The following is a 70309-nucleotide window of genomic DNA, read 5'->3' as shown; positions in this document are numbered from 1 at the left end:
ACAGAATCAAGTTATCCTGGAGAAAATCATTGATTTTCTAGACCTTTGAAATAAAATGTTTTAGCAACCGGCCACAGCAGTGGTTAGAACTCGAGGGAAAAAATAATTACAGGAGCTGACATTAAAGTTGAAGGAAAGAGTTATCAACTAGGGCTTTGTACTCAGTTAGCAGGATTTCATAGATGAGAACGACTCCACAATTCTTAGCAATGTTTCCCCATATCATAACCCTTTCTTAATTGGACATCACCCAGATGTCCAATGAGCATTTTAAAGAATTGTCAGATTTTTAAACTAAACAAAAAGTTTACCTTCAAGCATTTATCTCATTTACATTTACTCTATTTTTAGGAGTTTAGATGACTAGGAGAACTGAGATATTAGACAAAACTAGTCATCATTTCAAGTTATTTCCTTGTTAATTGTTTTAATAGCCTGTTCACCTAGGTAAGAACCTTCAGTTAAACACATGGGTATGTGCACAAAGGCCCTATCTTTTTTACCTCGGAACTCTAGCCATGAGACAGCAACACAAACTTACCAGTTTACAAAAGATGGTTGAATCCAAATTATATTTTTGACAAATTGGAACCTATTTACATGGCTAAACTTTGTTTTCCCCAATAGGTAATCCAATGAAGGCTGTGGACCAAAATTGTGGGTAAACCAGTTTCAATGGTAGTTTAATTTTTAAAAACCTCTTTTACTTGCTTTTCCCCTCTTTAGTTTCAAATGAGTTTTCAGTGTTTACATTTTAGCTATTAATAGAACTAGCAGAACTCTATTAGAAAAACAAAATCTGGGGCTGGGTGCACTGGCTTATGACTGTAATCCCAGCAGTTTGGGAGGCTGAGGCAGGAAGATTGCTTGAGCCCAGGAGTTCAAGACCAGCCTGGGCAACATAGCAAGACCTCGTCTCTACAAAAAATAAAAAAAAAAACTATCCAGGCATAGTGGCATGCGCCTGTGGTCCCAGCTACTCAGAAGGCTGAGGTGGGAATATCCCTTGAACCTAGAAGTTTGAAGCTGCAGTGAGCCATGATCACTCCAGGGCACTCCAGCCTGGGTGACAAAGTGAAACCTTGTTTCTAAAACAAACAAAAAATAAGAAGAAGAAGAAAAAAAAAATCTCCAAATAGCTCTGAATTAGTAGTACCTTAAACAGTGATTTTTATTTCAATACCAGTAGCTAAGTGACAGGCGATTCAAAGCAGGTGAAAAAGAGAGCTTTAGAAGACTCTGCATTTAATTCTGTAATTGCAGGTTGCCCATTTGAGCTCTGAATTTTCCATGCTGTAATTTGTCTATAGGTTTAAAAATGTGCACAAGAGTGGGCCATAGTATGTAACGAGCTGAATTCCCAGAAAACCTGGCATGCCACTGAACTTTTCCATAGTTTTCCACTGGAGTTCCTGCCTTAAGTGGGTAAGTTCCCCATTGCACCAACCTTGTGAAGACGTATCTTCCAGTGCCCTTCGCATGTTCCCACAAACCTATGGACCACCTGAGGCTGACCTGAATCCATGCCTCCCTTTAAGTCCAGGGCCCACAAAGACATGCCTTCTGGGGTCCTTGGATGGAGGGAACTGGGAAGGCCCCCTGTAAATGTGGGGCTAACAGATTCCTTGCAAGAACAATGATAATGATGTTCTTGCACTTCACATAGGGAAAGGGACAGAATGTACAATGTTAACTGGAAAAAAATCCTCACGATTTATACATTTGAAAAAGGAAAGGATACTTTCTTTCTTGTATAAAGTGGTGTGTCTGACCTCCCATCCCATCATGGCTGGGAACTAAGATTTTAAAGTTTTCTGGGGTCCCCTTGGCCAAGTGGGGGTTCTGTTTAGTCAGTGGGGGACTTAGGACTTTATTTTCAGTTTACAACAGAATTGGGGGTACTCAGCCAGGGAAAGTTATGCAGGGCTTTCCAGAGCTGCTGAGCCCAGGCTGAGTCCCAAAGAAGAGTAAGGACTTTTCTTGTCTGTTGAGAAGGGGAGTGGGTACTAACTGGGAGAAGAGCATAAGGCAAGACTCAGAGGGGATTTTAAGGATGTGTAAATGGGTTTGCACGGCTGATAAAAGTGCCATGGAAACACGGAAGAGGTCAGAGGGATGGGGTAGGGAAGGGGTGCAGGATGTAGGACCTTGCTGTGGATGGGTTCCTAGGGCTGGTGGTGCAGAGACAGTGTCAGGAGGAACAGCAAGGAGGCTGCTGCAGGGCAGCTGAGAGCTGGTGAGGAGGCCTGGGCTGAGGCTGTGGCCGTGGGATGGAGAAGACGACTGAATTTGAGAGATGTTGAAGAGCACAGGAAACTGTCCTGCCCATCTGCCCTTTTTTCTGTTGGTTCTCAAGAGACCCTTCCCAGAATGTGCCATACCTCAGGTAATGCTGTTGCTGTTGGAAAGGTGATAATAATAATAATAAAGACCTGGGTGTATTTTTTTGTTGTTATTTAGAGATAAGGTCTTGCTCGGTTGCCCATGCTGGAGTGCAGTGGTTCAATCACAGCTCACTGCAGCCTTGAACTTCTGGACTCAAGCGATTCTTCCACTTTAGCCTCTAAAGTAGCTGGGACTACAAGCATGCGCCACCATGCCCAGCTAATTAAAAAAAAATTTTTTTTTTGTAGAAATGGAGTCTTGCTATGTTGCCCAGGCTGTTCTCCAACTCCTGGGCTCAAGAAATCCTCCCACCTCAGCCTCCCAAAGTGCTGGGATTACAGATGTGAGCCACTGCTCCTGGCCCCTCAGTGTATTCTGAGGCCTGGACTCTAACTGCAGAAAGAAACTAATGCATTTTAGTTAAATGGTTCAGGAGGGTTGGCAGTGAGTTTGGGTCCCATGTAGCAAATACATATTGATTCTTACAAGAGGGACAGGCGCTGGGGACACAGTGATGACTAACACATAGCCCTAGCCATTGAGGCCCAATGACCCAGTAGGGGAGACAGACAAGGAAACAGGCAGTTCTGATAAGAGATTGGTTTTTAAACAAGTGTTCTAGGCAGCCAGCAGGGGAATTTATTCCCTCTGCCTAAGGAAACTATGGGCAGAGAAAGCAACATCTGAATTTACTGGAAACACGTGGGGAAGACATTCTCCACCCAGCTCAGAAAAAGGACGAAAAAATTGTGCAACCGTGTATTTACCCAACATAAGAAGTCTGGTGGTTAGGGAGAAGGTGGACTCACTCATGCAAGCAATCAGAATGAACCAGCCCCAAGCTATATTTTTATTGTGTTTATGAAACCATAAACAGCAAAATAATATTTATAAGACATGTTGAAAATACAAAGAATAACAACACAGCAAACACTTGTGAAATTAACGTGGGTGGTAGATGTATGAGCACTTGCTGTCAGGATATTAATATGATCTGTGAATCTTTCTGTGTTCCTATGATGTCATTTCCCTTTCCTTCCCCCTCAGAGCCAACAACTTAAAATTTATTCTTGTCAGTTCTTTGCATTGCGTTACAGTTTAGCCACATATGTGTTCATCCCTGAACAATATATTTAACATACTTATTTGACATTCTTGTTTTTCTGTCCTTGGAAATCTTAGCTGTGTGGGTTTTGTTGCATTCTCTGTCATTTCAGTTGACTCTCACTTATCAGGCCTTGCTTCCCTTTTATTTTGTAATTTTTGACTGTGAGCTCAGGTGCCTTAAAACTTTATCCTGTGGGAATTCTTTGAGACCTCAAAGGTAGATTCCTCCAGAAAGACTTCATTTCTGCCAAGTTTCTGGAGACACAACTCACACACGACCTCTTTAAACCAGATTTGCAGCTTGAGGCTTTTCAGATCGTGTATGTATTGTGCACTGAAGCTGAAAACTCACTGGAGAGCTAGCTCAAGGTAAGACGAGTAGGGAGTAACACCCTACTTTCCAGATGCTGAGTCTCCTCCACGTGTGCCCTGTGAGGTCCAGCCAGCTAGGACACGCCAGTCCCCAGCCCAGTCCAAGAAAGACTTTCTGGGCCATACGTCGGGGCCTTGAGCTCCACTTCTTTTATTCTCCACTTCTTTGTTCCAGAAGTCAGATGAGCAGATCCTCAATGGGAATCCTGCCCCTACTCTTTCTTTTCCTTTGTGAGACAGGATCTTGCTCTGTCACCCAGGCTGGAGTGCAGTGGCGCAATCTCAGCTCACTGCAATCTCTGCCTTCCGAGCTCAAGGGATCTTCCCATCTCAGCTTCCTAAGTAGCTGGGATTACAGGTGCACACCACTGCTCCCCTACTTTTATTGCTGTGTGTCCTCAGCAGGTCGCTGAGCCACTCTGAATGCCTTGTTTTCCTCTGTAGCATGGGAAAATGTAGTGAGTGTGGTGGAAGAAGAAATAAGGCGGTATTATGTGCCGACTGAGTAATCTCTCAATAAAAGTTATTTTCTTTGCAGGATGGGGGCAGAATATAAGAGCTCATTTTAATTGATCATTTACTATGTTTCAGGCCTAAGACGCTTCCATGCAACGTCACACCTCTTTTTTTCTTTCTTTCTTTTTTTTTTGAGACAGAGGCTCGTTCTGTCACCCAGGCTGGGGTATAGTGGTACGATCTTGGCTCGCTGCAACCTCCGCCTCTCGGGTTCAAGCAATTCTCCTGTCTCAGCCTCCCGAACAGCTGGGACTACAGACGCACGCCACCATGCCTGGCTAATTTTTGTATTTTTTTAGTAGAGATGGGGTTTCACCATATTGATCAGGCTGGTCTTGAACTCCTGACTTCAGGTGATCTGCCTGGCTTGACCTCCCAAAGTTCTGGGATGACAGACGTGAGCCACCGTGCCCAGCCACAACCTCATACCTCTTTATGGGTGAAGAAACCAAAGTTGGCAGAGAGAGCAATTGGCTTGAGTCTTGCAGCCAGGACCAGCAAAGCCAGGAATTACACTCTAGTCCTTCTGACACCAAAGCTTGTGCTATTAACTCTCTGTTATCCATACCACCACCTCCCTAAGAAGGAGAAGCAATGCTGGAATTCTCCATTTCCCAGACGCTTCTAGTTTTTGAAGGAAGCCATATGTAGTGTCGTCTCAACAGGTATGGGGAAAAGTCCAGGAATGGAAACCTGGATTTAAACATGCATATCGACTATTGATCTGATCAACATTATAGTATAACTTCACTGGGAGGATGAGTCATAGAAAGGGTTTGTAAAAGGCATGGAGGCAGGTGGAAAAGAAAACCAAGTCCTCATTTTCCATAGTGGTAAGTCTTAAACCTGAAAAATCAAATAGTAACAATTTAGGTAACACACCTAAATTTACACACAAGGAAGAAAGTTCCAAAAGAATCAGCCAAGGGGCTGAGGTGGAGGATCACTTGAGCCCAGGAGTTTGGAAACAGCCTGGGGAACATAATTTGTCTCTCCAAATAGTTTTTTAAAGTTAACCAGGCATGGTGGCATGTGCCTATAGTTCCAGCTACTCGGGAGGCGGAGGTGGGAGGATGCTTGAGCCCAGGAGGTCGAGGCTTAGTGATCTATGATCATGAGCTATCATTGATCTATGATCAATGAACTATGATCACACTACTGCACTCCAGCCTGAGTGATGGAGTGACTCAAAAAATAGTGACTGTTGACTCAAAAAAAAAAAAAAAAAGTCTGTGATGTGAAGTAACTTAAAAGAAAGAAAGAAAGAAAGAAACCCTTTCTCCATGCCACCCTCTCAAAAAAAAAAAAAAAAAAAACCTCTTCGCCAGGGGTTTCTCTAATGTCATACTTCATGCACTCCTGAGAAGTAAGCAGAGCAGATTTTATCATCCCTACCTTACAGAGGAGAAAACAGAGGCTGAATTGGCATCCCAAGTTCAGGCAGCATAGCACAGGCCCCGCAGGCAGCATAGCACAGGCCCCGCAGGCAGCATAGCACAGGCCCCGCAGGCAGCATAGCACAGGCCCCGCAGGTAGCATAGCACAGGCCCCGCAGGTAGCATAGCACAGGCCCTGCAGGCAGCATAGCACAGGCCCCGCAGGGGCAGGCTGTACTAGAATCCACAGCAAGTACTAGAAGAATTCATGTGAAATGCTTCATAAATGCTTCTAAGGCGCATAACTGTAAAACAGATCCTTGCGGCAGTGTTTATTGGCAGCATTACATGATTACATGAGTGTTAAAAGGGATGCTTGAATTATCACACCTGGCGCCACCTTCTGTTGTAAACGAGAACTGAGGGACAGGTGACACTCTCCAGGGTCACGTGGTAAGGCAAAAGCAGAACTGCCCTTTTCCTATCATTGTGATTCTACATACACCCCCTGGGCAATGTCAGCCACTGCTGCTGTACCATTTTCCATCTGGGTGAAAAATCTCAGATCTTTATCCATTCCAGACCTGTCTGCATTCTTGGTGTGTTACGTTCTCTTCACGGCAGCTGGTAACCCTTTAAAAATTCAATCAGATCACGTTACTTTCGTGCTCCAAGCCCTTCTGTGGTTTCCACTGTACCTGGAATTACAATCTAAATACCTTGTCATGGCTGTGATCACGCCCCTGTCTGTCTTTTTCTGCGATGCAGGAAGTTTGTTCCTTCCTTAGGACTTTTGCATTCATTCTTTCTTCTGCATCCACCAGAGGCCTACACGGCTCCTTCCTTCACTCCACTCAGAGCCATCCTGCCTAAACTTCACCCTGTACTCTGAGTTATTTTCTTTCTTTTTAAAATTATACTTTAAGTTCTAGGGTACATGTGCACAACATGCAGGCTCATTACATAGGTGTACATGTGCCCTGCTGGCCCACTGCACCCATCAACCCGTCATTTACATTAGGTATTTTTCCCAATGCTATTCCTCCCTCCATGAATTCTTTTCTTCATAGCAGTTATCACCACCTGAAACTTACCTCACTCAATTATTATTCTCTCCAGCTGAAATGTCAGCTCCAGGAGGGTGGGGAGCTTGTGTGCTGCCTTCACTCCTGTCACACAGTACCTAGAATAGTGCCCAGCACATACAGTCGGCACTCAATCACAGCATGGCTGTTGAGTCCTTCCTGAGTGCAGGCACTATTCCAAAGTCTATACATGTATTAACCTCCCCTCCCTCAGTAACAACCAAAGAGGTAGGAGCTGTTATTACCAACCCTGTTTTACAGATGAATCAATAATGATAGAGAAGTGAAATGACTTGCCCACACAACCAGTAAATTGGCAGAGTCAGGTTTGAATCCATGGAGTCTGGTCTGCACTTTCAATCACCAAATACCCTTTCTGAGAAACGTGTGCTGAACAAGTGCACGGATAAATCAGTGTCTACTCAACATCTGTGCCTAGATATCCCAGAGTTGGGGTTTGGCTATGTTGGTCACGCTGGTCTGGAACTCCTGGCCTCAAGGGATCCACCTGCCTCGGCCTCCCAAAGTGCTAGGATTACAGGCATGAGCCACCACATCAAGTTTTTTTCCCTATTTTACAGAGAAATAAACTGGCTCAGAAAAGTGAAGTGACTTGCTTATGGTCACACAGTAATATCTACTAAATAGTCACATAGTAATAGCTACCAAAGCCTAACCCCTCTAATTAGTACAAGTTCTTTTCCATTACACTGTTATAAACTTATTCATTATTATTACTAATGAATATTATTGCTATTACTTTTATCATCCAAGCACTATTTATCGAGAAGTTATTCTGCCAGGTACTTGTACAATGAATTTCACAAATATCATAGCATTTAATTATCACTATGATTATATGAGATCAACATGAGAAAAAAGCAGAGGCTGACTCACGCCTGTAATCCCAGCACTTTGGGAGCCCAAAGCAGACAGATCACCTGAACCTGAGGTCAGGAGGTCGAGATCAGCCTGACCAACATGGTAAAATTCCGTCTCTACTAAAAATACAAAAATTAGCCAGGCATGGTGGCATGCACCTGTAATCCTAGCTACTTGGGAGACTGAGGCATGAGAATCGCTTGAACCCAGGAGGTGGAGGTGGCAGTGAGTCAAGATCGCACCATTGCACCCCAGCCTGGGTGACAGAGCAAGACCCTGTCAAGAAAGAAAGAAAGAGAGAGAGAGAGAGAGAAAGAGAGAGGGAGGGAGGGAGGGAGAAAGAGAGAGAGAGAGAAAGAAAGAAAGAAAGAAAGAAAGAAAGAAAAGAAAAGAAAAGAAAAGAAAAGAAAGAAAAAAGAAAGAAAGAAAAAGAAAGAAAGAAAGAAAGAAAAGCAAGGAAGCAGGCAAGAAGGAAGGAAGGGAGGGAAAGAAAGAGAAAGAAGGGAAGGAAGGTAGAAAAGAGGAAGAAAGGAAAGAAAAGAAAAGAGCAGACCTGACTTCCAGGAGCTGTCCTGACATTCAGCTGGGCCTTGATGTTCTCCTGCTAAACATGAACAACTTTGCAAAACATCAGTGTCAGACAAGGCCATGCTTTGCCCATGACAGATCAAAACCAAAACTGCCTAAACTATAATCATGTTTGAACACAGACAAAACATGAGCAAGCCACAAAAATAACCAAGCAGCCCTCTCCCCTGGCTAATATGAACATTGGCTGCTTCTTTACCAACTGCTGCTCTTCTTACAGCTCTAACCTCCATCCAGTCATCCCTTCTTACCGCTAAGATTTATTAAGATACCCAGTCATGGAACTGCTGCACTTCCTGACAGCATCCGATGCAGAGCAAAGCCTATTTCTTTCAACCATCCCCCAAATCAACTAACACAAGCCTGAGTCGTAGAAGTCCTTTCTAACATCCTCTTAATGAGATGTCACTGTGTGATCACCCAGGTCTGCATTCTCCTTCGCCGTAGTGAGTAATAAACGCACATTGTTCGACTTCTAGTTCAGCTAGAAAGAGGGGTATTCCTAGTGGTCTCTGGCTGGAGATATTGACAGGTATTGTCATCATCCATATTTTATCAATAAGAAAACTGAAGTTCAGAGAAGTTGAGAAATGTATGCAAGACCTCAAGGCAGTGAGTGAGAACTAGTTCTATCTAACGCCGAGTCTACGTCCTCACTTGTTTAACAATCCCTGCTCTTCCAGCACTCTGTGCCTCAGTTTTCTCATCTGCAGCGAGGCAGTTAGACTTTGCTCTCCAAAGGTCGCTCCAGCCCCCATCTTCTTGGAGGCAGGTGTGTGAATGCATTGTCAAAGGGGCTCCACCTAGAGGAGCTGGAGAGAACCTCTCTCTTTGGGAACCCGCTGGATTCCAAACAGATTGTTCCCATGATGCCTTGCAGCTGGGAGGTCTAATAATGAACTTGAAGAGTGGTGCATCCTCAGAAATACCTTCATGAGCCTTGGACCCTTGCCCACCACCTACCTCCTACCCCCTCCTCTCAGCCATCCTCTTTTCTATTTCTGAATTACCGTTGCCACCGCTCTTGCTTAACTGGGGGAGGCAAGGCAGGGGGGTGACTCAGGAGCTCTTACCCTACTGAGCACCCTCCTCTTCCTACAGTTGCCTCTCTCCCCATCCCCAGTGAGGGGCACCTCACAAGGGGGGGCTACCATCTGGCACCCTCTGCAGAAATCTTAGGGAGCTTTAAAAAGAGAGATTCCCTTAACTATGAATCCTAAGAGTCTGAAAGCTTGTGGAGAGGACTTAGCAAAATGTTGCACAAGAACCGAAAATACACTTTGTGGGAGGTGGAAGTACTTTGATTACCATTTCTCAGTCTCTGCAGAACTGTCTTAGTACAAAGACAGCTGACCTGGTTAGTGGGCTTCTTGGGAGTAGTCAGGACCCATGTGGAAATGCAGGGCCAGGGGCAAAGGGGACACATATTTGTCTTTTTTTCTTTTTTTGAGACAGGGTTTTACTCTGTCGCTCAGGCTTGAGTACAGTGGCACAATCACGGCTCACTGCAGTCGTCACCTCCCGGAATCAGGTGATCCTCCTACCTCAGCCTCTGAGTAGCTGGGACTACAGGTGCATGGCCACCAGGCCCAGCTGATTTTTGTAGTTTTTGTAGAGATAGGGTTTCAACATGTTGCCCAGGCTGCTCTTGAACTCCTGGGTTCCAGCAATCCACCCACCTCAGTGCTGGGATTATAGGCGTGAACCACCACGCCTGGCCCATATACTGGTGTAATGGGAAACAAGAGTGCTCTTCTAATAATGAGTGCTGTCAGCTGGAACCTGCTGCCAAGAAGAGGTGAGCTTCCCATTGGAGAAAGTATGAAAGCTAAACCTGATTAATGAGCTGACTTCTATGAAATTCTGGGTTGTCATTATTCAGAAGCCTTTCCCAGCTTTTCTTTTTCCAGCACCAAATCCCTCTCTCATCCCAACATGCACACACCTGTGTCACTCCCCACCATGGGTCTGTTTCTTAGAGGTAAGAAAGGTAGTGGGTTCTCTCCTGATGAGCTGTGTGGAGCAGAGGGTAGCAGGAAACTCAGGCCACAGGGGAGAAGGGCACAGTTCTCATGCAAATGAGGTGGTTCCCCCATCTCTCCTAGGTAACTCCTCTTCCCCTTCGCCCTACCAAGGGCACTCCAGGTTCACCTATATTCAGGGTTGGGTGAACTTTGAGGAATAAATTGGGGTATCCTATGATGCAGAACAGCTATTGGAAACCAATACAAATACTCCTTTTGGAGAGGTGGGAGGTAAAGGAAATTAGAATCCTTTTTCTAATGTCCACATCTTTACCATGATCAAAAGCTTATGTTTTCCTCTTTCTTTCTACCTGATAAAATTCAGTTCATCCTTCAGACTCCAAGATGAGCACTGCCTCCTCTGCGACGCCAGCCTTGACCTCTTCAGGTGAGATTAAGGGCCTCCACCTGGGCTCCCTCTGCCTTTGTGCTGCTGAAACTATTCCTCTGCCTCCCCGTTCTGGTCCAGCCAACTCCTAAGTGAGGTGCACTGTGGTACAGAAAGAAAATATTTAGAAACTTCAGTTTATTCATTTCTAGCCTACACTTTATGAAAATTTATATTATTGAATACCTATAGTGTACATATTAGTACAACAATATGCATATACTTATAAATATGGGAACTGCACACTCAAAAACTTTGTACTGGGCCAGGCATGGTGGCTCACGTCTGTAATCCCAGAACTTTGGGAGGCCAAGGCGAGCAGATTACTTGATGTTAGGAGTTCAAGACCAGCCTCGCCAACAGGGTGAAACCCCATCTCTACTAAAAATACAAAAATTAGCCAGGTGGACACCTGTAATCCCAGCTACTCGGGAGACTGGGCAGGAGAATCGCTTGAACCTGGGAGACGGAGGTTGCAGTGAGCTGAGATCATACCACTGCACTCCAGCCTGGGTGACAGAGTGAGACCCTGTCTCCAAAACAAAACAAAACAAAACAAAACAAAGCAAAAACCTTTTACTGATATGGGTGGTGTGAGGGATCAAACAAATTTGGAGGCTACCGTTTTGGTAATTACTGTTTTCCAGGTGCCTATCGCAAAACAGGTGCTTAATATTGGGAGTGAGCCCTGATGTGGTGGCTCATGCCTGTAATCCCAGCGCTTTGGGAGGCCAAGGCCAGAGGATTGCTTGAGGCCAGGAGTTCCAAACCAGCCTGAGCAGGATGAAGAGACCCTGTTTCTACAAAAAAGTTAAAAAGTTAACTGAGCATGGTGGCACACACCTGTAGTTCCAGCTACTGGGGAAGCTGAGACAGGAGGATCGCTTAAGGCCGGGAGTTCAAGGTTACAGTGAGCAATGATTACACCACTGCATTCCAGCCTGGGTGACAGAGCAAGACCCAGTCTCTAAAAACATATATATCATGTATATATGTGCACATATATGTATATAATTATACTGTTCCCTACTGGAAAATGAGTGACCCGATATCACAAACGCTAGTGATACATATATATGTGTGTGTATATATGCACATATATGTATATAATTATATACATGTGTATATGTATGTATAATTATGTTATATACATATTTATATAATTATATATACACATGTGCATATACACACATGTGTATATGTAATTATATATTAATATAAATATGTATAAATATGTAAAATACATATATAAATATTTGTTATATACATGTCTGTTTTATATATGTATGTAGTTATATACACACATGAGAGTGAATGAACAAGTGAATGAGGCTGCCTGGGTTGTCTGTTATAATGATCATATATGTTAGCTGGGTGACATTGGGCAAGATACTTCTCTTTCTTAGGTCTGAATTCCTCATCTGTGAAATTAGGAAGTTGGATCAGATTCCCTCCCAAATGCCGTCCAGCACAAGTGTTTCTAACTGATGTCCAGGTCACTCATTTTCCAGTAGGGGGCAGTATCATTTAGTCACTAATAATCATAGTTAATGTTTAAGTTGCAGTCATTACATGGTCCAAGGGCTCAGCATGTGTTAATTCACTTAGCTTCACAACAACCCCGCACAGGGAGAAGACAGGTACAGAGTACACATACAAGTTAAATCACTTGTTCAAAGCCACATACAGAGTGTGACAGAAGATATGTGCCCTACCCTTACCCCGGACCTGACACCTTCGGTGCCGCCAGCTGATTTCCAAATGCTAGTGTCTGCATCTCTCTGCCTGAGGGCTGCCTTGGAAGCCACACAAGGAGGGCCCAGGCCCAAATCACCCGGAAACCCTCAGTCCGTACGGAGACTGGTGCCCGAATAGCTCCACTGGTGCGTAAACACTTCCTCTCCTAGGGAAAGGGGGCAATAGCTGCTGTGAGGAATTGTCTGGCCCTGCCCCCAGCATTCCCGATGGGATTAAGCTCAGTCACAAACAGTGATGAGGGGCTTGATGCCTCACCCTTTCTCATCCCCATGCCCACCTTGCCTAATAAGCTGCTTCTTAGATCCCCAAATTCCCAAATTAAGACAAACCCAGAATTTGGACTCTTGTAGCCTGGCTGGAAAGTCTGGGCTCTTAATTTACACAATCTTCCTCCCAAAGGATGAAGCCTTTGGGTCTGTTGCGTATGCCCGGATTCTGCCATTTATCTGCTGTTATGGGTTGAACTGTGTCCTCCCAAAAAAGCTAGTGGAGTGGTAACCCCCAGGTCCCTCCAAATGTGACCTTATTTGGAGATGGGCTCTTTACAGAGGTAATCAAGTTAAGATGAGGTCATCAGCATGGGCCCTAATCCAATACGACTGGTGTCTTTAAAAAGGGGACAGACAGGAGAACACTATGTGAAGATTGGATTTACGTGACCACAATCAAGGAACTTCCAGAAGCCAGGAAAGAGGCCTGGAACAGATCCTTCCCCAGCTTCTTCAGAGGGAATGCAGCCCTGTGGGCACCCTGATCTCACACTTCTGGCCTCCAGAATTTAAGAGAGTAAATTCCAGTTGTCTAAACCAGTCAGTCTGTGGTCCTTTTTTCTAGTTGCCCCAGGAAAACAACATGCCAGTTACGTGACATCACCATGCCTCCATATCCCCCTCTGTAAACTGGGGACAATAAGGCACCTTCCTGCACAGGATTCTTGGGAATTAAATGAAATAATGCATGCAAAAGGCTAAGCATGGAGCCTGCTACATGGCTAGTGTCCACTAAATGGGTAGTTGTTATTGCTGTAACTGAAATAACAGACCACCACCACCCCACAACACACACACATACACACATATAACTTTAGGGAAGGGGATTTCTTGGATAAGCAGACAATTGACCCTCATGCTCCTTCCCTTTTCCTTCAGAGGGTCCAGGAGAACAACCTACCCGTAAATCTGACCTGGCCCAAAAGTTTAAAAAAAAAAAAAAAGCTTTAATGTTGAAACATCACTCAGGTTTTTGTGTTAAGAGGTAGGTGTTCTTTGGGAGGCTGAGGCGGGCAGATCATGAGGTCAGGAGATCGAGACCATCCTGGCTAACACGGTGAAAGCCCATCTCTACTAAAAATACAAAAAAATTAGCCGGGCATGGTGGCGGGCACCTGTAGTCCCGGCTACTCGGGAGGCTGAGGTAGGAAAATGGCGTGAACCTGGGAGGCGGAGCTTGCAATGAGCTGAGATTGTACCACTGCACTCCAGCCTGGGCAACAGAGCGAGACTCCATCTCAAAGAAAACAAAAAAAAGAGGTAGGCGTTGTAATGGGTTTTCTTCTTACAACTGGTAGAGCCCAGTCTGATGGCAGGAAAAGTGGTGATGATGCTGTTCTGCAAAATATTGGGAAGTATCACCCAATATTAATATTCTTAGTTGCAAACAACAGGATCCAATCCAGTTCGTTTAATTGGAAAATGAATGTATTTAAATATTGTATAAGGCCAGAGAGACAAAGCCTGAACCTACACAGACAAGAAAAAATATCCAATATCACAGGGAGCATGGGGGATTCTTTCATGAAATCCCCCCTGCCACCACCGCTTGGCAGCGCTGATGCTCAGAACCGGACGCCAGAAACTCCACCCCTGCCATCCCCAAAGAACCCAGTGAGGGGGTGGAGGGTAGAGGATGAAGGTGAGGATGCAGTGAGAATGAGGGCTAGGTTCAGAGAGTCCTGGATTCAAACCCTCAGCCTGTCATCCGTCCTGGGCAAAGGCGATGTGCTCATGCCCTCGTTTATTCATTCTTTACACAAATATTTACAGACTGCCTCCTTTGTGCCAGGCACTGTGCTAAGTGCTGGGGATAACGTGATGAAAGAACAAAGGAATGTGGTTTGTGTTCTTGTGGTGCTCAGTTTATCAAATACAGTGCTGAAGCAAGCCCATGGGCACAGGAAGGAGGCAGAGTTCTGCCGTGAAGGAGAGGGTTGAGGAGGAAGCAGAGAAGGTGCTGCACTATTTCAGAAGGCAGCCACAGGCCCTGTCTGGGGCATCCTCAGACATCAGCATCTCAAGGCAGCACAGGTGACAGGCTCTCTGCAAACAGAAAGGAATTTGTTAATTATCATTGCTGAAGCCCTTGACTTGGACACTGTGCACCTGGCAGATCCTAGACCCTCCCAGAAATGATCACCCCTGGTCCTCCCTGCAGTCAAGGCGACAGACAAGAAGGCAGTGAGTTTGCCTTGCCTGGGTGGTGGTGGCTCGGGAGCACTGCAGACTCACTCTGCAGGGTGGCTGCCTCAGTGTTCCCATCTGAAAAAGGGAAACAGGTAGGACGGCTCAGATTATTTCCGAGGTGCTTCTAGCAGTGACCTCCTGCCAAGTGGGCTTTTGGAAAATGTGTTAAGTTTGTGGTTTCACAGGACACATCGCCACTTCCTCCTCGGAAGGCAGCGAGAGCCTCAGCATCAGAGGAGGGACACTGTGCAGGTGCAAGGGGTGTAGGGCCTGTGAACTCTACCTCTTTGCCTCAGATCTTCCCTCCAGACCTGCTCCTCACCTTGCCCCACGCCCTGGGGTCCCGGCTGTCTCCCACAGCAGATCCTGGCTCACTCCTGCTTCTCCAGGAAGTGGTTCTCCTTCCTTCTGCAGAGGCCATACCCAAAGGTCTTGCAGATCCTGGAGCTGGTGTTGAAGAAGGACCTGGGAAGGAAGGCTCCAGGTAGAAGGTAGGTGGCGGGGCTACCTAGACACAGGAGGGTCAACTAAGAGGATGGTCATCACAGAGGTCTATACAGCAAGCAGCAGAAACAACCAGCATGGCCAAGTGCGGTGGCTCACACCTGTAATCTCAGCACTTTGGGAGGCCGAGGTGGGTGGATCACCTGAGGTCAGGAGTTCAAGACCAGCCTGACCAACATGGAGAAATCCCGTCTCTAATAAAAATACAAAAACTAACCAGGTGTGGTGGCATGTGTCTGTAGTCCCAGCTACTCAGGAGGCTGAGGCAGGAGAATTGCTTGAACCTGGGAGGCAGAGTTTGCAGTGAGCTGAGATCATGCTACTGCACCACAGCCTGGGCAACAGATTGAGACTTCATCTCAAAAAGAAAAAAAAAAAAAGGTAAAATATCTTGATGAATATTTAAGATTGGAATTTAAGTCTCTGCAATTATTCAATGTCTTCATTCAGCCACAGACTTCTTCACCTCTTTAGTAAACCATCAGGTAAACAGAGGGGGAAAAAACCTGGTGAAATGAGAAGATTTGCATGGATGTGGAAGGTGTTTTCTTTTTGAAGCTAGAAATCACATTCTGGTAGATGATTAACACTTTAACTTGACCTTGAAGTCCCTGGAATGACTCATATTTAGATCCAAAGCTCTTGGGCTGAGCAGGGTTGGGTTAGGGTGCAGAGAGCAAGGCAGGACTGTGCAGGTGCAAGGTTGGACCCTGTCTTCATTTTAAATGTTTATATTTTGTTCATGGACTTTTAACATTAATTTTAATTTTTTAAACCATTGCATTAGAATGCAATTTATCTTGATGGCTGAGTTTTTTGACTTCTTACATTCTGTGTCCAAGACCTCATTAATCTCACCCTTGTCCTGAGGTAAAGCCCTGTCCCTTGGGGGTGGATGAATGAGCTGGATCTTTTGCTGAGAGCAGATTTGATGGAGACCCAGAAGGAGGGTAACACCAGAGCCCTGAGGAGGGAAGAGTGGGTGCCACAGAGTAGAAATCATTAGGAAAGGGAAGGCTGTGGTTCCTGAGGGCAGCCTCGCCTGCTGCGTAGCCCTACCTGGGGTTGCTACTCTTCCCTCTTCACCTTTTGATGATCCAATCAATGAGTTCCTGTACATTTAGAGCTCTAAAGTAGAATGATTTATCTGTTTTCTTTGAGTTGTACGAGTTGGAAATCTTTACCTGTTTAATGCTTTTTTTATTTTCTAAGTTTTCTATCATGAGCACATATTACTGCATTTAGGTATCAGGAAACAGCAAAGGAAAGACATTTAATTACTTATGTAAAGAACAGAATCATCAGGCCGGGCGCGGTGGCTCAAGCCTGTAATCCCAGCACTTTGGGAGGCCGAGACGGGCGGATCACGAGGTCAGGAGATCGAGACCATCCTGGCTGACACGGTGAAACCCTGTCTCTACTAAAAAATACAAAAAACTAGCCGGGCGAGGTGGCGGGCGCCTGTAGTCCCAGCTACTCGGGAGGCTGAGGCAGGAGAATGGCGTGAACCTGGGAGGCGGAGCTTGCAGTGAGCTGAGATCCGGCCACTGCACTCCAGCCTGGGTGGCAGAGCGAGACTCCGTCTCAAAAAAAAAAAAAAAAAAAAAGAACAGAATCATCTTCAACAGAGCAAAGCATTCTTACCACTCAAGAGACCTGAGACAGACCGAGGGAACAACACATATACGCAGGCCTTCAGTGTTTGCCTGGACTGGTGCAGTAGCCTACTCACTCAGCCACAGACTTCTTCATGTCTCTGTCTCCACCCTTGGTCCCCTACAGGCCACTCTCCACACTGCAGCCAGAGGGATCCTGTGACAATTTGAATCAGATCATGATGTCCCTGTCATTTTCCATCTCTCTTACAAAGCCTAAGTTTTTATACAGTCCTACAAGTCTTGTCCCCATAGCCTCTCTGACCGCATCATCTTCCACTCCCCCACCCCACCACTCAGCCCCAGCCACACTGGCCTCATCGCTGCTGTGCAAACACATCAGGCACAGTCTTCCTGAGGGCTTTGCACTAACGACGTCTTCTTCCTGTATTGCTCTTCTCCCAGCTGGTCACGATGCTCACTTACTTTCTACAGGTTCTGCTCTTTGACAGGTCTACATAAAAGAGCAGCACCTCCTTTACCCCCATTACTCCCTCTCCCCTTCCACTACTTTGTCTTCAAAATGCTTGTCATGACCCACATATTATCTCCTTATTTTTCAATTGCCTGCCTCCCCCAGAGGGTAGGGTCCTTTGCTGTGTTTTCTTTACAGCTATGTGTTCGAGGAGAATGATGCCTTGTAGGTTCTTGGCAAATATTTGTCAAGTGAACTAATCTGCTCAGGCTCACTGGTGCTGGGGATGGTGCTGCAGTCATTGAATAGGATGAGGATAATTAGGTTCCGTGGAAAAAAGTGTATTTGATCATGGTGCACCTCCTTATTAGGAATCGAGTTCTAACATGCTATAAGTGGTCTCAACATGGGAGGTCAGAAGAGGGGATTATTTTTTCCAACTAGGGGATCGAGAGAAGTTTTTCAGGGGTTGGCCCTGGATATGAGCTTTGTAGCACAGTTGGATTGGGACTGGAAGAGAAGAGGGTAGAAAAGTGGACTAAGGGATCGGCACAAGCCAGGTACCTGGCGAGTGGGGAGGACTTATGGCATGATTGTGAAACTGCCTTTGCAAAAATTATAACTGAGGAAATTATGACACTGAAAGAGGTCAGACCTAACCAACTCTATCTTGCTTCTACCCTTTAAGCTGTCCTTGTTCATTCCTGGGCATAGGCAGAACTAACCTTAGGAAGGAATTTAGTTGGTGGTTTGACTGAAACAAAATAGATACTAGCCCTTTCCAAAAAATACCTCCTTCTTACCTGGGGACCAGTCTGCCTTAAGTAGCTACAAAATTAGAAATTACAGTTTAGGAGTCATGCAGCCTCTGACTGCAAGAGTTTGAACCTCCCCAAATTGCTCCTGGTGATACATCACTGTTGTAAAACCTAAGGTCAGTGCTTGATCTATTTTGCAGAACCTGCACCTGATGGATCAGCCGACACCACCCAGACCGGTAATTATTAGGAATCTAGCTCTAACATGCAGCAGTCTCATGCTGTGAGATTCACCCGCCTGAAGACACTCAAAGATCTGGAGAGGATAGTAGTCGAGACATAGGAGAGTAAAGGCCTGGAGTTATTACTAATATCCCAACAGCCTGAGAGAAGCACGCCTTGGCCCTCAAGCAAACCTCCAGCAAACTCTCAGAATACAGAACAAGTTTCTTGCTCTCTGCCTACAGGTGCCTTAGGCAGCTCGGCTGTTCCAGATCCTTCTGATTAATTTTTAGAATGGGGAAATAAAGTCATGATTTCTTTTTTTTTTTTTTTTTTTTTTTTTGAGACAGAGTCTTGCTCTGTCACCCAGGCTGGAGTGCAGTGGCCGGATCTCAGCTCACTGCAAGCTCCACCTCCCGGGTTCACGCCATTCTCCTGCCTCAGCCTCCCAAGTAGCTGGGACTACAGACGCCCGCCACCTCGCCCGGCTAGTTTTTTTTTTTGTATTTTTAGTAGAGACGGGGTTTCACCGTGTTAGCCAGGATGGTCTCGATCTCCTGACCTCGTGATCCGCCCGTCTCGGCCTCCCAAAGTGCTGGGATTACAGGCTTGAGCCACCGCGCCCGGCCTAAAATCATGATTTCACATTGGATTTTTTTTTCCTTGGAGGAAGGAGGTAGGTAGACAAAGTCTTTGAGAATAAGACATTTTAGTAAAAAATGAGCAAAGAATCTGTGTGGCAGGCATCCCTACTGCACAGATGAGGAAACTAAGAATGAGTAACTTACTCAAACCACACAGCTAGTAAGTGGTGGAGCCAGGACAAGATACCATTAAGCCATAACTCAATCATTGAAGAATCTGGCTTCTACAGGGAATTCTTTCTTTCTTTTTCTTTTTTTTGGAGATGGAGTTTCACTTATGTCGCCTAGGCTGGAGTGCAATGGCACAATCTTGGCTCACTGCAACCTCTGCCTCCTGGGTTCAAGTGATTCTCCTGCCTCAGTCTCCCAAGTAGCTGGGATTACAGACACGCACCACTACATCTGGCTAATTTTTGTATTATTAGTAGAGATGGGGTTTCACCATGTTGGCCAGGGTGTTCTCGAACTCCCGACCTTAGTTGATCCACCCGCTTTGGCCTCCCAAATTGCTGGGATTACAGCTGTGAGCCACTGCACCCGGCCAGAGAATTCTTAAAATACAGATAACTGATAAGGGTCTTGGGGAGGAACTACCCAAACTCATTTCTCCCCTCTTCCTGGGCCTCACCTTAACCACCAAAGAACAGGGATGAGTGAGTCGGGAGAGCTTTTTCCTAATACCGAATACGGGGTATTGTCAGAGGCGTTTGAATCAGAGTGACTCCGTTTTGAATAGGAGCTGGGTCAAATAAGCCTGAGACCTGCTGGGCTGCTTTCCCAGAAAGTTGGGCATTCTAAGTCACAGAATGAGATAGGAGGTCGGCACAAGGTACAGGCCACGAAGACCTTGCTGATAAAATAGGTTGCAGTAAAGAAGCCGGCCAAAACCCACCAAAACCAAGATGGCAACAAAAGTGACCTCTAGTCGTCCTCACTGCTCATGATATGCTGATTATAATGCATTAGCATGCTAAAAGACACTCACACCAGCACCCTGACACTTTACAAATGCAAACATAATGTCAAGAAGTTACCCTATATGATCTAAGAAGGGGAGGAACCCTCAATTCCAGGAACTGCTTACCCCTTTCCTGGAATACTCACGGATAATCCATCCCTTGTTTAGCAAATAATCAAGAAATAATGATAAAAATAGCCAACCAGCAGCCCTCAGGGCTGTTCTGCCTATGGAGTACCCACTCTTTTATTCCTTTACTTTCTTAATAAACTTGCTTTCATTTTACTCTATGGACTCACCCTGAATTATTTTTTGCATGAGGTCCAAGAACTCTCTTTTGGGGTTTAGATTGGGACCTCTTCCCAGTAACAATATCTTTTCCAACACCAACAAATTCTCCAACACCAACTAGGTGTCCACAAATTAATTCACTTCTGACACTAATTCCTGAGTTAGCACTGTAAACCAAAAGTATCTGAAACAAGTCTCAATTTTGGAGTTTATTTTGCCACGGTTAAGGACGTGCCTGTGGCAGTCTCAGGGGAGGTCCTGATGACGTGTGCCCAAGGCGGTCGGCCTACAACTTGATTTTATACATTTTAGGGGGACATAAGACATCAATCAATACACATATGATGTACAATGGTTTGGCTCAGAAAGATGGGAGGAGCTTCCAGATCACAGGTGGATTCAAAGATTTTTTGATTGGCAATTGGTTATTATCTAAAGATCTGGAATCAATAGAAAGGAATGTCTGGGTTAGGTAAGGGGATGTGGAGACCAAGGTTTCATCACACAGATTAAGACTCCAGGTAGCAGGCTTTGAAGAGAATAGGTTGTAACGCTTCTTATAAGCTTAAGTTCTATGTTAGTGTTAATGTCCAACTCCCCCTTTCCATCATGGCCTAAACTAGTTTTACAGGTTAACTTTGAAATGCCTTTGGCCAAGAGGAGGGGTCCATTCAGATGGGTAGGGGGCTTAGAATTTTATTTTTGGTTTACAGCACAGACCTCACAGATTAAGGGCTCAGTCCCACAAGACCTGCTCTCACTTCAGATACAAATTGCAAATTCCAGGAGTCACTCACACTTCTGACTGATTGACTATATAAATTTCAGTGTTCCACAATCCCCCCTCAAGTTGGATAACTCACTAGAATGACTCTCAGAACTCAGGAAAGCATTTTGCTTACTGTTGTAAACCAAAAATAAAATTCTAAATCCCCCAGTCGATGGAATGCAGCCCCCATCCCAACCAAGGGGATTCCAAAGAAACCTGAAAAACTAGTTCAGGCCATGATGGGAATGGGGGATTGGACACGCCGCATTGCACTCACCTCCCTTTGGAATTCAGGCACAACTGACCAGCAGTAACATTGAAACAGAGATCTTAAGACTAACAAAACAGACTAGCAATAGGATACCAAATTTCAGCCTCACTCTGGTACAGTACCACATGTCAGAGAGCAGGACCTGAAAGAAATCAAAGTATTTGACCCTAAAATATATTTATTTGACATATTTTTGAAATAGTCCTGCAAAACTGTCTCTTGTGGGGAAAATCTACATTCTGTAGAGAATCCCCTTCCCTTTGCAGGTTGTTTGCCTGATTCAGGTGAGAATTAACTGAGAGTCTGACACTTTTTTAAGTCTGATAAGAAGCATTTACCATCTATTGTCTCTGAAGCCTGCTACCTAGAGGCTTCATCTGCATAATAGGAATCTTGGTCTCTATGACCCCTTATCTTAATCCAGACACTCCCTTCTATGCCTTCTGTGGATTCCAGGTCTTTAAATAAACTCCCAACCAATTACCAATCAGAAAATATTTGAATCCACCTATGACCTGGAAGCACCCCCACCCCATGCTTCCAGTTATCCCACTTTCCTGGGCCAAAGCAATGTACATCTTACTTGTACTGACTGATGTCTTACGTCTCCCTGAAATGTATAAAACCAAGCTATAGCCTGACCACCTTGGGCACATGTTGTCAGGGCCTCTTGGGGCTGTGTCACAGGCCATTGGTCACTCATATTTGGCTCAGAATAGATCTCTTCAAATATTTTACAGAGTTGGACTCTTCATCAACATAAATGTGCATATGTCTGTGAACTGCCTGGCATCTTCTTGAAATGTAGATTCTGATTCAGCAGGTCTGGGGGATGAGATGCTGTGTCTCCAACAGGTGCTCCCCCATGTCCATGGAAAGAGTTAAACTCTGTAAATATTTGAAGAGATTTATTCTGAGCCAAATATGAGTAACCACAGCCCGGGACACAGCCCTCAAGAGATCCGGAGAATGTGTGCCCAACGTGGTTGGGATTCAGCAAGACAGGAGACTTTAATCAAGTACATTTAAGAAATACATTGGTTTGGTCCAGAAAGGTGGGACAACTGGAGTGGGGGGATGTGGTTTCCAGGTAGCAGGCTTCAGAGAGAATAGATTGAACATGCTTCTTGTTGGGCTTAAGGTCTATGTTGATGTTAATGCCGGAGAGTCTAATGAGGCATGCCCGACCCCCACTTCTTGTCATGGCCTGAATCAGTCTTTGAGGTTAAATTTTAGGAGTGCCCTGGCCGAGGAGGAAGCTCGTTTAGATGGTTGTGGTGGTGGGTGAGGGATGAGGGGAGCTTAGAATTTTATTTTTGGTTTACATTCTCCTGCTTCTGGCCAAGAATTGCCAGAGGCAACATCAATGGCCAGCAAATCTTCGTTATGTCCCATAGTGTTGCCGGGATGCCATCGCTGCCTGCCCCCGGTCCATCCTGTTCCTCAATGGGATTCCCTATGGATAAGGGACCAAGAGTCAAAAGACTTACACCAGCCGGGCGCAGAGGCTAACGCCTGTAATCCCAGCACTTTGGGAGGCCGAGGCGGGTGGATCACATAAGGTCAGGAGTTCAAGACCAGCGTGGCCAACATGGTGAAATCTTGTCTCTACTAAAAATACAAAAACTTAGCCAGGCGTGATGCAGGTGCCTGTAATCCCAGCTACTTGTGAGACTGAGGCAGGAGAATCACTTGAACCTAGGAGGTGGAGTTTGCAGTGAGCCAAGATCATGCCATTGCACTCTAGCCTGGGTGACAAGAGCAAAACTCCGTCTAAGAAAAAAAAAGTATTTGTGGATTAGAACAGGAAAGGGAACCTATTCCATCCAATAGGGCACCAACTAAAGATATGAAGAAAAATTATAATCTGGTACTCTCTAGAGGATTATTGCAGCCAAGAAATAATACATGATTCAGTCTGCACTCCAAAAAAATTTAGGGCTGAAATCTAGTATCAAGTGTTACACTTTTCCTTTGAAACAATTTCTCTTTCTCTAGCCCCTTTTTAATCTATTAAAGAGAAATTATAGTAAGACCGATCTGTGTGCAAAGTGAGTTTTAGTCTTATATACTTGACCTGATTATTGCATAAAATGCAGCAGGCAGTGCTTGGCTATATAGGCCCCTTTTTAGTTGCTTTGCTGGAACTTTACTTAAACATGCTATGGCTAATTTTTGTACAATACCCATTTTCATAAGATATTTAGGTAAAGGGATTACAAGTACCTTACATAAAGCCTGTTTAAACATCTTAAATTTCATAATTCTATTAACCTGTACATTTTATGTTCTGGTCCTAGGAACTATTTTTTTCCTACCCCCGGATCATTTTACCTTTTCTGGTTCCCAGCAGGGAGTGGCATCTGTAAGACCCATGAGGGATGGCAAGTTGAGAAGCCTTCTCAAACAGTTGTATGATTCTGTGGGAGGGGTACCCATGTAAAAGGGGCTCCCTAAACCCCCAAATTTACCATGACCTGGGTAATAGGCATATTCAGTGGGAGGATATCCCCGTCATCATACAGCCAGTCCCACACGGCTCTCATATTTATGTGGATAAATGCCACTGTAAGATCTGTTTGCCTTGAGAAGAGAACTGCCCAACTCTTTCTGTAAAATGCCAAGTGGAGCCCCCCAGATGAAGCGGTTGATATGCTTCTCATAATTCCGGAGAATTCCTGAGAACTCTCAAGAATAAGCTCCTGTGCATTTGGCTCACATACACTCATCAGTGATCGCCCTATAGAGAACTGTGGGGCCTGCATCAACCCAAACGATCTCTTAAATTTTGTAGCATTTAAAATTAAGGATTTTTGTCATTAAAGTAGTGATTTTTGCAATAAATTACACAAAAGGCTTCTCAAGAAGCTGATGATGCCAATCTACAAACTGGAATAATTCCTTTATATTATTCCTTGTAGCTATAATTGGTACGTGGTTTTGCCATTCCCCCACATCGACTGTTTTCTTGGGAACCACAGGTCTCAGAGTTAACTTGGATGTAGGAATAGGAGGAAGCCAGAGGGGTAGCGGGAAATCAGGCATGAAAAGCCCCAGGCCCCACCTGCACCTCCCTCCTGAGCCCAGGACTAATTTCAGAGAGCAGAGACCGAACCTCCTTTGCCTATCATATCCCTGGGAGCCACCTCTGAATCAGCCACCACTGAATCAGCCATCACTGCACTTGGAAAGGGTAGGACTCATGCCAAAGATGGGACACCATGCCGACATTATCTTGAGACCCAAGCCGACATTGTCTTGTGGCAGAGGCAAGACCACCACAGTTTCATGGTCCCACGAAACTGATGCACCTGGTGAGCCCCAGAAACGCAGCACACAAGGAGTTTCAGAAGCTGCCATTCCCATGTCTGACCACGCGAGGGCGGCGAACCCTCAGATTGGGCCGCTCCCTTAGGCGGAGCTGTCCTGAACTTAGACCCGGGAAAGCCGTGAAAATCCACTGGGCGTCCCAGGGCAGCACTGCCCTGGGAGCTGCAACTCGAAAGCATCTGCCCCCGGCCCAGAGAGCTCGGGGCCAGGCCGTGTTACGCAGCTGGAAAGCGTGGACCCTTTGGCGGCGTGGGATAGGGCGAGTTTGCCCGCAGAGCCAGCAGCTCGCCCCCTCCTGAAATTCCAATTCTCAGGGACAGGGATGGTGACACCTGAGGAAATTCCTCAGCTACAAAGCATCATGTTTCACCTTCTTGAGCCAATTTCTTCTGTAAAAGGGAAATGGTACTGGCATTCATAAGATTTTGCAGGATCAAAGCAGAAAATCATTAGGAAAACACTTTGCAAACTGTAGAGAACATTGCAAATGTTATATATCAGGGTTTTTAAGAAAACTTTTAAATATTCTCTTTATTTGGAGAAAGAGGTAGGAAAATTCTGGAGATATAGTAACGAACAAAATGTACCAGGTGTCTGGCAAAATCTGTCCCTGTGTTTCTTTTTGAAATTGACTTGAATTTTATTTCCATTCTTAGTTGTTTAATATTTTCCTTAATTTCGAAATTACTCATTCTCCATGCTACAGCCAGTGCGATCTTTTAAAAAAGGAAATGTGATCTACAACTACATGTAATGAACGGATGAACATCGTAAACATAACGTTGAGTTAAAAACCCAGACAGAAAACAGCATCTGCTGCATGACTGCGTTTACATAGAAAGTACAACAGGCAAATAGTTGGAAGTCAAGATAGTGGTTACTCTAGGGTAATGAGTGGAGGGGGTGCTGGTAATGTCCTATAAAATTCATTGGGTTATACATTTATGCACTCTTTTCTGAATACATTATATTACACCTCAGTGAAAAGTAAAATTGTATGGGGGAAGGAAGGGAAGCTAATCGTGTCTCCACCGGCCTAAAAGCGTTCAGTCGATTCTGATTCTTCTGAATGTGAAATTTGTACTCCTTTACCCAAGTCCACCTGGTGTCCCTGGCTTCATCACCAATGGGCTTACCATGGCCACACGGGTCCTCTTTCAGGCCCTCGTGTCACTCTGTCTCATGCTGACCAGTTCTGGCCACAGGGCTGCCTCTTCCATCACTGGGAGCTCCTCCCCACATCGGAGCTGTTCCCGCCACCTGGAATGTCTTCCCTCTACATTCCTGCCAGCTCCTTCTGCTCAGCCTAGAGGTCACTTTCTCACAGAAGCTGTCCCTGAGCCTGTATCTAAATTGCACCCTCACCATGACACAAAGATGTGAACAACAAACACTAAGGATTCCAAAATGAGGGAGGGAGGGGAGCAAAGGTTGAAAAACTACCTGTTGGGTACTGTGTTCACTGCTTGGGCAACGGTATCATTAGAAGCCCAAACCTTAACATCATGCAATATACCCATGTAACAAACTTGCACACATACTCTCTGAATCTAAAAGAATTTTTAAAATAAGAAAATAAATTGTACCCCCTTAGTTCTCTCTATGAGTACCGTCTTTTTATAACACCATAATTTGTATTTATGGGATGATTATGCTTCGTTATTTGGTAAATGACCTCACCAGCTAGGCTCTAAATCAAAAAGGGCTGGGACTGTATCTGACATATTCTCAGTTGTACCAGCAGCACCTAGCACAGCGTCTCACGTAAATGGTACTTATTTATGGTTTGGCTTAACTAACACAACAAAAAAAACCTTTGGGAGGGGAGGGCATTCAATCAACAGAAAAAAAAAATGATATGTAGGGGAAAGAGAAACAAAATGTTAACAGGTATTGTATTAGTGTTGTAAGAACATGGGCGTTCTTTTTCTTTCTTTAATATGACCTATTTAATCTCTTATGTTATTTTTATGAGTAAGAAAATAAAAAACTTTAAAAATATTTTTGTACTATTTAAAATTAAGTTTTCATTTAAAACATAGACTTCTGGGTGTATTAGTCCATTCTCCATGGTATAAAGAACTTGCATGGTATAAAGAATTCTCCTGCTATAAAGAACTACCCGACGCCAGGCACGGTGGCTCACGCCTGTAATCCCAGCACTTTGGGAGGCTGAGAGGAGAGCAGATTATCTGAGGTCGGGGGTTCAAGACCAGCCTGACCAACGTGGAGAAACCCCATATCTACTAAAAATACAAAATTAGCTGGGCATGGTGGCACATGCCTGTAATCCCAGCTACTCTGGAGGCTGAGGCAGGAGAATCGCTTGAACCTGGGAGGCAGAGGTTGCAGTGAGCTGAGATCGCGCCATTGCACTTCAGCCTGAGCAACAAGACCAAAACTCCGTCTCAAAAAATAAAAATAACAAAATAACAAAACAAAACAAAACAAACCTACCAGAGACTGGGTAATTTATAAAGAAGAGGTTTAATTGCCTCATGGTTCTGCCAGCTGTACAGGTAGCGTAGCTGGGGAGGCCTCAAGAAACTTTCAATCATGGTGGAAGGCAAAGGGGAAGCAGACATGTCTTACATGGCAGGAGTGGGAGAAAGAGAGAGGGGCGAGGTGCCATACACTTTTAAACAATCAAGTATCATGAGATCTCACTATCAGGAGAACAGCAAGGGGGAAATCTGCCCCCATGATCCAACCAGCTCCCACCAGGCCCCACCTCCGATATTGGGGATTACAATTTGACATGAGATTTGGGTGGCAACACAAATCCAAACAATATCACTGAGTAAAGTGCAGATGGCAGGATAGTTATACGACAGAATGTTCATTCTCCGATTTCTATTGAATTGGAGAGGAGGAAAAAAAAAAACCAGGCCAAAAAAAAAAAAAAAAATCAGCAACAGTAAACCACCATGGGAAATAGTAGAACCTCATTCCATAAACTTCAAAAAGCAGTAGCAACAGAAAAATATAGAAATCCTGATGTGTTTCATCACGGGTCCTATCCCCAACTGCTCTGTCCCAGAAGAAGTGCAGGAGAAAGAGGAAATAATACAAAAGTCCTGAAAATTCTCACCAGTTGTTCCAGTTAGCTGCCTAACAGGATCCATACTTAGTGGCATAAAATGACAACTATTTTCTGATGCACGTGGATTCTCTAGGTCTGGAATTCAAGCAGGGCTTAGTTGGAGAATTCTTTTGCTTCTTATGGCCATGTCTGAGGTCATTCTGTGGTACCCAGCTGGGCTGGGCTGGGTTGGGCTGGACTGGAGGACCCAGGATGGCTTCAATCACATGTCTAGGGCCTTGGCAGAAAGGCTAAACTAAAAGGCTAAACTCAGCTGGGACTGTTGACCAGTGTCCACTGCATGTTCTTTTCAGCAGTGGCCTCTGGGTAGTCAGACTTTTCACATGGACATCAGCATCCCCCAGAGCCAGCATCTCAAGAGTGCAAGATGGAAGCACAGCCTTTTTTGACCTAGCCTCAGAAATCACACAGCATCTCTTCCACTACATTCTGCTGATCATGATGGAGTCAGCAAGGTCAGCCCAGATTCAAAGAGGAGATTGACCCCAATTCACAATGGGACAAGTGCCAGAAAAATTGCAGACATGTTTTTAAACTGAGACAGAGTAGTTAAAATTTTCCTATATGTAAAATATAATAACTTCCTCCAAGACCCCCCGACCTACCCCTGCTGCCCTACTTCCCACTAAAAAAAAAAAAAAAAAAAAAAAAAAAATCGTGGCCTTGTGCAGTGGTTTATGCCTGTAATCCCAGCACTTTGGGAGGCTGAGGTGGAAGGATCACTTGCATCCAGGAGTTTGAGACCAGCCTGGGCAACATAGCAAGACCCTATCTCTACAAAAAATAAAAAATTAGCCAGTCATGGTGCCACACACCTGCAGTAGTCCCAGATACTCAAGAGGCTGAGGTGGGAGGATTGCTTGAGCCTGGAAGGTCAAAACTGCAGTGAGCCGTGATCATGCCACTGCACTCCAGCCTGGGTGACAGAGTGAGTTTGTCTCAAACAACAAACAAACAAACAAATACCTCATCCTATTTTGACATCAAACTCAGCTCCAGTTTCTGGAGCTTATCTACATCAAGTCCAGCTGCAAAAAGGCGTCTTGGGGTCTGTTCCATGGGTAGAGTTTCTCTCCATCTGAAAACCTGTGAATTAAAGAGACATGCTTTCTGCCTCACATGCTCCCAACCTGCAATGGCGAGACTGGCACAGGAAACCACTACGTTCACTACTGTTTTAAAAGGGGAAGTTCAGAGCAATCACTGAGCCCTGGCAATTCTGAAATTGAATTGTGTACCTGTTGCCAGAGGTTCAGTCCTGTTGCCTGGGTTCTTGGCTCCACTCTCATTCTTACTTGCTTTTCCATAAGAAATGGCTCTTGTTTACAACTGAGTAGGCTTCTTGTTCTGTGTCTTAACAGAATACCTGAAACTGGGTAATTTATTAAAAACCAATTTTATTTCTCACAGTTCTGTAGGCTGGGAAGTCAAGCCTACAGAAGGTCAAGGGGATGCACCTGGTGAAAGCCTTTTTGCTGGTGGGGACCTTCTGCAGAGTCCTGAGGCAGTTCAGGACATCACATGGTGAGGGGGCTGAGCATGCTAAATTATGTCTGTCTTCGTCTTATAAAGTCACCAGTCCCACTCCTGTGACAATCCATTAATCCATTTATCCGTGAATGGATTAATCCATTCATGACCCAACCACCTCTTAAAGACCCCACCTCTCAGTACTGCCACATTAGGGATTAAATTTTAATATGAGTTTTGGAGAGGAGTGTTAGAAAACTGCATGCAAAAAGTCAAGATGAATCCCCAGAAAATTCAAGTCCCTTGTTACTACCCAAGCTCTTAGGATCTCAGCAGAGATAAAAAGTCCACCAAGGCTTGCCATTCCCCAAGGCTCAAATTTCTCATTGATTGACTGATCCAAAGCTCCAGGGAAACTTTCTCATAAATGGAATAACCCATCACTAGAGGGAGCCAACAACTGTGGTTCCAGGAATTTAAGAAAATCTCCAGAGAGCAGAGCCCAGACTGCCCATCATAGTCAAGAGACATCTCCAATAGCATTCCCTTCTTCCCTCAACTCCATGACTTTAGTCTCCACAGAAGTGTATAGAAGCAAACTTCAGACTGCAATTTGGGGATAGGGGATGGGAATAACAATAGAGCTCAGATATGGTGAGAAGGAAACCAAAGAGAATATATTGACACCAATTAGAATAAGCAAAAGGACAGGGCAGAGTTGCCCAAACTGAGCATGAGGAAGATGAAGGGAAATCACAGAGTAGCTATGCACCATACTACATGCAGTTATAAGGAAGAAAGAAAATAAAGCAGGGACGGAGGGGAGAAAGGAAAAAAAAGAAGAAAATTAAAAAGGAAAGGACATTGGAGAAAGGAAATAGACACAAAGAACTCAATTCGGAAGAAAATCTGAGAAGAGGAAAAATTTCCAGGAGGGCTTTCAGCTTAAAAAACAAAAGCTTTAATAAAATAAGACATTAGGCTGGGCTCAGTGGTTCAGTGGTTCACACCTGCAATCCCAGTTTGGGAGGCCAAGGTGGGAGGATTGCTTGAGGCTAGGTGTTCAAAACCACCCTGGGCAACATAACAAGATTTCATTTCTGAAAATAAATAAATAAATAAATAAATAAATATTTTAAAATAAATAAAAATGTAAAAGACCCTTAAAATGGGTATTAAGGAAATAAATTGAAGATCTAGGTAACACCACTAAAAAAATTGCAAATAAATTGAAAATATCAAGGAAGAAACAAGTCAGAGCTACAAATCAATTTACTAGCATAGAATTAAAGTTGGGGATAGTAAATACCAATAGCCTGGGCCAGGCGTGGTGGCTTCACGCCTGTTGGCCAAGGTGGGTGGATCACCTGAGGTCAGGAGTTTGAGACCAGCCTGGCCAACATGGTGAAACCCCATCTCTACTAAAAATACAAAAATTAGCCAGGCATGGTGGCGTGCACCTGTCATCCCAGCTACTACAGAGGCTGAGGTGGGAGAATCACTTGAACCCAGGAGGCAGAGGTTGCAGTGAGCCAAGATTGCAACACTGCACTCCAGCCTGGGCACCAGAGAGAGACTCCATCTTAAATAAATAAATAAATATCAATAGCCTAGAAAGAGGAAAAAAAAAGTCAAATTATTTTTTTAAATATTAGTTTATCATGTGTCAGATATTAATTATTGACATTAATTTAAGTATTTTAAATATAGATATATGTTGACTATATTAATGAACACTATCCTATAAGGTAGTATTGGGGAAAGGGTTAACTCAGCAGGTCCGGGTTGTTATAACCCTACACATTCCTAGAAAGGTCTGTTTTCAGGACTGATCTTTGGCTTCCTCCTGGGAACTGAGCTCATAGACTCTTCTGGATGATGAAAGTGAAAGTTTTTTTGCATGCCTGAGGCCTTGGGCCACACTGTACCAGTTAGTCCACATAGTGTACACTAGCAATGATTTATGGTGAATGCCCCCTTTTTCTCTGGGGGTCTGGAGCTTTGTTAACTGAGGTAGGTCATGCAGGCAGTGTATGCCTATGAATGATCCTCAGCAAAAAGCTGAGATGCCCAGGCCTGGGTAAGCTTGCCTGGTTGACAACACTTTGCATGTGTTGTCATGCATCATTGCTGGAGGGACTAAGCATATCCTGTGCTACTCTCTAGGGAGGAGACACTCACAAGTTTGCGCCTGGTTTCCTCCAGACTTCATCCTATGCATATTTTCTCTTTGTTAATTTTCTTCCGTATCTTTTTGCTGTAAACTTACATATAACAACAATTTTATTCTGTATTTTTTTTTCTGTAAACTTAAGTGTAACAAGTATAAACTTAAGTCCTATGAGTCCTTTTAGAGAATTAAACCTGAGTGTGGTGTTGGGGACTCCAAACACAGGTAGTTTCCACTATTATCTCCAAATAGAAACTGTAGTACATAGATATTAAATGCCTTGTGCAAAGTCATGCTGATATTGAATGGCAAACTGGAATTCAAATTATCTGACTCCAGTGCCCATGGTTCTAACAACTACTTACAAGTGAAGATAATCTGACATAATTAATGTCTCTTCAATAGAAAAGTCCACAATTGAAACAGAAAACTTATTCAAAGATATAATACAGGAAAATTTCCCTTTTAAAAAACATGCAGCCTGAAAAAGCACTCCTTTTCCAAAATGATGCAGAATGATATCAAAATATTGTTAAGTTACTGAAACTTGAGGATAAGCAATGATATTTTTAGATATTCATGTAGGGAAAAATGTCACCTTTAAGACAGAAAAACATTCAGGCTGCACCATAACAACATTCACTGGCAGAATTCAGTGAAGCTAAGTCCACAACTGTCCTGGAGAAAAGAAAACATGATCTAGGATTTTTTTACCCCATAAAATTGTCCTTCAAGTATAAAGAACATATGCAAAAATTCAGGGAAAACAATATCCATAAACTCTTCATTTTTGTAGATTATTTTTGTTAATCTAACAAAATGCTGATGAGGTTATCCTGAAGTTACTGATAGTTGCTTTATATGATAGAGCATTAATATCCAATATGGTAGCCACTGACCATACACAACTATTGAGCACATGAGGTATGGCTAATATTAATTGTTATATGCTATAAATGTTAAAGTACACACCAGATTTCAAAGACTTAATACAAAGAAAAGTAAAATATTGCATTAGTTTTTATTTCATATTAATGATATATTGAAATGATATTTTAGATATACTGCACTCAGTTAAATAAACTATAATTAAATTAATTTTACCTTTTTTTTTCTTTTTTCTTTTCTTTTCTTTTTTTCTTTTTGTGAGACAGGGTCTCCTTCGCTGTCACTCAGGCTGGAGTGCAGTGGCACAGTCTCAGCTCACTATTAGCCTCAACTTCCCCAGCTCAGATGATCCTCCCACCTCAGCCTCCCAAGTAGCTGAAACTACAGGCACATACCAGCACACCCAGCTAATTTTTTTGTTTTCAGTAGAGACAGGGTTTTGCCATGTTGCCCAGGCTGGTCTCAAATCCCTGAACTCAAGTGATCTGCCCACTTCAGCCTCTCAAAGTGCTGGGATTACAGGCATGAACCACTGTGCCTGGCCCCTATTTTTACTTTTTAGAATAGCTACTGGGAAATTTAAAATTCGATGTGTGGTTTGTATTATATTTCTGTTGCACAGCACCATAGTAGACTTTGGGGAGAGATTTCACTTGTTTGTACTATTTAGTTTAGTTTGATCTTTTAAAATAAGTATGGTTATTCATATAAAACAATAAACTCATTATTCCTAAATTGAATAAATAAACCAATGGACAAAGAGCTATGCTTTCTCCCCTGGGATGTTGAGACAACTAGCTGGGAGGCTCTGGATGGGAACCAATAACAAAAGAATGGAGAACAGCTGTTCATTGTCCAGCCCACTCCCTTTACAGATAGGAAAACTGAGACCCCAAAGGTCACTTACCACTCTAAAATCTCATGGACTCAAGTGTGCAGTAGATGAGGCTGAAGACTGGCATTTCAGATGAGGCAGGAATACTGACTTAGGGGACATTCTCAGTAGCTCCCACGAGCCCCTCTAAGGTATGTGGCACCACCTCCAGACAAGGAGTCCACTTCATCCTGGCTCATGCCTCTTGCCCAGTGTGCTTCCTCTTCCAAGAAATCAAAAACAAGATACTTTCTTTGGCCTATGGAAATAGGGACTCTTTTTTTCTGCAGGTATAAGTTCCAGCCTCCCAGCCCTGGCTTAGAACTCTCAGCCCTTGGCACCATGGAGCTCAGCAGCTTCTGTGCCCTGCCTTGCCATCTGCCTGGTGGGCATGACCAGCTCAGAAAATACCCCAAGTGAGCTGAGGTGTTATTGGGAAAGAGGACCCTGAGACCCATAGCCTATGGGACAGGGCTGACTCCAACAGGCTACCCGGTCACTTTCACCTCAGGGGGAATCCAAGGCCCAGATATTGAAAGGGCTCACCTGTGGTCACCATTCAGTCTGGGGGAAGACCTGGGGCCAGACCTCCCAGATGCCAGTTTGATTTAATTAAATCTTCACCAAATTATATTATTATTATTGTTATTGTTATTATTATTTAGAGATGGAGTCTCACTCTGTCACCCAGGCTGGAGTGCAGTGGCCTGATCTCGGCTCACTGCAACCTCCACCTCCCGGATTCAAGCAATTCTCCTGCCTCAGCCTCCCGAGTAGCTGGGACTATAGGCACCCGCCATCACGCCCGGCCAATTTTTGTATTTTTAGTAGACGCAGGGTTTCACCATGTTGGCTAGGCTGGTCTCGAACTCCTGACCTCAAATGATCCACCCACCTTGGCTTCCCAAAGTGCTGGGAGTGGCGTGAGCCACCACACCCGACCCAAATTTTTATTATAAACCCAACATATATTTTTGTTTTAAAAAGACAAACAATACATAAATTGTTATAAAGTTAAAAGTGAGTTCCCCGTTTTACATAGTCTTATTCCAAAAAGTATCCATTGTTAGAATGCTTAGGAGAGAAAGTAAGTTTTCATACTACTTTAAAAATAAGACCAAGTTCTTAAGCTTGGCTACACATTGGTGTCACTTGAAGACTCTGTGAGTCCCACCTTAAATTCTGATGTAACTGGTTTGGGTAAAGCCCGGGCATCAGGATTTTTTCAGTTCCCCAAGTGAATCTAACATGCTAGGTTAGCAGTTTGAAATAGGGTATGGCCAGGGAAAACCTCACTGATAACTTAATAGCGGAGGTGGTAGAAAGGGGTGGGATTCTGGATTTATTCTGAAGGTACGGTGCAAACAGGATGTGAGAGAGAACCAAGGATGACTCAAAGGTATTTGGCCTGGGTGCCTGGAAAGATACGAGTTACTTTAACAGAGATGAGGCGACTATGGATGGGCACGTTTGGGGTGGGGTGGAGCACATCAGAAGCTCGGTTTTGGAGATATTCAATTTGAGATGTCTTTAGACATCCAAATGGAGTAAGCAAGTAGACAGTTAGGTAAATGAATCCAAGATCCAGGGAGGAGGTCTGATCTAGAAATATGTGGGTGTTGCCAGAGCATAGGTTACATGTGGCATGGTAGTGGAGGCTGTTTCTAGGTACTGACAGGACTGCGGGTATAAAAGAGAACCAGGCCACAACTCTGTGCTCTTCTGACTTGGCAGACACTCCATGCTATGCATGCTGCATCCCACGCTAGGCACACTACACAGACCACTTAGCTTTGTGTATCTACCCACCTGCGTTCCTGTCTCATTTACAGTCTGCTTCTTTACTGCTTTGGAAGTAAACTCAAGTAAAAGCACCTTGAACAAATTGCCTTTGCCCATGGTCTAGACTAGCTCACCACCTTCCCTTCCTACATATGCACACACACCACCCGCATGTGCTGAGGGCTCCTAAAACCCTTCAAGGAGCCTACACAGCCCATCTATGCTGGCTACAGACACCGGTACCACTGTGTTAAGACTGCTGCACTCACACATGTGGAGCTTCTAGAGTGCCCCTTGCCCATCCCTATCTTGGATCCCAGATCCCAAATCAGAATAGCCCATACCCAGTTAATACATTTAGCATTCGCTGATTGAGCACTCACATGTCCTGAGATGGGTCAAGTCTTAATGAAAGACAGAACCTGTGCCTCCAGGAAGCACACCATCTGGTGGAAGTGAAGGGACAGCAGCCAGGACAAGGAACATGTGTAAGTCCAAGGCAATCTGAAAGCAGCAGGCGTGGGGCATGGACAGCAGCCTGGCATGTCAAGGGAAACTTCCTGGAGGGAGCAACTTCTCTTATCTGGTGTGTGTGTGTGTGTGTGTGTGTGTGTTTGTGTGTGTGTGTGTGTGATGGAGTGCAGTGGCGCAATCCTGGTTCACTGCAACCTCTGCCTCCCGGGTTCAAGTGATTCTCCTGCCTCAGCCTCCTGAGTAGCTGGGACTACAGACGCACGCCACCAGGCCAGCTAAATTTTTTTTTTTGTATTTTTAGTAGAGATGGGGTTTCACCATGTTGGCCAGGATGGTCTTGATTTCTTAACCTCGTGATCCGCCCGCCTCGGCTTCCCAAAGTGCTGGGATTACAGGCATGAGCCACGGCGCCCGGCCAGCCTCATCTGGTTTTGTAAGAGGGAACCAGGCAGTTGAGAGGTGTGCATGGTTGGTGGAATAGGGCATTCTAGGCCAAACCACTATGATGGGAGAACTGAGTGGGGTGGGAGGTGGGGGGAACTGCAAATAACACACAGTTGATGCCAAGTGTGCCAGAGGAAAAGATAGAAGATGAGGGCAGTGGGAGGCACCCGCCTAAAGGCTTGTTTTATAGGAATCCAGGGTTATGTAACCAGCAAAGGAGGTGGGCGGGGCGGGCTTCAATCCAATGAGCCTGGCTTCAAAGCCTGGGGTGGTCTGAGGACGGCGCACAGCACGAGCTCCTGAGGAGCCTGCTAAAAAGTCAAAGGCTGAGCCATACCCAGACCAACTGAATTAGTAGGATCTGGACCCTAGGAACCTACATTATTTTCACAGGTGCCCCCAGTGACTCCGATGCACACTACAGTTAGAGACCCACCACCCAGAGCTCTCCCGCCCCTCCACTCTACCCTTGCTGATGGGGACTGGCTCTCAAGGCCCCCAAGAAGTAGGATGATTCATTTCCATGGTCATGGATTATGCTTTCAGAAACACTCCCAAACAACCCAGGGAGTTCTGGGAATCACAGTCAGATGGGGATGGGGAGGACGGGGAAGCAGATCAGGAGAAGAAATTTCCAGCCAGGTGGGAGGAGGTGGGGTTTTCTTTTTGTTTTGTTTTCTGTTTTGTGGAGAGGGTTGCAGGCATAGGGCCGGAGGTACTGTTCAGGCACCCAGCAAACAATCCCCAGTCCCCAGCTCTTCCTAGGACTCAAGGACAAGAGGCAAAGAATCAAGGAAACAGCCGTTTTTATTCCACAAACAGTAAACTCCATCCACCACACAGTGACACACACCCTGCGGCATACCCCATCACCTTGGCCAGCGCTGCCAACCAACCTTTCTGCAGTGAAGTCTTTTTCTGTGCTGTCCAATACAGCAGCCACTGCCCACTTTTGCTTATTGAGCACCTCAATACAGAGCTGGCCACTACAGGTGGGGAAATGAATTTCTAATTTAAGTTAATTCCAATTCAAATGCCACATTTGGCTTGTGGCTCCTGTACTGGACAGCACAGCTGTAGGCCCTGACCTGGTCCAGGGAACTTTGGTTCAAAAGCCAACTCCAAGGAGAGCAAGTGGCAGAAAGAGCCCGTGGGCTCCCCTCCCCAGAGAAACAGCAGCTGCAGCTGCTGGAAAGGGCAACAATCAGAGTGGGGGGACACCTCGGGCACGCCGGATGAGGTTGGCCAGCCGCTTGGCCAGGCCACCTGTGCGGGGCTCCTCGATGTGGAAGGTTCGGGTGAGGAGATTGTAGAAGGAGCCATAGCACACGGCCACCACAGTACACGTGAGGCAGATCACGTTGTAGGGCATGCTGAAGTCAGGTGTCGGCAGGTTCACCAGCAGCGGCTCCGTGTAGAGCCGCACAAAGTAGTTAGAGCCATCGGAGACTGGGAACCTGGGGTCAGGGGAAGAGCGGTGAGACAGGACTGGCTGCTCCTCCCCATCTCACCCCATCCTCATTCCGGCAGTACTGGGCAATGCAACACAGTGTTTCCAATGTTCTCTTAGGCTCAAAACCTTTCAACAGAAGGCATAGCTCAATTTATAAACCTGATAAAAGGAGAGCGGTGGGTGGGCGGCAAGAGGAGGGAGAGCATTAGGACAAATACCTAATGCATGCGGGGCTTAAAACCTAGATGACGGGTTGATGGGTGCAGCAAACCACCATGAGACATGTATACCTATGTAACAAACCTGCACGTTCTGCACCTGTGTCCCAGAACTTAAAGTAAAATAAAAAATAAAAAAGAAAGAACGAAGGAAGGAAGGAAGGAGTGAGGGAGGGAGGGAGGGAGGTAAGGAGGGAGGGAGGGAGGGAGGGAAGGGGGGGAGGGGAGAAAGAGAAGCCTGGTGTTGAAGTGGTGAAAGAGGCCCTGCCTTTGCTTGGTTGCCTCTTTCTTAGCCTAATTTCAGCCTAAATGCCACCTCCTCAATGAAGCCTTCCTAGATAACCCAGTAAATCAATTCCTACCCCACCTCTGACACCATTACTTTCTAGACCAGAATTCTCCCTCTAGACTGTAAGCAAAGGGAGGCCAGGGCCAAGTCTGTTTTGTTTAATCTTGTACACCCAGTGCTCTCAGAAGCACTTGGCACTTTGATAAGTGCTTGATTAAATATTTAAGAGCATCAAGGAGTAAATGTAGGCTATAAGTAAAAATATTCTTCTAGAAGCACTTTAAAATCATTTTATAAAGTCTTCACAAATTTCAGACTGCCAGGATTTTTATTAAGACTGAATTAAATCTACAAATCTCTTTGGAAGATGTAACATCTACCCTGAACTCCCCTGCAGGAGCCTGGTCACCTGTGTTAAGGCCCAGCAGGGAGCTGAAGATGTGTTATCAGTGAATGTGATCACACTTACAGGCTGTTGAAGAGGGGACTCTCTTCCCAGTCCACTGGCTTGGCTGCTACCACGCTGGGCACAAGGGCGCTGAGGACAGATGGGCTACAGAGAAGCAGAGAGATGGCCCATGTTCCCACCTAGCTCCCCTACCAAGGGGTAAGCAGCAGAGAGGGTAGGTCAGTGGGATGAGAGGTGGCCTGTGGGGGTGGAGCCCACCTGACATAGAAGCCATGGTTAGGATCTGGGGTGTATTCGGTCCACTTCAGCAGCGCCCGCTCAAACTGGATGGAAACCTTGGTGACTGAGTTGGCTGGCAGCTGAATCAGCATCTCCAGGAGGTGGGGTTGCAGCCGGTCCTGGGCAGGCTGGTAGTGGATGTAACCTGGAGACATGCAAGGGTCACCCATACCTCTTTCCTGGGGTCAGGCTACCTGCTGCCCCTGTCCCTGCTGCTTGCCATGGAGCCTCAATCTGAGTGCCTAGAAGGTGGGCTTGGGAGCGTAGAAGCCAGGCAGGCTAGGGAAGAAAGCAGGGGCTAAGAAAAGGGAGAGGATGTTTCCAGGGCAGTGATCCCAGGATGCAGTCAAGAGAGGTTGTTAGGAGTGCTGCAGACTGCTAATCAATCTTCACATCACTAAAACTGGGGCACCAGACACCAAGTGCCTGATGTGGTGCAAGAAGTTCACAGAGCCACCTGGGAATTTTTCTTGCCAAAAATGTGGGACATGAATCTAATCAGGTTTCTAAATCTAACCACCAATACACAAGAAATATAGGAGATGGAGGACCGTGTTAAACACCAGCACAAGGACAAATCCAGAATGTGGAACGTTCTATACAACAAATGACCCAGTTCCTTCAACAAATAATTGGCGTTAAAAAAAAAAAAAAAAAAAAAAAAAAAGCATGGGCACTGCTACAGATGACAAGAGACTGAAGAGTACCACACCAAAAGCAAGGCGTTTATAATAAGGGAAAGTCTGGGTGTGGACATAGGGAGTATATGGGTACTCTGCGCTTTGTGCTCAGTTTTTCTGTAACCTAAAACTGCTCTAAGAATAGTCTATTAATTTTAAAGAAAAAGAAATTCTTTTTTTTTTTTTTGGTGACAGGGTCTCACACTGTCGCCCATGCTGAAGTGCAGTAGTATGATCATGGCTCACTATAGCCTTGATCTCCTGGATTCAAGTGATCCTCCCACCTCAGCCTCTTGAGTAGCTGGGACTATAGGCGTGCGACACCACCCCCAGCTAATTAAAAACAATTTTTTTTTTTATCCCAGCACTTTGGGAGGCCAAGGTGGGCAGATCATGAGGTCAGGAGATTGAGACCATCCTGGCTAACACAGTGAAACCCCATCTCTACTAAAAATATAAAAAATTAGCAAGGCGTGGTGGCACGTGCCTGCAGTCTGAGCTACTTGGGAAGCTGAGGCAGGAGAATCGCTTGAACCCAGAAGGTGGAGGTTGCAGTGAGCCGAGATTGTGCCACTGCACTCCAGCCTGGGTGACAGAATGAGGCTCCGTCTCGAAAAAAAAAAAATTGTAGAAGTCAGGGGTCTCACGATGTTGTCCAGGCTGGTTTTGAACTCCTGGACTCAGGTGGTCCTTCCATGTCGGCCTCCCAAAGTGCTGAGATTACAGGTGTGCACCACTGTGCCCACCCAAGAGAAGAACTTAGGATAAAGCAAATGCAATGTGAGAACCTTATTTATCCCAATTTAAACAAACCAAATATAAAAAGACATTTTTAAGACCACGGGAAAACAGAAGTGGTAATGACATGGTTACATTTTTAAAAATCCTTGAAGTATTTAAAGGTTAATTGATGCAATGTCTAAGATTTGCTTTAAGATACACCAGCAGGCAGTGGCTTACACCTATAATCCTAGCACTTTAGGAGGCCAAGGCAGGAGAATCGCTTGAGGCCAGGAGTTTGAGACCAGCCTGTGTAACATAACAAGACCCTGTCTCTATGAAAAAATTAAAGGCATGGTGATTCATGCCTATAGCCCTGGGGAAGCTGAGGCAGGAGGACTGCTTGAGCCCAGGAGTCTGAGACTGCAATGAGCCACGATCATGCCACTACACTCCAGCCTGGGTGACAGAACGACAGCTTGTCTCCTAAAAAAAAAAAAAAAAGCTGCAGGGTGGGTACAGGGGATTATTACACTATTCTGTTTGGGTTCGGGTTGAAATTTTCCAAACGAGAAGTTTTAAAATAATAATAACAGAAAAACCTATAGAATACACAGCTAGGATATCTGAAATAGAGATTTTGAAGGTGGTACAAATAATGGGTGCTGAAAATAAGTGAAACTATTCACCATAGGTTTGACAACATAGGAATCAATGAAAGTACTGAAAGGTTTTTAAGTTTGGCTGTTTGGGATATGGTACAACCTCTTCCTCAGGGGTCTTTGACTTTACTACTAGTCTCCCCCTACACAAAAGAAAAGCAAGTGTTTTAGTACTATGCCTGGCACCTAATAGGAAGCACTAATATTATCTTCTCTTTAGAAAAATAAATTTTAATAAAAATAAAAATTTAAAAAAAACTTTAATTAACTGTACCTCTTTACCCCTCCCAAGGAAGCCAAACACCATCTACTCCAGCTCTGCTATCTTCCTAGCTTCAAAAGCCCAACATTGCCAAGCCCTTTCCCTACCTTAAAGAGTCTATGAATCATCACAAAACCCAACGCTCCAGAAAGGGGGCAAAAGTAAGTGAAAAAGGAACCTACTGTCCTTGTACAGTCCTATTAAGAATCACCAGTATTATGTGTTTTAATGATTTCCGTTTTATAAATGACTTCTGGACCTGGCACAGTGAGGCTCCCGTTCCAGTTTTGAAACTATTCCTTACTCTTTATGCCTGTGTCGCTTTTCCGAGGTACTTCAGGAACTACCAAGGGAAATGAGAGTTTGGGGGACCTGGAGAGGGCATGAAAGCGTGGGCTGGGGGCCTGGTTCAGGACTCAGGTCCTCACTTGGTTTGTTCTCCTTGCCCTTGGAGGTGATGGTGAGGGTGTGCACATACAGCCGCAGATACCAGGGTACGGTGTCCAGCAGCAGCACTGGGAAGGCCCGGTATGGGTGGGTGTTGTATAGCAGTGTGCTCAGCTCCCCCTTCTGCAGCCCATAGCCGCTCACGTACCGCTGGGCATGCAGGAAGGGCACTGGGGGGGCCTCTGTGTAAAGAAATATCAACAAGTTAACAGCTGCCAAAGGTAAGAGTCACTCCCCACCCTAACTGCCCAGGCCATGTTCAGAGTCCCAAGCCAATGAGTAGATGGGGGAACAGTCCTGACACTGAAACTGGGCAATCCGGGTTCTGGAATCATCCCTGTCTTCCCCAGCCAACAAGCAATGATGACAATAGGTTGCTAGTATTAAAGTGCTTATGTGACGAACACCGTGCCCCCCTCGAACCCAAACCAGGTCCTCTCAGGATATTCTGCTCTTTCCCTTGGTAAGGGAACTGAACTACAACTGTAATTAACTGACACCTGCCCTCAACTAGTAGACATTGTATTTCTTGAGTGCAGTGTCCTCTGTCCTATTCAACACTCTATGCCTGGTACTTAGTATGAATTCAAAAGTATTTGGTTGATTAAGCAAATGCATGAACTAACTCCATTTTTCACATCATCTCATCCAATTCACTGAGTATACTCTTTATTTTTCAGATGTGGATGCTGAAGCTTGGGGAGTTTAGGAACCTACCCAAAATCACAGAGCTTGGAAGCGCTCGAGTCAGCAGCATATGACTCCGGAGATCTGGTCTAAATACAACCCTATCATCTTACGGCAAAGACATGGGATTGTGAGTCTTTTCTCTGTAGCCGTTGCAACCCGGCAGTCCAACCATCCACCCACTCACCATTCTCTGGGGGTCTCTTCCACTTGAGCTGGATGTTGAGGTTTCGAGAGTTGTTGATCATGGCGGTGTCAAACAAGTCATAGATGGCATAGATCTTCCGAGTGCCTAGGATGACGTCCTGATAGGTAGTGGTCGGGGGTGGGTTCACCTCTAATGTCTCGTTGTCCTGGGGACACAAAGGCAGGGCTAAGAAGCAAGCAGAGCGGGCAGGCTGGTCTTAGGGACCAGGGATGTGTTTGTGTGTGTGGTTGGAGACCTTGTTACCTGGTTGTAGTTGGTGATGTCCACATAGACTCGGCTCTCTGAAGCCAGGGGGCAGGGCTCCGTGAGGGTTCGGGAGAACATCCGGAAGAGGGACCAGTCTGAGAAACAGAGAGCAGGGCTGAGCAGGGGCCAGGCCTAGGCCTAGTCCACATAGATAAGGCAGGGCTGGCATGGGTGGGTAGAGATGAGTTGCCAAGGTAACTTACCTTTCTTCCCCTGCCCCGTGATGAAGGCATCAAATACAACTGACAGGGTCTGCCTCAGCTCCCAGGAGATACTAGTACAGCGTGCATTCTATCACAAGGGCCAGATGGCAGCAGTGAGGGGGTATCACTCTCACCCAACCACACAGCCCCAAAAAAGACTCCTACTCCAACTCAATCCCTCATCTATGTATTGTCACATCCATCGATTTGCTACCACCCACTCCTGAGCACTTGACCCCATGCCAGACCCTGTGCTGACAGCTTTATGTGCATCAGTTTGATAAACTATCACAACAACCCTACGAGTGGATTCTACTATCAATGTCATGTGACAGGGTGGGAAACCAGGCTCAGGGGAATGAAATGATTCACCCGAGGTTACGCCAGCTGGCAAGTGACTGAGCTAGCAATTGCACCCGCATAGCTATTGTTCTGAACCACTATTTTCCATGACAAATATTTATTCAGTCCTTGCTAGGCAACCACTGTTTTCTTGGTGCTTGGCCAATGCCCTGAATAACCAGCATCACATGTACCACTCAGTACTCACTCAGCCCAAGCCAGACACTGGCCACATGCTTTACATGTACCTTCTCTGAGCCCCTGGATGGCAGCTTCCTCTCCTCCCTGTGACTTACTCTGCAAACAGGGCGGATATGCACTGCCTGGGAGTGGTAGCTGGTGTGGAACAAGCGATCCGCCTTCAGCAGCACAGAGAGGCCTGCCTGGAGGAGACAGAAAGAGATAAGAGGAGAGAAGCCCTGTATGGAGCACTTGACATGGGGCGCAGGTTCTCTATACATGCCCCCGGCTGCCAGGCTGCGCGGCCTCACCTTGGAACTACAGGGCAAGAGCTTCTTCCAGGGCGTGAGGTTTTCAGTGCAGACCACCTCCCGCGGCAGCACAGCATAGCGCAGAAAGTAGTGGTCGGTGTCTGAGGGAGACAGAGGTCTGTCTGGGGTGGGCCTTGGGCTCTGACCCCTCAGGATCCACACTCCAGAGATGGGAATGACCCTCCTGCTCCCCACACCACCTCTAGCACCACAGTCTGGACAGTCCCAGCTGGGAGTGGGACTCCTTTCTCTCCTTGGGAGAAAGCATGCAGAGATGGCACAGTATTGGGGGCCTGCACACACAGGGGACTTAGGATCTAGCCCAGGCTGAGGAAGCAGGAAACTGAGGGAAAAGGAGGCAAAGGTCTGGGCAGGAGGTAAGAGGAAGAAGGAAAGGGCTGTAGGGGTTATCTCACCATTGGCCAGACCCAGGGGTTTGAAGGAGGCAGTGGGAGTGACCGTGTTGGTGGAGTCGATGAAGTTGAGAGAGGCGCAGAAGATCCCTGAGAGGACATTACTGAGCTCCTTCCAAGATTTATCCACACTGGATAGAGACACAAATCCACTCACTGTCCTGGGGCTATCTCTGCTCCCTCTTTCAGAGCCCACAACTGGCTGCTAAACCTATGGTAGGTGGAGGCTGTATTCTTAACTATTAGACGGGCCAGTTGATGGAGCTGGAACACTGCTGCCCCTACCCAGCCCACTTGCTGGGTCTCATCCTACTCAGCCCCTTCTTCCTCACTCTCCTCTGGACATCTCTGCATCCCCATGGGTCTCTGCTCAGGTGATTCTTCCTTCCTTGCAAGTCTTTGCTCACTTCTTTCTGCCTACCTTCACGATCCGGCTCCAGTTCTTCCCCCCTCTCCAGGAAGCCTTTCCTGCCCTCCTTAAGCACAGCCTCCTCTGTGCAGTCATGGTTTTGACCATCCAAGTCTCCTACTAGGTCCCTCCTGGGAGATGGCTAGGTGGCAGCAGCATCGTGTCCTGAGCACCTTTTCTCCCTAACTATGCTGTAAGCAACTTGAGGACAAGGACCAGTCTGGGTCATCTACGTGCTTCCCCTGACACCATGGAAAGCGCCTCATATATCAGAGCTGAAATGACCTCACAGATCTTCCTTGAATGTGCTTGGCTGGGCAAAACAATGCACACTGCCCTGTGTATACTCTGGGAATAAAGGTAAGTCCTGGTTCTATTATCATGGTGAGAAGCCTTATATCCAAAAAAGCTCACTGAACATGGGAAAAACAACTGTTCTAGGATTTCATAAAAACATCAAATCATATTAGATGTTCTTTTCTTGGAGAAATATCAAAAGAGATTTGCTCTCAGTAATAGAAAGCCATAAAACTTAATAAGCACTAGAAATAATTCTAAGCATTAGCTCCACCTTTCAGACAATTATGGGCTGAGGGGAGACAGTGACAGCAGAGTAGACAGGAAAGGGTAGGGGAGCCAGAGTTGAGGCAAGAGAGAAAGTCTTGGCAAGCTAGGGAGTCACTGCTTATTCCTTATTCCTTAGTGTTGTCCGGGGGCTTTTGATAATTCTATGTACAGAGGTTTTCAACTGCTCCAGTCCTTAAGCGTCAAATAAAAATGGCAAACTTGAAGCCTGAAAACTCTACCCAAACCATAAACATGCTTCATTTGGTAAGGACAACATTGACCCGCACAGCACTTTAAAATTTTTTAAATTACTTGCTGATATTTGAATTTGCTAATTTTCACATTAAATTCCAGATTTCTGGCATCTCTTGAAAAATGAGGCCAGGTGTGGTGGCTCTTGCCTGTAATCCCAACACTTTGGGAGGCTGAGGCAGGAGGATCACTTGAACCCAGGAGTTTGAGACCAGCCTGGGCAATAGAGTGAGACCTTCTTTCTACGAAACATTTTTATTGAAACATTTGAGTCTGAGCACATTAGGCCTCTATTCCCACATGGCAACAATCCATAGAAGCTGAGTGGCAGAGCTGTCCTCCCTAGAATGTTGCACAAACTCTCTAGTCTGCCACAATTCCTGCTGCTCCCTTTTATTGCCCTAAAACTTGTTATATCATACTTGCACTATTGATTTCTTATAGTGGGATTAAGAGGAGAATGAGATATATTTCTCATTCCTGTGTTTGCCAATTTTTAAAATACCTTTATTCATTTCTTACCTATGTGGCCCATGTAGACATGTTTGCAACCACTGCACAGAAAAGTTCTATTCTAAACAGGATAGCCACAGCAGCCACTGGGAAATAGTGGTTTGTAGTACAGGCACAGTAACTAGACCTGCCCCCTCCCAAACAAAAGCAGTTTCTCTAACACTGTGATGTAGCATCCTGTTGGCCAGTTGTAACCCACAGATATGTTATGGTTGGGCTTTGTGGTATTTATTATCATTTTAAAAAATATTAATTAATGCCTTTTAAAAGGTTATCCAGTTGCCAGTTTTCTACTGCCTTACCTCCAAATAAGCATGAACTGTTTGCTATTTGCCTCTCCAGGGATATGCATGTGCTATTTCAGGTCTGAAAGTTTTAGGATTGGGAAGTTTATTCATCTGTGGTAACATTTCTTACTTCCAGCTCTACCCCCATGGAATCGCTGCCTACTGGAAATGCTGTCCCCAAGAGCAGTGGCAGGATGACAACACCTTCCCAGCCACATTCCCTCCATGGCCTGCAATGGGGCCCAAGGTGTGCACTCACTCAGTGACAGTGTCTTGGAACCAGACCCAGAGCTCTGCACCTGATGGGGCCTGCAGAAAGGGTGGTCCCCAGTATCGGGTCCTCCAAAAGCCTTGTGTGAATGACAGGTGCAGCTCCCGTAGAGAATACTTGGAGATCAGCTGCCCCAGGGCTTTGGGAAAGAGCCTGTAATGAGACACTGTGGAAAAGGGAGCAGGTGAGTGACGATCCCCACCTCGTCGGGGTCTACAACCAGGATCCAGAACTCCACCCAGGAATTAGGCCCCACCCCCAAAGTTTGCCTCCATCCTATGGCCAGCGAGCAGGCACCACGGAAGTCTTTATCTGGTCAGATCTCGCGCCCTCACCTCCTTCCCGCTGAAGCTCCGAATCCCAGCGCGTGCGGAACTGGAATGTGGCAGCTACGTCCCCGGAAGGCAGTGGGGTGATGACAAGTTCCTCCCGCAGGCTGTCGCGTGGGGGTTCTGCAAGGCACCAGCCTTTGCGCCCCAGGAGCAGCAGGACGAGCAGAGCAAGCGGCATAGCCGCCGCCATGCCTGCGGCTACTTCCGCCTACCCAGCGGCGCTCGGCCCCATGAAAAGCCGGTATCCAATACAAAAGGCGTATGAGAAGTGACTTCCGGTGCTGTCCCGGAAACCGGGATGCGGTTATCAGAGCGACCGCCTGCGCAGGTCGCGAAGATTGCCTCCGAGCTGGTGGGTCTAAGCAGGGTATTGCGAGGACACCAGAGGAGTAGGCAGCGCGAGTAACCAGCTTGAGGCCGCACCCAGTTCAAGACGTTTCCACCCACCAGGAAATGCTTAATAATATGGAGCTCCCCCCACTGCCATTTTACCCATCTGATAGTTGAGGAAACATTGACTGAAAAAGGTCAATTACTTTTGGGAAAACCATTGTGGTTTTAATTTGCATTTCCCAAAGTAAGAGGAACTTCCTGCCCCTCTTAGCTTCTAGTGTCTCCATTTGCTGCAAACCCCCCAAATAAGTGGTTCTTTTATTACGAAAATGTTCAAACAAAATGGAAAGAATGAGCCCCTGTTTTCCACCACCTAGATTCTACTATTCACATTTTACTATACTTGTACTTTACCACATATTTGTCTATACATCCATCATCCCATCTTGTGCAGACATTAGTAAACTTTCCTTTAAGTAGTTCAGCATGCATATAATTAGAGTTCAGTATTTGATTGTATTTTTCTTTTGATGTAAAATTCACATACGGTGAAATGCAGAAATCCAAAGTACACATTGACTGAGTTTTGACAAATGCACACACCTATGTAACCTGAACTCCTGTCATGATACCAAACATTCCTAAAACCCCAGAGAATTGGCCAATACCCTTTCCTAGTCAATCCCTGCTCCTCTACCACCTTCCAGAGGCAACTACTATTCTAATTTTTTCCCACAATCTGTTCCAGAACTAAATATAAAGGAAATCATATAGTATGTATACTGTGTAAGGCTTTTTTTTTTCTCATGGGAAGAATGTTTTTGAGAATCATCCATGTTCTTGCATGTATCCACAATTCTTTTTATTACTATGTAGTATTATGAATTTATCCATTCAACTGTTGATGGGCAGCTTTAAAGTTTTTGGTTATTATGAACAAGGCTGCTGTCTGTGCAAGTTCCTTTGTAGACATATATTTCTCATATCCTTTGGCCAGGTATTTAAGAGTGGAATTGCTGGGTCAAAGAGCAGGTGTATGTTTAATTTTATAAGAAACTGTCAGACCTTTCTCCAAAATGTATCATTTTATGTTTCCATAAACTATGGGTTCCCATTGCTCCACATCCTGGTCGGCATTTGAAGTTTCTAACTTTTTGTACTTTTTAGTTTTGACCACTTGGGTATGTATGTAGTGACTGCTCATTGTGGTTTTCATTTGCATTTCCCTGGTAACTAAAAATGTTAAGCATCTGTTCATGTGCTTATTGGCCATTTATTTTTAATTTAATTTTAATTTTAATTTTTGTGAAAGGTCTGTTAAAGTCTTCTGTGCCCTCACCCCTTTGTTTATGGGCATGTCTTTTTATTGAGATTTAGGAGTTCCAAAGTTAAATTCATGCTTTAGTTTTTCCATCTGCCCTGTGGGAAACACATTCATGAAGGATTTCATGAACAGTGTCTTGGTAAAACTCATGGCCACACTTCTAGAAAGAGCCAAATTTGGTGTCAGGTAGGTCTGCCAAGATATGCCCCAACCAACCAGACATTTCCAAAAAGGAAATGTCAGAAAGATGTCTTTATCTCATTATGTCTTCATTCTACCTACATTCAGTGTTCTTGCCCCATTAGACATGAAATATTAGGAAGGCCATGGACTTAGATGTCAGAAAGACAGGAGTCCAAATCCCTATGCCAGCCTTTAATCCATGTGAGCATGATCAACCCAAGTGTCACTTTTCTTCATTTGTATAATGAAGAAACCTACTTTCAAGGTTGTTGTTAAGATGGGAAATTATGTACATGTAGGATATGGAATGTAGCAAGTGCTTGATAGTAACACTCAACCCTATCACCTAGGCACTAATATGTAAATGTAGATAATAGTGCCTAGGTGATAGGGTTGCTTGAGTGTTATTATTAAGAAGTAGGTAAGAAGTACAGAAACTAAGATAATAAAGATCACAATGAGTGATGGAGCTAGGACTAGAGTCTACACTGTCAAACCTCAAAATAATAATTTTTAAAAGGTAGCTGCCATCATTATGACTATTTTGTACTTCTGTGTTTTCCTTTTGAAATTGCCTGTCTCCATCATTCAGGACCCAGCTACCTCTAGTGAAGACTTACCTTCTCCTCCTCTAGTGGTCTACAGGCTTTGTGTATTTCTGCTACATCCCTCATCACATTGTTTCCATTATCTGTGGCTATGTCTGCTCCTGGAAGAGCTCATGGTCACCTTAGTATTTCTGTTGCCTAAGCAAGGTGACTATCACATAGTAGGTGCTCAGTAATGTGTGAATGAATGAACAAACAAGATAACATCATAGCACAGTTCTGTATTTTCTCTAATCTGCTATGCTGTTCAGTGTCAAGTTCTGTGCACTCCTGGGGTTGCTACTATGTGAGCCTTCTAGGGAAACTTTTTCTGAGCTCCTCCTTTCCGAAGTGTGTCAGGATGTCCACCCTATGACAAGTCTGTGCAAGTATCAGAAGCCACGCTGTGGCTTGGAGACTGAAAGCTGGGCTCCTTGACTTAGAGTTGGCTCCAGATCATCCTCCCATCTCCAAAGGCACTGTGTGGCCTCAAAAACCAGACAGCTAGGCTCTGGGCTGGCATAAACCATGGTTTAACTTTAATGTAACACTATAATCAAATGGTGAATCTGAAGATTATCATTTTTTTAAGAAGTGACCATATTGAATATGGTGTTTTATAATCTACTTTTTCTTTCAAGAGTTATCCTAAATGTCTTTCCTCTAAAAATATGTGGTGGATAGATGATATAATCTTGGTACTATTTTGATTACTTTTAAAGCTGTATGATGAGAACACGGGATATTTTTCTTTCCATATTTGTTGTATGTTTGAAACCCCCATAAGTTTTTTTAAAAAACCAAAGAAACAAAAAACAGTCAGCTGGAGATGATGGTTCTGAAGGCCAGCCAAGCCCCTGTGGTTTGGCAGGAGAAAAGGTTATTGTCCCAACTAGGAAGTAGTCCTGGGGTCTCAGCTGACACTAGACTTTTCCAGGCGGGGCTGGGGCTCATAGCAGCCAAACTGAAGGCTCCCCATAGGCTCACAAACAATTCTACTTCTCTAGAGGGCTGTAAATCTCTCTCCCAAGGCAGGCTCCCCACAATCTTCGCATTATGGGCCTGGGCTACTAAGAGATTTATTGACATGTTGATGGCAACCAAGCCAGTCTAGCTTCTCATCATTTGCCATGGAAGGAAGGGGGGTGATCCTGGGAGTTGGGAAGCCCTGCACGGCAAAGCTATTGGGATCGTGGGCCGCAGCCCAAGAGATGGCTCAGCCACAGTCAGACAGGAGGTAGAACCTTGCTACTCTAAAGGAAGGAGAGAAGCCACAAGAGGACACAGATTATGTCTTCTGTGTGCAGCAAGGTCATAAGCAACCCAGAAAAACCCCAAAAGTTAATAGAGGACTGGGCCCTGGCCCAGCTCAGTGGATGATCTTAACTTGGACCTAGAGGCTTTTGCACAGAAGGTATTCACTCCACAAGCTTCCTGGAGACAGGGAATGGCTGGTGGACACTCCTACTTCCCTGGAGTTCCCACAAGTTTCTCACTAGTGTTAGGAAAAACACTTAGGAACAGATGCTTACACTGGTCTCCTGCAGGGGTGAGAGCAGGATGGGACAATAGGAAGACTGCAGCCTTGTCACTCAGGCTTGGGTGGCACAAAAAGCTTTAGGATTTTGGCTGAAGGTCACTGATCCCATGGGTGATGTTCAGTGTATGAAGGGAGGTAGACTTTTTTTTTTTTTTAATGTGAGAAATGATTTGGTGTTCCTTAAGACTGGGTCCTATAACCTCTCCTTTCATTCAGCATTCTCTCCCTGGGCATGCTCTCCCTCATTCGCACCCATGGCTTCACTTACCACCTATACACTGAGAACTGATCGTTTTCTTTTTCCAGCTCAATCCTCTTATCTAAATTCCACACACATGGGTGCAAGGGCCTACTCAACATATCCTTTTGGATGTCTGAAATATATCTCAAACTCAACATGTCCTAAACCAAATTTATGGCCTTCTTCTCAAACCTGGTCCTTTCTGAAACTCCCCATCTGGGTGACTAGCCCTCTGTTCCAAAAAGAATGTAAGGAGCCAGAATGGCTGGAGTACCCCCTCACTTGACATGCCAAGGAGTTCACGTCTATCTAGAGACACTAATTTGAGAGACTCTTCTGGAAGACTATAGGATGGTTGGCCAGGTGCAGTGGCTCACGCCTGTAATTCCAGCACTTTGGGAGGCCATGGTAGGTGGATCACCTGAGGTCAGGAGTTCAAGACTAGCTTGACCAATATGGTAAAATCCCATCTCTACTAAAAAATACAAAAATTAGCCTGGCGTGGTGTTGTGCGCCTGTAGTCCCAGCTATTCAGGAGGCTGAGACATGAGAATTGCTTGAACCTGGGAGGCAGAGGTTGCAGTGTGCCGAGATCGTGCCATTGCACTCCAGCCTGGGTGACAGAGCGAGACTCCATCTTGGGGAAAAAAAAGAACTTCCAAAAATTTATTCCTAAATGGGAATAGACTGGCTGTGTCCTCTTTGCCCATCCCCCATTTCCTCTCCTGCTTTCTGCCAGTCTCAAGGTCTTAATGGCTGGGGCTTTGACAGCCACCTTAGACATGAGGTATCACTAAGAATGCAAGCCATGTGCAAAACAGCAAAAAAGGAGCCCAGTGCTGAGTAACGATGGAGCTTTCATGTAGCCCTGTACTTCTTACTTCTATATGAGGAAATAACTTTATATCTTAAGTCATGATCTTTTACTAGCTGTCAAACTGAAACCTGATCCAGGCTTCAACGGATTTTACAACCTGACCTTTGTCAGTCTTACCTCTCCCTTCATTTCCTCAAATCCAACAATTCAGCCAAACGCAATGTTTTTTAGCTCCTCAAGGATATGCTCTCTCCATTTAACGTCTTCACAAGTTGCTCATTCTGCCTGGCTTATGGGCCGTGTCTGGCTAACTCCCAATCGTCCTTCAGCTAAAAACAGCTCTTCAGTGACCATACAAACTAGGTTAAGATGCCCCTATTTTCTGGTACCAGAGTAGTTCCTTCTCATGCTGTTTATTACACTGTGAATTCTAGTATTTACTTGATTTTCTCCTCCATAAACAGTAAACTCTATGAAGGCAGGTATACAGTACAGCCTGTCTTGCTCAAAACTGTATGCCAGATGCCTAGCGTGGGTGTTCAATAAATATTTCTTGAATAAATAGAATGAATGAGTGATAGGAATATGGGATCGGTTAGAGAGCTAAAGACATATAGTGGGTTTGATATCTTTGCAATGTGAAAAATGAAGTGGAATGGTTGGCATATTATTATTAGTTTATTATTTATACCGTGCTCTGTTCCAAAAAGGATATAAGGAGGCAGCATGGCTTGAGTACCACCTCATTTGATGAATTAAGGAGTTCACATCCATCTAGAGACACTTGTTTGAGAGACTCTATTAGAAGACTACAGAATGGTTTGGGGGAGGGAAGAGTGCTAAGAAAAGCAGTGGCATCTTGTCCAACCTCATCTTCTCTCTCCTCATTTGCAAATCTTATCTCAGGAGTAAGCCAAAAACTGGTGGGAGGGTTGCAGCAGGAAAATATTAGCAGTAAAGCAGGAGAGGGTTAATTCTTAGAAAGGTACACAATCCCACCATCCTTCCCACCTCTGGTGCCTACTGCAAGTAAAGAGTCTGGTCTTCTCCCGAAAGGCTCCGGCTGGGCCTACGGTCTCATGTGGAGAATAGCCAGCGTGGTCAGTCTGTAGGCAGGGGGCCCACTGCTAGCTGCAGGCTCCAGGCTCTGCCCCTCCATCACCCCTTTCCTCCTCTTCATCCGACTGTGCCAAGGGCGTGTCTGCTCCATCATCACTTGGATTTGGGCTATGCAGGTTGGTGGAGGAGTCGGAGGAGGAGGAGGAGGTCCTAGATGTGGTCCTGTCTGATGTAGGCACCGGCAGGCTCAGCTCCTCCAAATGGTTGTCCACCCCTGCCCAGACAGAAAAGCTGGTCAGGCCACAAACAGGCCTTCAGAGAACTCTTAAAGATTATCTGGCCAGGAGTAACTAAAGCCCACAGGGGGGCAGAGACTTTTCCAAAGTGACTTTGCCAGTCCAGCAAAGAGCCAGGATTAAGATCACCATCTCCTAACTGCCAGCTCCTTCTACTTCATTACACCATGTCTGGGTTCTAGAGTCAGGTCAATCAATGGCAAGAGTCCAAGTTCCACCTACATCACTTATTGCTGCTGAGTGGCTTTGAGCAAGTCACTTTCCCTTTCCAGGACTCTGCTCCTCTTCTGCAAAATAAAAGGGAGACCTACATCCCCAAAGGGTTTTGGGAATAAAATCTAAGAATGCTTATAAAATATCTGGCATAGTAAGCCATCAATAAATAGTAGCAGTTTTAATTAAAAGAATATCTGTCTTACAAGTTAAGCATATGGGCTTTGGAGGAGGACAGACATGAATTCCAGTTTATCTACCTTCTGGCTACAATGTACTTCTCTGAGCCTAATTTCCTGCTTATAAAATAGGGATTATATCACCTACCCTGACAGGACATTGTAAGGACTGAGATAATATATGTAAAGTACTTTAGTACAGTATTGGAACCTACTTAATTACATTTTTACATTATTTTAATTATAGTGACTAATTATATTAACTTAACAAATGTAAAATTAAAGAAGAGATAGACAGTTCCCAGAATTTTGGATTGGAGATGTGTAACCCAGTTCCCCCTCAGGGTCAACTTCCCTAAAATCAGAACAGGCAGCTGTCTCATTGGTGGAAACAGCCACTTCCAGCCCTTACTTGTATACTTCCCCAGCCCAGCCTTGCAGCCTCATTTCAGAGCCTGACATTCGGCTCTGGCTGACTAGCACTGAAGTCCCCAAAGCAGAGGGGCATACCAGACGACTGGGGGGTTGGTGGAGGATCTTCACAAGGCAAGAACACATCTGCTCCATCCGGATCCCCAAGGTCAATAAGTTCTACTTGCTCCAGTGTGTCCACATTCACTTCCATGGATGAGATACTACCTATGGGGGCTGTGGATCAAGAAGTGGGCAAGTCAGGAGGACCCAAGCTGCACACCAGGACAGTGATAGTTACATGTCAGGTCCCAAGTTAGAAGCATAGAGGGCCAAGAAAACTAGAGGGGAGAGAGTCCCACAAGATTCAGGACCCACAGGACATCCTCTGTACCCTACCCCAGTCCCTCTTCTCAGGACTTGGGACTTACGTCTCTGTGACTCGAGATGCAGGTGGGACAGAGGAAAGACAAACTCTGTCTCTGGCTGTAAAATGTCCTCGAAGAATTTCTGCCGCTCCCGAAGGCGGAGCTGCTGGCGCTCCAGGGCGGCCCGAGGATTTGGGTCCATGTCAGCTCCTAGGGGTAGAGGAGCAAAACAAGTACAGCTGCAAAGTCGAAAGACAAGACAAGGGGGACCTGGGCTTGGGGAGCCCCACTGCACCAGCGTCCCAGCAGTGGGGCCCCTGGCTCCAGCCTGGACACCTCTGCCCTTGGCGACCTCTTTCCCCTTCCCTGAAACCAAGTGTGTCCCACAGACCAAGTCTCATGCAGAGGCGGGGCTTGCCCTAGCTCCACAAAGGGGATGCCAGTTCCAGGCACTGCAAGAGAGATACTCTGTATTCAGGGAACACGGCCAATGCCCAACTCTCCGTATCATGTCCTCCTGAGAAGGGTTGGAGGGATTGGTTCAGCACAAATCCAGGAGGTACTTTTTCCCCTTAATAGGCCCTGCTTGCCTCAGAAGGCCAGGGACAGGATAGGATAGAGACAGCGATTTTAGGATGGAGGGTTCCCTTCCTCCAGTGCTGCAGCTCACCCCTTTCCATCCTTCAAAACCCAGACAAAGGCTGAAGCAACCCCTCCCACGCCCCTCCCTTTCCACACACAAACACACGTACACACGCGTGTGCCATCCACCCCAAACCCTTGCTCTGAAGACACAGACCTGACTTCCAGACTAGGCTCTGCCCCTAAGGAAATCACCTTTCTGGTCTTAGTCTCCCCATATGAAAATGGCATAATCGACCTACCTGCCTCAAATATAAGACCCTGCTTGTGAAGGTGAGCAATATATTTAGGAGACGACCATCTTTTCTTTGAACTCCAACAGCTCTTTATCCGTCCCCCTCCTCGGACACATCTCACTGACTTATCTCCCCATTAGTCAGTGAGGAGCAATTGGAAAGGTGGGTTCTGGGTCTAGTTCAGAGCAGGCCTCCTGACCCCTAGGGCTGAGAAGCCGAGAGCCGGCCAGAGCACTGGGGCTATGGGCCAGCCCAGGCCGGTGCATTCACTCATCTCCTTCCCGGCGTTCTGCTCTGAGCCCATCACCAGAGGCAGGGGAATTTCTAGCTTGAGGATCAGACGTCATCCTCCGCAGACTGCCTTCCCCATCTCATCTGCACCCAGCGTATCCCAGACCCTGGCCAGCTCCACGGGCGCCGCGGAGGTGAAGAGGGACCCAACCCCGAGTGGGCAAGGCAAGGCCACGGAAGTGTGGGGACACCGTGCGGCCGCGGGCTGGCGGCGGAGGAGCGAGGCGCTGACGCCGATTCCTGGGAAAGGCTCTTAGAGCTGCCGCCCAGGTCACAACGCTAAAAATACCCAGGGCCCCTGGAGCTCGTGCTCCAGCGGCGGGGAGAGGGAGGGAGAGGTCGAGGTGGGGGAGCTGACGCGGGCCAAGGGGCTCCGGGACACCCCCTCTTTTTTCCCCTCCCCCTAACCCCACCGATCTCACGAGACTGAAGGAGCTGCCCCCGGGGGGTCGCGGAGCCCAGAGCTGGAGAAAGGGAGTTGTTTACGCGACCTATACGTACTGGAGAGGGGGTGAAGAGATTTGGGGGCAGGAGGCTGCCAGGGGCAGAGCAGGAGCCAGCGAAATGGAGAACTCCCTCTCGGTCTCAGCCCCACCCGCACTGGAGCCAGCAAGAGGGAAAAAATTCCCTAAAAAGGGACACGCGGCGTCGGCGGAGGACGGGGGGAGGGCGCTCCCCCTAGGCCGTTCCCCTCGTGCTCCGGTCCCCTCCGCGGTCCCCCGCGGCACCTGCGCCCACCGCCGCTGGAGCCCCTACCTGCAGCGCTGGCGCCCCCGCTGACTCAGTCCGTCCGCTCCAGCGAGGCGGCGGCGGGGGCGTGGGAGCGAGCCGCGCCGGCCGGGGTGGGGCTGCGCCTCCAGGGCTCCCGGGGGACCGACGGGCCCTGGGAGCCGGGAACGAGGAAGAGGCGGGAGGCGGAAGTGGGGGAGGGGCGGCGGCGGGCGCACTCGCTCGCAGCTCGCCCCGCGGCCGGAGGCAGCCCCTGCGAGCGCGACTACTGGTACTTCCAAGGCAGTCAAAAAGTTACCCGCACGCATCCTTCCGCCCTCCGCCCAGCCGGGCTTCTCTGCACCACCCTCGCCGCCGACGCCGGTGCGCTGGTCTCCGCTCGCTCAGATGCACTTGCTGCGCCCCCGCCCCGCGCAGACCCGCGGCGGGCACCCGCGCCGGCTGTGCCCACGCACACTTCATGCTCTGCGCCTTCTGGGCAGCGCCCACGCAACGACTACGCGCCCTAATCCTGCCTCCGGTACCCTTGGCCACACTTGCCACACTTACACGCGCGCACTTCTCCAGAGGACGCACGATGGGAAAGAGAGAGTGGGGACCCGCAGGAGGTGTCAGGGCACTGACCCGGTGCCGCCCAGCAGGGCAGGTGCAAGGCGGCGGAGGACCCCTGCCCTGGGACTCGCCCGGCTGCCCCTGATTCCTGGCTCTGGGACTAGACAGAGCCGCCGCCCAACCTACCAGTACACAGGGCGGGGTGGGCGCCGGGCCGGCCGGGCGGGTCAGGGCTGGGGGGGTGGGCCGTTGTGCCGCGCCCCCCGACGCCGGCAAGGAGCCAGCACCTCCACGGTGCTAAGAGGGGCGCTGCACTGCTGGCCAGGCGGGTTGGAGGGGCCAGGCGGGTTGGAGGGGCCAGGCGGCAACCGCGAGAGGAGAAACGTTTGCCCTCTTTTCGCAGCGTCTCCTGGCTCAGACCAGTGCTAGAAGTGTCCAGTCTAGCAGCTCCTGGACCAAGACTCCCTGGCCATTCCTTTTCTCCTCCCTTCCATCCACCCCCTTACGGTCAGAGCTCCGAAAGCAGCGTGGTGACGGGTGCGGGGAGGGGAGTGGGGAGATCTCTCTGAGATACTTCTACTTTGGGGTCACTGGATCATTCATTCGACAAACGTCCACGAGCAAGCCAGGAACTAGGAGCCATCATTGCCACCTCCCTCTCCCTCGCTGCCCATATTAAAATACACCTCCATTTCCTGTCGATTCTTTCCTAAATATCTTTCCAGTCCACCATTCCTTCCGTTTGCCCCACCACCTCCCGCCTGGGCTCCTAATGCAGTAGCCTTCTATCTGGTTTTCTTGTACTCATTCTGGCCCGGCTACACTCCATTCCCTGCATTGCAATTCAGCTGTCATTTCAGAACACAAGTCTGGTGTGCCCCCCCACTCCCCCGCCACACGGTGTTGCCTAAACTCCTCCATTGTTAGAATAAAATCTGGACGCTGATATCTGAGCTGAATCTTGAAGACATGAGTTCAACAAGCAGAAAAGAGGGAGAAGGGCATGTGCAGAGGGAGGGAAGTGTGAACAAATATTGACACATTCAGGTTTCCCTGTCAGGTGACCAGCACTCTGTACAAATATCTAAAGCACTGCCTTTTAACATTATTGGGATCTCAAAACAACCCTGTGAGATAACTACAGCATGCAACTTTCCCACTAGTTTATAAGCATGGAAACTAGTTTGTGGGAAGCAACAAATGCAATGGTTAAGAGCACAGGCAATGTAGTCAGACCCTCTTGGGTTGTAAAACTATTGATGCCTCTAGTCAGCTGGGTAAACACTTATCTGATCCTTGATCTTTTACCTATTAAATAGGAATAATTAATCGCTCCCTCTTATGAGATAATTTATATAAAATGCTTAGTTACAGGACTTAGGCACTTTGGAAATGCTCAGTAATCATTAGCTGTTTTGATTGTAATGGGCTCTGAGAAAGGGAGGGAACTGCTCTCTTCCACAAATTTCTGAAATTATAGGAAGTAAGCCCTAATTGTTAACACTTCCACAGAGCTTATTATGTGCCAGTCACTATTATAAGTGCTTTACAAAAATTAACCCTTTTAATCCTCTTGTTGTTTCCACTTTACAGATACAGAAATTGAGATACAGAGAGGTGAAGGAACTTGTCCCAGGCCCTACAGCTAGTAAGTGATGGACCTGGAATTTAAGCCCAGGTAGACTGCCTCCAGAGACTGTGCTTGTAACCACTACTCCCAGTCTGATCCCCTTTTATCCTGTTGTAGTTTTAATCTTCTAAGAAATATTTCAGTGGGTTGGTTTGATTCTTATTTCTCATTAATGGATAGAGTAGATACTTCATCCAATTTTCTAGCACAGAAAATGAGGGCCAAGTCAGGAGTACAGTGGATGAGAACTTAGCTCACTCCCAAAGTCATGTCCCCATTTTCAGAGATGTATCTTTTTTTTTTTTTTTTTAAAGAGTCTCACTCAGTCGCCCAGGTTGGAGTGGAGTGGCACGATCTTGGCTCAATGCAACCTCTGCCTCCTGGGTTTAAGTAATTCTCCCACCTCAGCCTCCTGAGTAGCTGGAAATACAAGTGCAAACCACCATGCCTGGCTAACTTTTGTATTTTTAGTAGAGACGGGTTTTTGCCCTGTTGCCAGGCTGGTCTTGAACTCCTGGCCTCTAGTGATCTGCCCGCCTCAGCCTCCCAAATGCTGGGATTATAGGCATGAGCCACTGCGCCCGGCCAAGATGTATCCTTGAGAACATGAATCCATGGATTATTTTGAGCCCAAGATGAAGAAAGACCAGGAACCTCTGTCCCTTCTCTTTGCCAGATATTTGCCATAAAGAAGGAATAGAGAGGGGGAAAACATCTAACCTGAAAATATTTCAGGGGGCTAAGCTGGAAGGGTGTCACCCAAAAGAAAGACCCAAGCAGCAGACTAGGAGTGGGTGGCCGAAAGTTTGAATAGCACTGTGAAAAGGTATATGGCTTGAGACTCCGGCTTCCACCTAGGACAGAAAGCTGGGAAGAGCATCATTATCAAACTAGTAACAGTTTTTAAAAATTGTTGGGTAATTTACAGAACCACAGCTTTTGTCAAACTTATCAGAGACCTAAGGTTGCAGAGCAACCAATTAACCTGCATTCTAAAGAAGGACAGGAGCCTCCAAGAAGAGATGGGATGCAGGCACTCGCTCAGTTGTGTAGCAAGAGAAAGACAAGCTCTCCTTGCAAGTAGGTAAGAACAGTTCAGCTACTGTTTATGTTTTTATTTTTCAGAGACAAAGTCTGACACTGTCCACAGGCTGAAGCACAGTAGTGCAGTCATGACTCACTATAACCTTAAACTCCTGAGCTCAAGGTATCCTCCCAGTTCAGTCTCCCAAGTATCTAGGACTGCAAATGCACATCACCACACATGGCTAATTTTATTATTATTATTATTATTATTATTATTATTTGGTAGAGATGGGGTCTTGCTATGTTGTCCAGGCTAGTCTCAAACTCCTAGCCTCAAGTGATCCTCCTGTCCCAGCCTCTCAAAGTGTTGGGATTATGGGTGTAAGACAACATGCCAGGTCAAAATGTTTATGGAATTACTAAAGACCCAGTGTAGCTAGCATGACTGTACAGAATTTGTAGGAGATACAGACACTGAAGTAATCATAGAAACAACAAAACTCAAACCTAATTCAACTTCTGAAAAAAAAAAATCCCCCACACTAATGGCCTAAGAGAAGAAGAGATATGACAATTTCCAGGCATAAATAATAATGAACTCAGTCCTTATTATTCTAAACACTGCATCCAAAACTCAATAAAAAATTACAACACAGGCCGGGCGCAGTGGCTTACGCCTGTAGTCTCAACACTTTGGGAGGCCAAGGCAGATGGATCACCTGAGGTCAGGAGTTTGAGACCAGCCTGGCTAACATGTTGAAACCCCATCTCTACTGAAAATACAAAAAATTAGCTGGGTGTGGTGGCAGGTGCCTGTAATCCCAGCTATCCGGGAGGCTGAGGCAGGAGAATTGCTTGAACCTGGGAAGCAGAGGTTGCAGTTTGACTGTGACAGTGGGTTACTTCTCATGAGATCTGATGGTTTTATAGGGGGCTTCCCCCTCTGCTGGGCACTTCTCCTTGCTGCTGCCATGTAAAGAAGGACGTTTTGCTCGGCAATGAGCTGAGATCATGCTATTGCACTCCAGTCTAGTTGACAAAAGTGAAACTCTTATCTCAAAAAAAAAAAAAAAAAAAAAAAATTACAACACACACACACACACAAATTTTAAAATACCAAAAAAACCCTACTGTCAAGGACAAAGCAGGCCAAGTGTGGTGGCTCATACCTATAATCCAGCACCTTGGGATGCCAAGGCAGATGGACTGCTTGAGGCCAGGAGTCTGAAGACCAGTCTGGGCAATATAGTGAGGCCCTGTTTCTATGTTAAAGAGAGAAAGAGAAAGAGAGAGAGAGAGAGAGAGAGAAAGCAAGACCAGGTGCAAGATGCAGATGCTGTAGTTATCTGACACAGAACTTAAGACAACTATAAGTAATATGTGAATATGAAAGGCTCTTGTGGAAAATGTAGACAATATGAAAGAACAAAAGGGGAATTTTTGCAGAAATATGAAGACTACAAAAAAAGAGACATAGAGAAATGCTAGAAATAAGAAAAAAAACACATATATATAAAACATATTTGAAGAAAGTTGTTGACAGGCATATCAGTATACTAGTCCTTTCTCACGCTACTACAAGGACACACCTGAGACTGGGTAATTTATAAAGGAGAGAGGTTTAATTAACTCACAGTTCCACAGGGCTGGGGAGGCCTCAGGAAATTTACAATTATGACAGAAGGGGAAGCAAACACATCCTTCTTCACATGGCGGCAGCAAGAAGTGCCCAGCGAGGGGAAAGCCCCTTATAAAACCATCAGATCTCATGAGAAGTAACTCACTATCACAAGAACAGGATGGGGGAAACCACCCCCATGATACAACTGTCTTCACCAGGTCCCTCCCACGACATGTGGGGATTATGGGAACCACAATTCAAAATGAGATTTGGGTGGGGACACAGTCAAACCATTTAATTTTGCCCCAGCCCCTCCCAAATCTCATGTCCTCACAATTCAAAACACAATTATGCGCTTCCAACAGTCCTTCAAAGTCTTAACTCATTTCAGTATTAACCCAAAAGTCCAAGTCCAAAGTCTCTTCTGAGACAAGGCAAGTCCCTTCCACCTAAGAGCCTGTAAAATCAAAAGCAAGTTAATTACTTCCTAGATATAATGGGGTTATAGGCATTGGGTAAATACCCTCATTCTAAATGGAAGAAATTGGATGGGGTAAATTGGCCCAAACAAAGGAGCTACAGGCCCCATGCAAGTCTGAAATCCAATAGGGTAGTCATTAAACTTGAAAGCTCCAAAATAATCTCCTTTGACTACAGGTCTCATATCCAGGTCACACTGATGCGAGAGGTGGGATCCCACAGCCTTGGGCAGCTCCATCCCTGTGGCTTTGCAGGGTAGAGGCCTCCTCCCTGCTGCTTTCATGGCTGGCATTGAGTGTCTGCAATTTTTCCAGACACATGGTGCAAGCTGTCAGTGGATCTACCATTCTGGGGTCTGGAGGACAGTGGCCCTCTTCTCACAACTCCACTAGGCAATGCCCCAGTGGGGACTCTATGTGAGATTTGACCCCACATTTCCCTTCCGCACTGCCCTAGCAGAAGTTCTCCGTGAGGGCTCCGCCCCTGCAGCAGACTTCTACCTGGACATCCACTCATTTCCATACAACCTCTGAAATCTAGGCAGAGGTTCCCAAACCTCAATTCTTGCATTCTGCATACTTGCTGGCCCAATACCACATGGAAGCTGCCAAAGCTTGGGGCTTGTACCCTCTGAAGCAACAGCCTGAGCGGTACCTTGGCCCCGTTTTGCCGTGGCTGGAGTGGCTGGGATGCAGGGCACCAAGTCCCGAGGCAGCATACAGCAAGGGAGTGCTGGACCTGGCCCAGGAAACCATTTTTCCCTCCTAGGCCTCTGGGCCTAGGATGGGAAGGGCTGCTGTGTAGGTCTCTGTTATGCCCTGGAGACATTTTCCCCCATTGTCTTGGTGATTAACATTTGGCTCATTGTTACTTAGGCAAATTTCTGTAAGGGGCTTGAATTTCTCCTCGGAAAAAATGGGTTTTCCTTTTCTATCACATCACTGGGCTGCAAATTTTCCAAACGTTTATTCTCTGCTTCCTCTCGAATGCTTTGCCATTTAGAAATTTCTTCTGCCAGATACCCTAAATCATCTCTCTCAAGTTCAAAGTTCCACAGATCTCTAGGGCAGGGACAAAATGCCACCAGTCTCTTTGCATAGCAAGAGTGAACTTTACTCCAGTTCCCAACTAGTTCCTCATTTCCATCTGAGACCATCTCATCCTAGATTTCATTGTCTATATCACTATTAGCATTTTGGTCAAAGCCATTCAACAGTCTCTAGGAAGTTCCAAGCTTTATCACATCCTCCTGTCTTCTGAGCCCTCTAAGACTTTAGGAAGTCCTACATTTTCCCACATTTCTTTTGAGCCCTCCACACTGTTCCAACCTCTATCTGTTACCCAGTTCCAAAGCTGCTTCCGCATTTTCGGGTATTTTTACAGCAGCACCTCATTCTAGCCATACCAATTTACTGTATTAGTCTGTTCTCACACTGCTATAAAGACATACCTGAGACTCGGTAGTTTACAAAGAAAAGAGGTTTAACTGACTCACTGTTCCACAGGTCTGGAGAGGCCTCAGGAAACTTACAATCATGGTGGAAGGGGAAGCAAACGTGTCCTTCATGTGGCGGCAGCAAGGAGAAGTGCCCAGGGAAGGGGGAAGCCCCTTACAAAACCATCAGTTCTGTGAGAACTAACTCACTATCATGAGAATAGGATGAGGGGACCAGTCTCATGATTCAATTATCTCCACCTGGTCTCTCCCATGACACGTGGGGATTATGGGAACTACAATTCAAGATGAGATTTGGGTGGGGACATAACCAAACCATATCAATCAGTAAACTCGACATAGCTGAGGAAATAAGCAGTGAACTTGAAGATAGGTCAATAGAGACTACTCAAACTGAAGCAGAAAGAGAAAAGAGTGAAACAAACAAACAAAAATCAGAACAAATATCCAAGCGCTAACATATAAGTGATTCACATCCCAGAAGGAGAAGAAACAGAGACAAAAAATATATGTAGATATAATATTTATTTGTAGATATAATAGCTAATAATTTTCCAAAAATAATGAAAGATATCAAACCACAGAACCAAGAAACTCACAGAATCCAGAAAAGATTAAATGCCAATATACAAACACAACAAAGAAGCACATGCAAACACAACCTAATGTATCATATTCAAACTGCTGAAAACCGAAGATAAAGAGAAAATATTGAAGGCATCTAAAGGAAAAAGACACACTCCCTACAGAGGAACAAAGATAAGAAACACAGAATACTTCTCATCAGAAATTGTATGACCAGAAGATAATAGAGTCATATCTTTAAAATGCTGAAAGACAAAAAACTGCCAATCCAGAATTCTATACCTAGCAAAAACATCTTTCAAACATGAAGGAAATATACTTTTTCAGATTAAAAAAAACAAAAACAAAAACAGAGAAAATTCATTACCAGTGGACCAGCAGTATAAGAAATGGCAGTGGAAGTTCTGTAAGCAGAAGAAATATGATACCTGAGAGAAACCTGGATCTACATAAAGAAATGATGATCTCTGGAAATGGATAGAATAAAGGTAAATATAAGAGAGACTGTTTCTCATTTTTACTCACTTTAAAAGGTAACTGCTTTACTAAAGCAATGCATTGCGGCCTTACAGCATATATAAAAGTGAAATGTATGACAATAACAACAGTTAAAATGAGGAGACAGAGGAATGGGAAATATGCTGTTAAAGGGTCCTTATGATATATAAGAAGTGGTATGACTTTATTTGAAGATAGACTGATTAATTAAAGATATAGTAAATTCAATAGCAACCACTAAAAAAATTTTTTTAGAGAGGTGTAAGTCACAAGCCAATAATAGAGAGAAAATGGAATCATAAAAATGCTGGAACAGGTAACTATGTGAGATGATGGATATGTTTATTTGCTTCACTATAGTAACCACTTTACTATCTCTATGTGTCCCATAACATCATGTTGTATATCTTAAATATATACAATAAAATTTATTTTTTAAAATGACTGTAGAACATAAAACAAGTACATATAATAATTTTTTCTAATGTTGGGACGCTTCCTCCCTGGGCCATTTGTGTCCAACATTTCTTGCTGAGTATGTCAAGATCACAAGGCCCTGACCTCTTTATCACCTGGGTACTTGTTCAGGATTGTTAGTACAGCTAGAGTTTTGAGAGGTGAGATCATTTCTCAGACCAAGGCAGGCTTGCTTACTGCTTGCTATAAAAATGTCCTGGGGCTAGGTGTGGTGGCTCATGCTTGTAATCCCAGCACTTTGAGAGGCTGAGGCAGGAGGATCACTTGAGCCCAGGAATTCGAGACCAGCCTGAGCAACACAGTGAGACCCTGCCTCAAATAAAATAAAATAAAATAAATAAAATAAAGTAAAATAAAATAAAATAAAATAAAACAAAAAGTGCTGGGCCTAGGTCCCTCAGCTACAATGCAAACCCACTGTGTGAATACCATGCATCTGGGCTGACTGCATCACCTGTTGAATGTAGGACCAGGGGAACCAATACCACTATGCTGATGTTCACATTGTTTGTTGTGCTATGGATAATAAACTATTTCAATTAGATGCAATAAATCTTGTCTACTTGCAGCACCCATGAGATTGGGAGTTTTCCTTTTCAAAACATAATCCAAATCAAGGAAGAAAAAAAGAAAAAAAGCACAGATGCAAGAATAGAAAACAAATAACAAGATGATAGATTTTAATCCAGTATAACAGTAAAAAGACAACCAATTAAAAGACAAATCAGCAGATTGGAAACAAAGTAAGAGGCAATAGTATGTTATCCACAAGACCCACTTTAAATATAAAGAAATATATGGGTTAAAAGTAAAAGGATGTATAGAGGAATTGGAACCCTTAAAACAAATGAATGGAATAAGATACACCATACAAACATGAATCAAAGCAAGTTGGAGTGACAATATTAATATCAGACAAAGTAGGTTTAAGAAGGACTATTACCAGGGATTAAAAGGGGTATTATTTAATGATAAAAGGTTCAATTCACCAAGAAGACTTAACAGTCATAAGTGTGTACATACTAACAACAAAGCTTCAAAAATATATGAAGGAAAAACCAGTAGACCTGAAATAAGAAACAGAAAAATCTATATTGCACCTAGAGAATTCAACTCTTCTCTTTCAATAATCAATAAAATAAGTAGACCAAAAAAAAAAAGCAAGGATATAGAAAACCTTAACACTATCATTAATTTCTCCTAATTATATTTTCATGACACTTTACCCACCAACAGCAGAATAAACAATCTTTTCAACTGCACGTACAACATTCAATGAGAGATTCATCATATTCTGGGCCATAAAAACAACCTTCAACAAATTCAGAAGAATTTAAATTACGTTGTATGACCATAACAGAATTAAATAGAAATAATAACAAAGATAACGGAAAAACAATCCCAATACTTAGAAATAAAATATAAGTCAAAGATGAAGTCCAAGGGATATTAGAAAATACATGGCTGGGTGCAGTGGCTCAAGCCTGTAATCCTAGCATTTTGAGAGGCTGAGGTGGGTGGATCGCTTGACCTGGAATTTGAGACAAGCCTAGGCAACATGGCAAAACTTTGTCTCTACAAAAAAATACAAAAATTAGCTGGGCATGATGGCTTATGCCTGTATTCCCAGCTATTTGGAGGCCTGAGGCAGGAAGATAACTTGAGCCTGGGAAGTGGAGGTTGCAGTGATCTGAGATGCCTGGACTCCAGCCTGGACAACTGAGCGAGACTCTGTCTCAAAAAACAAACAAACAAACAAACACGTTGAACCAGGCACAGCAGCTAATGCCTGTAGTCCCAGCATTTTGGGAGACTCACTGGGAGGATCACTTGAGCCCACAAGTTTGAGACCAGCCTGGGCAATGGTAGCAGAAACTTCATCTCTACAAAATACACAAAAATTAGCCAGGCGTGGTGGTGCATGCCTGTAGTCCCAGCTACTCATGAGGCTGAGGCAAGAAAATCGCTTGAGCCTGGGAGGTCAAGGCTGCAGTGAACCGAGATCACACCACTGCACTGTAGCCCAGGTAACAGAGTGAGACCCCATCTCAAAAAAATAATAAAATAGGCCAGGTGTGGTGGCTCATGCCTGTAATCTCAGCACTTTGGGAGGCCAAGGTGGGCGGATCACTTGAGGTCAGGAGTTTGAGACCAGCCTGGCCAACACGGTGAAAACCTGTTTCTACCAAAAAGACAAAAATTAGCTAGGCTTGATGGTGGATGCCTGTAATCCCAGCTAGTTGGGAGGCTGAGGCATGACAATCACTTGAACCCAGGAGGTGGAGGTTGCAGTGAGCTGAGATCATGCCACTGCACTCCAGCCTGGGTGATAGAGCAAGACTCAGTCGATGAAGAAGAAGAAGAAGAAGAAGAAGAAGAAGAAGAAGAAAGGAGGAAGAGGAAGGAAGGAAGGAAGAAGAAGGAGGAGGAGGAGGAAAGAAGAAGAAGAAGGAGGAGAAAGAGAAGAAGAAGAAGAAGGAGGAGAAGGAGAAGAAGAGGAGGAAGAAAGAAGAAAGAAAGAAGGAAGAAAGAAGAATAAATGGCCAGGTGCAGTGGCTCACGCCTGAAATCCCAACACTTTGGGAGGCCGAGATGGATGGATCACTTGAGGTCAGAAGTTTGAGACCAGCCTGGCCAACATGGTGAAACCCTGTCTCTACTAAAAATGCTAAGATCAGCTGGACATGATGGCATGCATCTGTAATCCCAGCTACTTGGGAGGCTGAGGCAGGAGAATCACTTGAACTTGGGAGGTGGAAGTTGCGGTGAGCCGAGATCACGCCATTGTACTCCAGCCTGGGCAACAGAGCAAGACTCTGTCTAAAAAAAAAAAGGAAAAAGAAAAAAAAGAAAAAACATATTGGATGGAATAAAACTGAAATGCCAGTCAGCTACCAAAACACCTCCCAATGTTCCTTATCATCTATTTATACCTGGGCAGTCCTCTCCCACACTGTACCAAGGTTATGTCACGGGATCCTTTGGATGTCACTTTGTCAGCGCAAAACCTCTGTGGCTGGTGGTGCCTCTGCTGGAGTTTTGCTTGTGCCTGCTGGGCTCGTTCTGCCCACTCACCCAGCAGGTTGCACTTGGCTAGTGCTACCAGCCTGGATCCCATGCCTGCCAAGGGTGAGCCAGGCATGGTGTGGTGGGGGCTGTGTGACCAAGCAAGTGTGAGGTCCAGTCACTGCACACAGCCAGGCACACAAGCTGCTGCAGCAAGGTGGGCAGCTCCAGGCACTGGCACAGGCAACGGCTCCATGCAAGGCTGTGGCTGGACCAGACCTACCCCAAGCGACTTCTGCTGTAGGCACCAGCGTCTGGATTAGGGGAACGCAGTGGCACCCCAAAGCTCTGAAACACCAGGAACTGCAGAGCCCCAAAGAGGGTGTTACAGCATGTCACAGTCCTGCCTTGGGGAGCCCCGAGATCTGGGCCCCCAGAAGGGCCGTAGCTCTTCTCTATTTCTCATCAACCGCAGCAGCACTGCGAGTTGGGGGCGCTGTATTTCAGGGGGTAGTGTTTCAGCCCATTTGTGTTACTGCTCTTTCACTCCCGCCACCCTGCTCCGGCCTGCGGCTCCTGGGCTGGCCTGGCCGCGCCACTGCTTCCTGTTGCATTGGGTGGCAGCCTGGCGCTGGCAGAGGGCAGGAGAACTAGTGTGTTACTGCTCTGGTTCGGAGAATCCCGAGGTCTGGGCCTCCAGAAGGGTCTCCACTCTCCACTCCGGCAGTTCAGGAGCGTGTCACTGCCTGCACCTCAGTGAGCTACCCAGGAACGTGTTACCGCCCCTTTAGCTCCCACCTGCAGCTCGGTGAGCCGGCCAGGAAAGTGTTACAGCTCCTTTCACTCCCGCATTTGGCGGGTCCTGAGTTCTTGTCCAGCATCCATGAAGAATGAGGTTACGCAGACAACTGGAAGGTGAGTAAGGCAGAGAACACCTTTATTGGGTTACCAAACAGCTCTCAGAGGAGAGGAGACCCGAAGTGGGTAGCTCCTACCTGCAGGCAGGTAGTCCCAAGGAGTCCCTGAGTCTGGCTGGGTCAGGAAAAAGCACCGTCTGATTGGCTGAAAGGCACCAAGGAAGTTCTCACTCCAGGTAGTGGACTCCACCCAGAACTGGTGGCCTGGCCATCAGGTTTCAGGCCATCCCTGGCTTGAAGGTGGGGTTTCACCAGGGACCCAACTCTTCCCACCTAGGAACCTGTCTGCCTCCCACCACCATTAGTTTCTCTGTGTGACCCACAGGATATGCCAGAAATGATGGCACGTCACTTCTAAAATTCAAATTTAAAAAAAAAAAAAAAAGACTGCAGTTTCTGTCTTGAGTGTGTACTCTATTTTTTGGGTCACTGACTCTGGGAGAAGCAAGCTGCCATTTTGTCAACAGCCCTATAGAGAGGCCCACATGGCAAGGAAAGGAAGCTTCCGGCCAAGAGCCTGTGAAGGCTGAGGCCTGCCAGCAACCACATGATTGAGTATGGAAATTGATAAAATTGCCCTAGTAAAATCTTGGGATAATTACAGCCCTGGCCAGCAGTTTGACTGAAATCTCATGGGAAACTTAGGCAGAACCACTCAGTTAAACTACTCCTGGATTCCTGATACTTAAGCACTTTGAGATAGTAAATACTTCTTGTTGTAAGCTGCTAAATTCTGGGATAGTTTATTATGCAGCAATAGGTAACATATTAAAATTCTGTTCATTGGAACATATAAAGAAAAAAATGTTTAAAAGGGAAAAGAAAGATTTTGGTACTGGGTAAAGTACTGCTGTAACAGTACTCTAATATGTAGGAGTGGCATTAGAATTGGACTTTGAGAAGAGTGTGGTAAAAACCTCAAGTGCCTTGAAGAAGCTGTTAAAGAAGCCTCAGCCCTTAGATAAGGTGCAGTGAGGGTATGCAGGAAAGTGAAGTAAATACTGTTTTTCTGGTTTTCTTTTTGTTTGTTTGATTTTTGTTTTGTTTTGTTTTTTTGACAGAGTGTTGCTCTTGTTGATCTCAGCTCACTGCAACCTCTGCCTCCCAGGTTCATGTGATTCTCCTGCCTCAGCCTCCCAAGTAGCTGGGATTACAGGTGCATGCCACCACACCCGGCTTTTTTTTAGTAGAGGCGGGATTTCACCATGTTGTTCAGGCTGGTCCCGAACTCCTGACCTCAGGTGATCCACCCGCCTTGGCCTCCCAAAGCGCTGGGATTACAGGCATAAGCCACTGAGCCCAGCCAAGTGAAGTAAATACTATTGGAAACTATACTGTGATACAAAAATTAGCAACCCCGTTGCCTGCAATAAAGTGGAAAACAGAAAATGTGCCTAATGAAGTGGATGATCTAAGTAAAGCAATTTCCAAGCAAAATGTTAAAGGCACCACCTGCTTTCTTCTTGCTGCCTATAGTGAAAGGGAGGAGCAAAGGGATAAACTAAAGCAAGAGCTCTCCAGTGAGAGTGATACTGCCTCCCAGGGGATATCTGGCCATGTCTGGAGGCATTTTTAGATGTCAAAGCTGGCGAGGTTGCTACTGCCATCTAGTTGGCAGAGGCCAAGGATGCTGTTAAACATCCTACAATGTATAAGGAAGCCCCCCTCAAACCACCCCAATCCCCCACCAAATACACACACATCAAATAATTATCCTAGCTGAAATATCAATAGGGCTCAAGTTGAAAAATCTTGAACTTTTTAAAAGGAAAGAATGTTAAACATGAAAGAGCTAAGACTTCATGATTTAGAAAATGCTTATCCTCTCCAAATAGCAGATGATAGTAAAATTTAAAAATGGCTTTCTAGCAAAACTCAAGTACAGGGCACTGCCAGGAAAGCCTGGTCCAAATATGAAACTGCAAATATTAATGCACAGCCTGGCCAACATGGTAAAAGCCCATCTCTACTAAAAATACAAAAAATCAGCTGGGCGTGGTGGCACATGCC

The 70309-nt window shown here is 45.7% G+C and overlaps 2 protein-coding genes and 3 long non-coding RNA genes across 14 annotated transcripts; 1 reads left to right on the top strand and 4 right to left on the bottom strand.

The window, feature by feature from the left end:
* Window positions 1-3222: 3222 nt before the first annotated feature.
* On the bottom strand, window positions 3223-12632 carry LOC141407931 (uncharacterized). The gene is made up of 3 exons (XR_012419441.1): window positions 12445-12632; window positions 10647-10825; window positions 3223-5226 (listed from the first exon to the last, which is right to left on the bottom strand). It is a non-coding gene; the product is annotated as an uncharacterized lncRNA (long non-coding RNA).
* A 1961-nt stretch (window positions 12633-14593) lies between these two features.
* LOC123567142 (uncharacterized) lies at window positions 14594-32960 on the bottom strand. 2 transcript variants are annotated; one of them, XR_010578702.2, is made up of 3 exons: window positions 32605-32960; window positions 15263-15448; window positions 14594-14796 (listed from the first exon to the last, which is right to left on the bottom strand). It is a non-coding gene; the product is annotated as an uncharacterized lncRNA (long non-coding RNA). The 2 variants fall into 2 exon arrangements; XR_012419440.1 differs by lacking the exon at window positions 32605-32960 and adding an exon at window positions 28827-29151.
* A 3791-nt stretch (window positions 32961-36751) lies between these two features.
* PIGT (phosphatidylinositol glycan anchor biosynthesis class T) lies at window positions 36752-46808 on the bottom strand. 4 transcript variants are annotated; one of them, XM_045363028.2, is made up of 12 exons: window positions 46606-46808; window positions 46259-46436; window positions 43975-44102; window positions 43559-43659; window positions 43316-43450; window positions 42726-42813; window positions 42520-42617; window positions 42256-42421; window positions 41363-41563; window positions 38590-38755; window positions 38392-38475; window positions 36752-37419 (listed from the first exon to the last, which is right to left on the bottom strand). In XM_045363028.2, exons 1-12 carry the CDS (start codon window positions 46790-46792, stop codon window positions 37167-37169), a joined length of 1785 nt encoding a protein of 594 aa, XP_045218963.2. In that variant the 5' UTR covers window positions 46793-46808; the 3' UTR covers window positions 36752-37166. The 4 variants fall into 4 exon arrangements, with proteins under 4 accessions (XP_045218963.2, XP_015313150.2, XP_073861506.1 ...); XM_015457664.3 differs by having other exon boundaries at window positions 43364-43450; XM_074005405.1 differs by lacking the exon at window positions 43975-44102.
* Window positions 46809-52286: 5478 nt separating this feature from the next.
* On the bottom strand, window positions 52287-56759 carry DBNDD2 (dysbindin domain containing 2). Of its 6 annotated transcripts, none has more exons than XR_012419438.1 (4): window positions 56079-56474; window positions 54217-54363; window positions 53885-54022; window positions 52287-52960 (listed from the first exon to the last, which is right to left on the bottom strand). XR_012419438.1 is itself a non-coding variant. In XM_005569139.4 (4 exons), exons 2-4 carry the CDS (start codon window positions 54353-54355, stop codon window positions 52755-52757), a joined length of 483 nt encoding a protein of 160 aa, XP_005569196.1. In that variant the 5' UTR covers window positions 54356-54363; window positions 56601-56759; the 3' UTR covers window positions 52287-52754. The 6 variants fall into 6 exon arrangements, 5 of the variants coding, with proteins under 5 accessions (XP_005569196.1, XP_045218961.1, XP_045218960.1 ...); XM_005569139.4 differs by lacking the exon at window positions 56079-56474 and adding an exon at window positions 56601-56759; XM_045363026.2 differs by lacking the exon at window positions 56079-56474 and adding an exon at window positions 56676-56759.
* Window positions 56266-57549, top strand: LOC135965660 (uncharacterized). The gene is made up of 2 exons (XR_010578700.2): window positions 56266-56571; window positions 57007-57549. It is a non-coding gene; the product is annotated as an uncharacterized lncRNA (long non-coding RNA).
* The last annotated feature ends 12760 nt before the right edge of the window (window positions 57550-70309 follow it).

This window comes from Macaca fascicularis, chromosome 10 (assembly GCF_037993035.2).
Source record: "Macaca fascicularis isolate 582-1 chromosome 10, T2T-MFA8v1.1".
NCBI classification, from domain to species: domain Eukaryota; kingdom Metazoa; phylum Chordata; class Mammalia; order Primates; family Cercopithecidae; genus Macaca; species Macaca fascicularis.
The sequence above is the reverse complement of the archived record's forward strand: the minus strand, read 5'-3'. Positions and strand labels throughout refer to the sequence as shown.

What these genes read in the sequence shown, in the direction of transcription:
- PIGT (XM_045363028.2), bottom strand. Translation starts at nt 46,792, where the DNA reads ATGGCGGCGGCTATGCCGCTTGCTCTGCTCGTCCTGCTGCTCCTGGGG. An exon ending in GAAGAGACCCCCAGAGAATG is followed by an intron (nt 41,564 to 42,255) that starts GTGAGTGGGTGG and finishes TTCTTTACACAG; the next exon opens with AGGCCCCCCCAGTGCCCTTC. An exon ending in AACCATGGCTTCTATGTCAG is followed by an intron (nt 38,476 to 38,589) that starts GTGGGCTCCACC and finishes GCTTCTCTGTAG; the next exon opens with CCCATCTGTCCTCAGCGCCC.
- DBNDD2 (XM_045363025.2), bottom strand. An exon ending in GCATCTCGAGTCACAGAGAC is followed by an intron (nt 54,023 to 54,216) that starts GTAAGTCCCAAG and finishes CTTGATCCACAG; the next exon opens with CCCCCATAGGTAGTATCTCA. An exon ending in ACCAACCCCCCAGTCGTCTG is followed by an intron (nt 52,961 to 53,884) that starts GTATGCCCCTCT and finishes CTGTCTGGGCAG; the next exon opens with GGGTGGACAACCATTTGGAG.